This window comes from Zophobas morio, unplaced genomic scaffold (genome assembly GCF_036711695.1).
Source record: "Zophobas morio isolate AGI-343-1 ecotype UQ-CSIRO unplaced genomic scaffold, CSIRO_AGI_Zmor_V1 ptg000012l, whole genome shotgun sequence".
Lineage (NCBI taxonomy): Eukaryota > Metazoa > Arthropoda > Insecta > Coleoptera > Tenebrionidae > Zophobas > Zophobas morio.
The window spans coordinates 7,445,321-7,510,648 of record NW_026972117.1 but is presented as its reverse complement, the minus strand read 5'-3'; the positions used below and the strand labels follow the sequence as shown (position 1 = coordinate 7,510,648).

General features: G+C 33.4%; 2 protein-coding genes across 2 annotated transcripts; one reads left to right on the top strand and one right to left on the bottom strand.

Moving 5' to 3' along the window:
* Positions 1–4,778: 4,778 nt before the first annotated feature.
* On the bottom strand, positions 4,779–38,511 carry LOC135127714 (uncharacterized). The gene is made up of 4 exons (XM_064054280.1): positions 38,427–38,511; positions 5,941–6,870; positions 5,691–5,894; positions 4,779–5,642 (listed from the first exon to the last, which is right to left on the bottom strand). Exons 1-4 carry the CDS (start codon positions 38,436–38,438, stop codon positions 5,061–5,063), a joined length of 1,728 nt encoding a protein of 575 aa, XP_063910350.1. The 5' UTR covers positions 38,439–38,511; the 3' UTR covers positions 4,779–5,060.
* A 5,957-nt stretch (positions 38,512–44,468) lies between these two features.
* On the top strand, positions 44,469–45,341 carry LOC135127715 (uncharacterized). Its single transcript, XM_064054281.1, has 2 exons — positions 44,469–44,591; positions 44,650–45,341. The coding sequence occupies exons 1-2, from the start codon at positions 44,544–44,546 to the stop codon at positions 45,301–45,303; spliced, it is 702 nt and encodes a 233-aa protein (XP_063910351.1). The 5' UTR covers positions 44,469–44,543; the 3' UTR covers positions 45,304–45,341.
* Positions 45,342–65,328: the final 19,987 nt, after the last annotated feature.

Below are 65,328 nucleotides of genomic sequence, written 5' to 3'. Positions count from 1 at the left end.
TTTATGCAACCCAATAAACACCGCCGGCAGGATTTTATCTACTACTAGAACACAGAAGAACCAATTTTACGAATAAACATTGTCAATATCTACAGAGAACATAAAGAAGCGTCATAGTTTAAATTAAATGACAGTTGAGGGCTCCTCGACTTATGTTGGCAACAGTGTTTGTTTCTAACTAGGAATAAAATTAACTAGAAGAAATGTCATAATATTTTTAACGACGCGTTTTACTTTCGACAAATTGACACTAGATTTACCGGAATATTACAAGCTGATTATTGTTTCCTTCATTTTAATTCAGGTCACACGAATTACAGTTCGTCGTCTGAGAACTTGTTTGATCTACAGACCAGAGCGCACTCAGGCCAATGTCGACTCTAAGCGTTCGGAAACGATTTGATTTATAAGCCATGATCCGTAATCTGAGACACATCCTAACCGGTTTCGACTATAATTTCTGCTATTTCAACTTTCGAGATTTTATTTTCGGGACTTTTCAGTTTACTCCTATTTATTTTTTAATTTTTGGATTTTACAATTTCTCAATTTTTCAATTTCTCGGTTTTCAGTTTTTCTCTTCAATTTTAGGATTTTTAAATAGTTCGATTTTTTAATTTTTGACTTTTGTAAACTTTTTATTTGTCAATTAATTGATTTTTCACGTTTTTTTGGTTTATCAGTTTTTCTATTTTTTCAGGTTTCGGTTTTTCAAATTCACTTTTTTGATTTTTTGATTTCTCAATTTTTCAATTTTTTAATTTCTCAGTTTTTGGACATTTCAGTTTTAGGATTTTTCAGTTTACTTATTATTCGATTTTTCGATCTTACGATTTTGCAGGTTTTTGGTTTTTTCAATGTTTCGATTTTTTTAAGGTTTCGATATTTCGACTTCACTTTTTTGATTTTTCGATTACTCAATTTTTCGATTCTTTGGAATCTCAGTTTTTGAATATTTCAGTTTTTCGATTCGTCAGTTTTTCTTTCATTTTTCAGTTTTTTGACTATTGGATTTTTCGATGTGTCGACTTTTCACTTTTTCGATTTTTAAATTTTAGATTTCTCAATTTTTTGGTATTTTTATTTTTCAATATTTAAATTTTTAGATTTTTTCATTTTAGCTGTTCCATATTTCAATTTTTCAAATGTTTTGATTTCTTAATCTTTCGGTTTTTCGACTTACCGGTTTTAGATTTTCTGTTTTTCCATTGTCGTTTTTTCAATTTTTCGATTTTTAAATTTTAGATTTTTCAGTTTTGTGATATTTTTATTTTTCAATATTTAAAATTTTCGATTTTTCGATTTTTCATTTCAGTTCTTCGATATTTCAGTTTTTCAAGTTTTCGAATTTTTTAAATATTTTGAGTCCTTAATCAATCGATTTTCGACTTCCCGGTTTTAGATTTTCTGTTTTTCAATTGTCGTTTTTTCAAATTTTCGAATTTTCAATCTTTCAAATTTGACATTTATAATCTCAATTTTTCGATTTTTCAATTAATCCATGTTTTGAATTTCCCATTTCTTGACTTTCGAGGGTTTCGATATTCCTGTTCTTCAATTCTTTAATTTTTCGACTTCACATTTTGGATTTTTCTATTTCTCAATTTTTCAACTTTTCAGCTTCTCAGTTTTTGGATATTTCAGTTTTCGGGTTTTTCAGGTTTTCCATTTTTCAGTTTTTCTTTCATTTTTCAGTTTTTCGATATTTCAATTTTGGAATTTTTCAATACATATTTCGATTCTTCGAGTTTTTGATTTTTGACTCCTGGATTTTTCGATGTGTCGATTTTTTTACTTTTTCGATTTTTTAATTTTTCCAATTTTTAAATTTTAGATTTTTTAATTTTTAAAATTTTAGACTTTTCGATTTCTCGATTTGTCATTTCAGTTCTTCGATCTTTTCGGTTTTTCTAGTTTTCTAATTTTTCACATGTTTCGATTTTTCGACTTCCCGGCTTTAGATTTTCTGTTTTTCCATTGTCGTTTTTTCAAATTTTCGATTTTTTAATTTTTCAAATTTGACATTTATAGACTCAATTTTTCGATTTTTCAATTAATCGATTTTTTTAATTTCGATTTCTCGGTTGGTTAATTTTTCCATTTTTCGACTTTTCGATTTTTGAATTCTCGCATTTTCGATTTTTACATTATTTAGTTTTTTCATTCCATTCTTTAGTTTTTGGTTTTCGATCTTTTTAATTTTAGAATTTTCGAAGTTCGAATTTTCGATTTTTACTTTTCGCTTTTTGATTTCTCATATTTTTCAATTTTTCCAATATTTGATTTATCGAATTTTCAGTTTTCCGACTTCCGATTCTATTTATAAATAGAGTTTTAAGCTTTTTAATTTTGATTTCTTGATTTTCCAGTTTTTTCATCTTTCAACTTTTCGATTTTTAGATTTTCGAATTTTCCAGTTTTTCGGATTTTCAATTTTTGATTACTTGAACTTTCGAATTTTCAATTTTCCTTTTCTTCAGCTTTTATACTTTTCCTTTTTTACTTTTCTATTTTAAATTTTTTTCATTCTTCAGATTTTTTATTTTTATTTTTTTTTTTTGCTTTTCGATTTTTGATTTCTAGAATTTTCGACTTTTCAATTTTTACATGATTTAGTTTATAGATTTTTCAAATTTATACTTCTCCATTTCTCGAATTTGCCATTCCATTCTTCAGTTTCTTGATTTTTAGATTTTTTTTTATTTCTCGGTTTTTTGGTTTTTCGAGTTCTCGATTTTTCGAATTTTGGAATTTACGATTTTCCGATTTTCGAATCTTGGATTTGTTCATTTTTAGAAGTTCGAATTTTCAATTTTCTTACTTTTCGTTTTTTGGATTTCCACGTTTTTCAATTTTTCGACTTTCGATTTCATTTTTAGAGTTTTCAATTTTTTAATTTCTATTTCTCGATTTTTCAATTTTTCCATTTTTCGACTTTTCGATTTTTAGGTTTTTTAATTTACCGATCAGTCGAATTTTCGAGTTTTCAATTTATCCCTTTCTTCAGTTTTTAGACTTTTCTTTTCTTACTTTTCGATATTAAATTTTTCCATTCATCAGTTTTTCAATTTTTATTTTTTTTAATTTTCAATTTTTGATTTCTCGAATTTACGATTTTTCAATTCTCAGTTTTCGGATTTTTCAGGTTTTCCATTTTTCAGTTTTTCTTTCATTTTTCAGTTTTCCGATATTTCAGTTTTGGGATTATTCAATATTTCGATTCTTCCACTTTTCGATTTATGACTCCTGGATTTTTCGATGTGTCGATATTTTACTTTTTCCGTTTTTAAATTTTATATTTTTTAATTTCTAAAATTTTAGATTTTTCGATTTCTCAATTTTTCATTTCAGTTCTTCGATATTTCAATTTTTCAAGTTTTCCAATTTTTCAAATGTTTCGATTTCTTAATCTTTTGATTTTTCGATTTCCCGGTTTTAGATTTTCTGTTTTTCAATTGTCATTTTGTCAAATTTTCGATTTTTTAATTTTTCAAATTTGACTTCGATTTTTCAATTCATAGATGTTTTGATTTTCCCAATTCTTTAATTTTTTGATTTTTCAGGTTTTTGATTTATCAATTTTTCGATTTTTTAAGGTTTCTATTTTTCGACTTCACTTTTTTGATTTTCCGATTTTTCAGTTTTTCGATATTTCAGTTTTGGAATTTTTCAATATTTCGATTCTTCGATTTTTCGATTTTTGACTCCTGGATTTTTCGATGTAGATTTTTTTACTTTTTCGATTTTTCAATTTTTGGATTTTTAAATTTTCGATTTTTTATTATTTTGATATTTTAATTTTTATCAATATTTCTTAATCTTTCTATTTTTCAACTTCCTGGTTTTAGATGTTCGGTTTTTCAATTTTTCGCTTTGTTAATTTTTCATTCCCGATTTATCGAGATTTGATTGTTCAGGTTTACTATTTATCATTTTTTCAATTTTTTATTTTGGCCTATTTCGGTTTCTCAGTTTTTCCAGTTTTCCATTTTTTCGTTTTTTGATTTTTTCGCTTTTGCAATTTTTCAACTTTTAACTTTTTGTTTGTCGATTTCTCTATTTTTCGATTTTTCGACTTGATCACTTTTCGATTTTTCGTTCTTTGGATCTTTCAATCTCTCAATTTTTAACTTTCCGATTTTTCGATTTTGACCTATTTCAGTTTCTCAATTGTTCGAATTTTCGACTCCACGATTTCTTGATCTTTTGATTTTTCGATTTCTCAGTTTTTCGACTTTCCAGTTTTTCAATGTTTCGATTTTTCAGTTATCCGATTTTTTAAATTTGGGAGTTTCGATTTCTTGATTTTTCGTTATTCGATTTTTCGAATTTTCGGTTATTTAATTATTATTTTTAATTATAGTCTAATCCAACCAAATCGCTTCTGAACGCTTAGAGTCGACATTGGCTTGGGCGCGCTCTGGTCTATAAATCAAACAAGTTCTCAGGCGACGAGTTGTAATGAATCAACTTTTTTTATTGGCATCGACTATTTAAATTTGGCGCTTGCCTTTGGCGGTTGAGGACTCCAATGTCAATAAGGGTGGTTTTGCAAAATCAGCCTGTATGTCGCATCTATATTAATCTATGATCTAGCTTTGGGATAGGCAACTAACAGTTTCTCTGTCAGACATAAAGATTAAAATTCAGCTATATAAAAAATAGAATGTATTTTACAAATCAATCAGTATTATAATACAATATAATACAGTGGTATCGAAAAATAAATACAGATTAATACATTTCAATAAGAAATACCGAGTAGTCGAAAATGAATACAAATTCTGAAAACACTTTCAGTATTCTAATTACACACATAATTACAAAAAGAGCTGTAAAATATTTGAAGCAAAGTAGCTACTAAAATAAATAGTATCTAAAATTAGTACTCTTAAAAATATACACTACACTTATGAGTACTGCCTGTACAAACAAATAACAAAAATCATTAATCGTAAATCCTCTCCAAATTTGCATTTAAAAAGTTAAAATAGACCAAAGAATAATTTTTACAATCGAACACTCAAACGGCAGTGTGTTTTTACCATCTGCTAACTCATTTAGTACTGGTAACCTCCATTGGGTGCATACTGCTGACCCGGCGTGGAACCGCTGGGCTTGCTAGGAATGGACGGAAAACTGGGCGGCCTGGACGGTGTTGGGAACGAAGGCCCGGATGGTCTGCCACTGGGATACCCTCCTCCGCTCGGGAACGACGGAGTGCTGGGTCTGCTGGGGCCGCTAGGGAACGACGGAGTGCTGGGTCTGCTGGGTTGGCTGGGGAACGAGGGGGTGCTGGGTCTGCTAGGGAACGACGGAGTGCTGGGTCTGCTGGGTTGGCTTGGGAACGACGGAGTGCTGGGTCTGCTAGGTTGGCTGGGGAACGACGGGGTGCTGGGTCTGCTAGGGAACGAAGGGGTGCTGGGTCTGCTGGGCTGGCTGGGGAACGACGGAGTGCTGGGTCTGCTTGGTACGCTAGGGAACGATGGGGTGCTCGGTCTGCTCGGTTGGCTGGGGTAAGACGGGGTACTTGGCCTACTGGGATAAGAAGGTATCGAAGGGCCGCTAGGTCCTGGACCAGAAGGCCCACTGGGTCTCAGAGGGCGTCCTTGCTGATAACTCGGCTGGCCTTGGTAGCTTATCTAAAATCAACCCAATAACACTTGTTTACAAAACCCAGTGAAGCGTACCTGAGCATGGAATCCAGTAGCCCAATCAGCGGTATACTTGACCACTTGGGTCCTCCCATCTGGTAGTTGTACTCGGTACTCTCCTTTAGTTTGATCCCCATCGTTGACCGCATTATGGGAATAATCATTACCGTACTCAGTATCCCGAACAGCGTAGTTAAAATCGAAGGGTGTTCCTGGGACGTGAGGGTGGCGAAGATGCTCCTAAAGAAAAAGGTTAATACAGGATACACCCACAACTCAACATTACATTTTCATCGTAGGGCTTGGGCGCAGGTCCCGGTCCCGGTCCAGGCGATGGTCGGAATGGTGGCGGCGTAGGCCCCGGTCCTGGTCTAAACGGAGGCTGCGTGGGTGCTGGTCCCGGTCTAAACGGAGGCGACGTTGGTCTGTACGTTGGTTCCACGTTTGGCCTGTAGGTTGGAGACGGTCCTGGACGGAATGGAGGCTGTGTGGGTCGTGGAGGGGTTGGCGATGGTCTAAACGGAGGCGACGTAGGTCCAGGAGTCTTGGGTGGCAGATACGGTGGTCCTGTTGGTCTTTGCGGTGGCGATGTTGGTACGAACTTTGGTGGTTGGTATGGGGGAGCAGTGGGTCTCGAGGGCTGGAACGGAGGCGGGGTGGGTCTCGAGGGTTGATAAGGGGGAGAGGTTGGTCTGTAGGGGGGTTGAGTAGGCGCGGGAGGTCTGTAGGGAGGTTGAGTCGCTGGAGGCCTGTAGGGTGGTTGAGTAGGCGCTGGTGGCCTGTAGGGAGGTTGAGTGGGCGCGGGTGGCCTGTAAGGTGGTTGAGTGGGCGCGGGTGGCCTGTAGGGAGGTTGAGTTGGTGCTGGTGGCCTGTAGGGTGGTTGAGTGGGCGCTGGTGGCCTGTAGGGAGGTTGAGTTGGTGCTGGTGGCCTGTAGGGTGGTTGAGTGGGCGCTGGTGGCCTGTAGGGTGGTTGAGTGGGCGCGGGTGGTCTGTATGGTGGTTGAGTGGGAGCAGGTGGCCTATAAGGTGGTTGAGTGGGAGCAGGTGGCCTATAAGGTGGCGACGTAGGCGCTGGGGGTCTTGGAGGTAGAGGCGGCGGGAATGGCACTGATGGTTTGTCGTATCTGTACCCGTTCTTCGGAGGAAGATAAGCGTTTTGGCCTGGTGCTATCGCAGCATAAGTTACTGCTACTAAGCAGCACAATGCTGCTAAGACCTGCAAAAAAAGAGACAAGATGAGTATTTTCTGGCATACCACATAGCTAAATCGATTTTACTATCCCCCAAGGATCACACTGTGGACCTTTGTTGTTTCTATATAGTTCTATTCTAGTATGTCTTCAAAGGGATATTAAGTAGTAAAACACAAAAAGAAGAATGTTCGCCCGATCGTGCATAATTTAAGAGGTGCGGAAGTGTTAAAGTTTTGATTAGAATGCCCAAGGCAGACAACAATGTACGATTTACTCGAACAGGAGGCTCGTCGTCTGATAGATGCGTTATTTATTTGAGTTTTTTGCTATGGCCAAGGACAGCGGAATAACAGGATTCTCTTCGTGATTAAATAATATACGGAAAGAAGCTTAATTGCCAAGGGTGTGGCTGCTATTTTTGCATGCTTTAGTTACTAAACTGAAAGTATGTTACTTGACTGATTTCAACTCAAGGACGCATTGTATTTGTATTCATGCCCTCATCGGTGAAGCATGTTGTAAAGGTTACTGCTGAAAAGTTATACGCCGACAGGATGAAGGTAATAAGAATTGTCTGGATTGCAGAGATACACACTTTATTTATGACAGTTTTTATACAGTCGTTACATAACGATCCACACACAATGCACGACGTTAGTTCTCGGAATCTAACTAAATACACACTGGAAAGAACTCGGTAGCTGCCAACCTGACATTTTCCGTTGTTTCCAAATCGTCAAATTAATATCTTGTGGGTAATTAATAACTGGACAATTACGTAACCGAATCAATTTGCTAATGTTCGTCGGAAAAATCGTTTAGTCTTTAATGACCATCCTTAGCGAAGACGATTATAAATGATATTTCCTGTGTTATTCAACCGCCTAATTTGGGTCAGGTTTAGGCGAAAATCTTGAATAGGTCTCGTAATTAAATTACCATTAGATTAATTACCGCACACTTCGGTTAAAGTTGAACGGCACCTTTTGTAACCTTCTCGGATTAAAACGATGACCGCGCTATTGCATACATAATGAGCAGTTTAGGCGAAATTTATTGTTTTCATTTAAAAACGATACATAAACGTGTCATCACCGCTCAGTTATGGCCATTTACAAACCGAGGCTTCTTCTTCGTGTTTATTTACGAGCATGCATTTTTTCGCAGTCATCGTGTAATTATGGTAATGATTTAGAGCAGGTGATTTTTTGAATGAGCCTTTCTCCAATTTCGTCGCAAGATTTATGTAATATGACCACGCGATTTTGGTATTAAGAGTGAAAAGGTGGCGGAAAAAAGAGCGTTGGTATTTTCAGCAAGATCCACCCTGATTGCGTTAAGAAACCGTCACCCTTCTCTCGAGCAAAGTCATCTTATTAACCCAAATCGCCGGTGGTGATAGCAACCAAGGTGCAACTCGGTGTTGCAACGATTCACAAAGAGCATTCGTCAACACTCATCGCTCAAATTCCTTCATCCTGTTTTACAATGCGGCGCGAGCTACTGTGTTGAAGTGCCCCACGTCCGAGTTGTAATGAAGACATAAAGAAAGCCTCATCAGCTCAAACAATAAATAATTTACGATTATACTATCACATTCATCATAAATTGGCCAAGAGTGTGGGTCGACCGGCTAAATTCCACCGTCAATATTATAATCGATGTTCCTGTCTTGTCTAACCCATTATCACGACTATCAAGACCTGCACTTGCAACATCGGAATAGGAGTAACCTTAATTGCGTTGAAGTTTAACGAATTTATTAGCGAAGTGCTAATTCTTCCATAAATTAAAGCTAACAATCGTGTGGCATTTGCGGAATCCGTGATCTGTTATTAACGACAATCATTGTCTTTCGTTTGGTCAGAATTGAGTCGATAATCGTTCCTGGCTAACATTTATGACAGTTGGATATTTCCTTAGAAGGATATCAACACGACTATGCAATTGCAAGTGCACACTTCCTTACATAACCCGTCTGGAGAAAAGTCTACTTTTTGCGTTATTATGCGCAACATAATCTAAGTTTAATAGCGCCTAAACTCGCTGATATACAGGGAGAAATTAAAGGTTATGATCCTCGTACGTGAAAAATATCATTTGGAAACGGTTGCACATCTGCTACATTTTCTTGCACCAGGATCTACTTTTGAATGTTGGCTAATCTGCAGCCCGCGGTTATGGGCTACCAAAGCGTTTCACTGATATATTTTTAAAGTTCATTGCAATAACTTACAAATTTATGAACACATCCGAAATACCGACATAAATCTTTATTAGCGCTAATTGCCGGGGATTTTTTATTTCGCACGCCCACTCCGGCCATGTAAGGATCTTCAAGAACTGCTCACTGTAGGCTCGTGTGAGGAGATTTGCCGACAATGGATAACCTTTCTAATTTACACGCTACGTGTTTTTCATTTATCAAAGTGTTATAATGGACGGGCTATTTGTTGCTGTAAGTGATTAATTATTGTTTTTGATGGAGAAAAAGTCAAAAAACACGGAAGACAAACATGTAATTATGGTTGGTCGAAGAATGGTGCGGGTTTAGAGGACAGTTTGTGAATCATCGGAGCATCTTGTTTTGAAAAATGGTATTTAAGATTTTTTTGGTGCGGTGGCTGGACTTCCGCATTTTTCGGAGAGATACATACATTCAGGTGGTATGTTACACGTGTTTTGAAGTCGGAATGTTGCGAAATTGAGCACTTCGAAATATCTAAAATTCTTTTCAACAGTTTTTGTGCTGTAAACAATTGATCTAAATTCATTCACACAGTCGAAATCGGACTTTGCTTTATCAAATCAATTTTTTGATTTAGATTTTGATAAATGGAGAATCAAATTTTTTTAAATTTGAAGGAAATCTCAGTTAGTGTCTTCATTGAATTGCAAAGTTTGATTTCATAAAGCTCCAAGCGAGATTTTCTTAAAAAAATGTCAGTTTTGATACTGAGATAACAATTACAAAAATCCGTCTAAAGAGTTTATACAGTCCTTCCCTAACACTTTTGTATCCACGTTATTTTGAAAATGATATTAAAAATGCGAGTGCAGCGAGCACGTTTACGTGTTAAAAATTACTCTTCAGAGTCCCTGAGAACCTAAATTATTAATAACAGAATTTTTACTATCTAAAAAAGGTGAACCTCAAAAATTTTCATGATTATCTGTTAAAGTTGGGGAGACAATTTAAACGTGCTCGCTGAGCTCGTATTCTAAGGGTGTGTTTTTAAAGTGTATATATTTATTCTTACAACAGAACCCAATCAACTTCGTTGAGACTCTTTTCTACACACTTCTATGAGAATAAAGCTGCAAAAGAACATTAAAATGCGAGCGCAGCGAGCCCTCTCGGGTCTAATAAAATCTTTACTGGTGTTCCTGAGAAACTAAATTATTAAGAACAATTTTATTGTTTAGGAATGTGATTTTAAAAATTGACTAAACACTAGAGATGTTCAAAATTCCTGCCTTGTGCATTATAAGTAAGCTCGTAATGTTTCCAAATTTCGATAATTTTTTGTAAAAGAACCATCACTACTTGCTAAGATAAGAATGATTTTGGCAGATGACATACCTTCTAAGAAAAGAGGGGGTGGGTGGGCGGGGCTAGTACCTGCTAAGATAAGAGTAATTTTGGCAGATGAGATACTCTTTCAGAAAAGAGAGGGTGGGTGGGTGGGGCTAGTACTTGCTAAGATAAGAGTAATTTTGGCAGATGAGATACTCTTTAAAAAAAGAGAGGGTGGGTGGGTGGGGCTAGTATAATGAATCTTAAAAACAACTGTGACTTCTAAACAATAAAATGTTCCGAATAATTTAGCTTCTCAGAGACACCAAGAAATATTTTTTAATTACACCTGAACGTGCTCGCTGCGCTCGCATTCTAATAGTGTGATGGTTAAAATATAGACTTATTATAACAAGTGAACCCAAACAATTTGCTTCGCTAAAACACGTTCTTGAATACTTCTGAAACAAATCTCCAAGAAATGAACGTTTAGAATGCGAGCGCAGCGAGCACGTTCAGGTGTATTTAAAAAAATATTTCTTGGTATCCCTGAGAAGCTAAATTATTAGAAACATTTTTGTTATTTAAAAATGGAAGTTTAGAAATTGTTGATCATTAAGTCTGTGGAATTGAAAAATCCTGAACGTGCTCGCTGCGCACGCATTTTAAATGTTGATTTTTTCAGAGCAATTTACCTTGACAGGGAGATCTCGAGAATTAATATAATAAAAACTAAATCGCCTTGTTGACCGTTCATTTGTAAATATTTTTACGACACTGAATTAATTACGAAACGAACAGTATAAAAAAACCTGAACGTGCTCGCTGCGCTCGCGTTCTAATAGTTTGTTTTTTAAAAGTGATAAAGTTTAGAAATTTATTATTATAATAAAACTTAGACAGCTTGACTCTCTGGCTTGCTTTCTTTCCTAATCAGTTCTATTTGACTAAATTGCAAAAAAGGAGGCTTTGCATGCGAGCGCAGCGAGCGTGTGCAGCAAGCTGAGAAGCTAAATTAATTGATAGAAAAATGAATTTTTCCTCTACAAAAAAGTGAATCTTAAAAACAACTGTGACTTCGAAACTATAGAAAACCTGAACGTGCTCGCTGCGCTCGCATTCTCAGAGTCTGATTGTTAAAATATAGGGACTTGTTATAATAAGTGAACCCAAACTATTTGCTTCGCTAAAACACGTTCTTGAATACTTCTGAGACAAAACTTTCAAAAAAGGAACGTTTAGAATGCGAGCGCAGCGAGCACGTTCAGGTGTAATTTACAAAAATATTTATTGATTTCCCTGAGAAGCTAAATTATTAGGAACATTTTTGACTAAACACTAGAGATGTTCAAAATTCCTCCTTTGTGCATATAAGAAAGCTCGTAATGTTTCCAAATTTCGATAATTTTTTGTAAAAGATCCATCACTACTTAAGAATGATTTTGGCAGATGACATACCCTCTAAGAAAAGACAGGGTGGGTGGGCGGGGCTAGTACCTGCTAAGATAAGCGTAATTTTGGCAGATGAGATACTCTTTAAGAAAAGAGAGGGTGGGTGGGCGGGGCTAGTATAATGAATTTTAAAAACAACTGTGACTTCTGTTAAGATTTTGCATAGGACGAGTGGGCGAGTCTACATTTTGCAAATTTTTTTGTTAGTATGTGTAGACTTATTTCGACAACAAGAAACTTAAAGCATATTTAAAATGGAAAGTTTGTACAAGAAAATATCGATTTTGGGTTCCACCCCATAATTGCAAAATCCATATTTTCCTGCGAGCAGTACGGCTCAGATAGACCCTAGCGCGGCACAGCGATAATGCTCATGAAGCAACGCTGTCCGCAGTCACTTTGTGGATGGGTGGCCAAGATCGCCATACCTATCTGAGCGGCTCGGTGCGTCTCCCCCCTCGACACCGAATGGGTAAAAGGGGGTAACAGATTATATATATATATTAGGGTGATTCAAAAAAAAAAAATAATTTTTTTTTTCGTGCAAAGAGGTTCAAAAGTTTCTTTTCAACGTAAAAAAATACCAGTTAAAATTTGAGCTCTTAATATTAATATTAAGACCGTCCGCATCGGGTTTTTCTATTTCCCATAAGAATAACATGGGAAAATTTTTGTTTGCACCTTCTGATTTTTATTGCTAGCCCGTCGTGTGTCGTGAAAAAAATTCAATCACATATTTTTATAGAGAATTGAACGCTCTACAAAAAGTGTCTCCTATGATTGTGCGAGAAACCTGATAGTTGAAGAGTTATTTTAGGCTAAAGTTAAATTTATCCAAATTTTGACGTTTTTGATGCATTACAATAAATTTGATGGTCTTATTGGAATAAATCACCACAAAAATTTATACACATTTTAAATTTAGTTTTTTAAACAGTAATTGTTTATAATTTTATGCTATAATAAGGCCAGTAAAACTCTTTCCGAACATTTTCAGCATCAGTGGGTTAAAAAATCATAGTCAGGTTTCTCGCAAAATCATAGGAGACACTTTTTGTAGAGCGTTCAATTCTCTATAAAAATATGTGATTGAATTTTTTTCACGACACACGACGGGCTAGCAATAAAAATCAGAAGGTGCAAACAAAAATTTTCCCATGTTATTCTTATGGGAAATAGAAAAACGCGATGCGGACGGTCTTAATATTAATATTAAGAGCTCAACTTTTAACTGGTATTTTTTTACGTTGAAAAGAAACTTTTGAACCTCTTTGACACGAAAAAAAAAATTATTTTTTTTTTTTGAATCACCCTAATATATATATATATATATATTTTTTCCTGCAAAAGTGTACCATTTGAACCAGGTTTTAAATTTCTTGTTGTCGAAGTAAGTCTACACCTCTACACATATTTAGAAAAAAAAAGCATAAAGTTTAAAAAAACCTGAACATGCTCGCTGCGCTCGCGTTCTAATGGTTTGTTTTTTTTAAGCGATAAAATGTAGAAATTTATTATTACAACAAAACTTAGACAGTTTGCCTGTGTGAGTGTCCCTGAGAAGCTAAATTATTAGGAACATTTTTGTTGTTTAAAAATGTGAGTTTAGAAATTGTTGATTACTAAGTCTGTGGGACTGAAATATCCTTAAAGTGCTCTCTGCGCTCGCATTTTAGAGTAATTTACCTTGACAGGGAGATCTCAAGAATTATTATAATAAAAACTAACCAGGCTTGCTGACCGTACATTTGTGAATGTTTTTATGACACTAATTGATTAAGAAAAGTTCATTCAGAGTGCGAGTGCAACGAGCACATTTAGGATTTATTCAAAATTAATAGTCCCCGGGAAGCTAAATTATTGTTAATGAGAAAATCTTTTAGTGATTAAAAAGGGTGAATCTGGAAAATGTTTGAGAAACCCCAGATACCTGAACGTGCTCGCTGCGCTCGCATTCTAAATCGTTCATTTTTTTTAAGTAATAAGTCTAGAGGTTCATTATTACGGCAAAACCTAGACAGTTTTGCTGAGATTCTTTCTTGATCACTTCTGTCACGCTTAGAATGCGAGCACAGCGAGCACGTTCATGTTTTATTAAAAAAAATGGTCTAAAGTTATACAATTTTCAGATTGGCTCATTCATTAATTTTTTTAAGTCACCTTGAAGAAATAATTATAGAAAGAATAAATGCATTGATAACCACAATTACGGAGTCATAATATTTTGCTTATTTTGGATAGGATTTTTTCGGCACCATTTTTGAGATGGTTTCAGTGAGAAGAATTATTTTTTGTAACTATGCATCCCAAAGTACCGATCCACCGCAGGTACCGACCCAAAAACCCGAGAGATTGTGGTCACTGTAGGGAGTCCGTCATAAAATGCAAATCGGTAAACAACACCAGATAAGCTTATTTATTTTCAAATGAAGGGTACAGGGAAATAACCATCGAAATCCATTTCTATGTATTTTGAAAGAAATTGAGTTGAAAGTTTAAAATGCTGCGGAAAATAGATTGAGAAACCCACAAGGTTCAGTCTAACACAACTTTTTATTTTCTTTATAATGTTTTAAAAATTTATAAAATAAACTGTTTTTGTTCAAATATAACAGCAAAAAAAAATGGTGGAAAATTGTTCCGACAGAACTTCCGTCGCACCTAAAATACAGTGAAACATATCCAGCATTTTCGAGTTAAATTTTTACTTTAGGTACACAATTTTGTTATGAAATCATCAACATTTTGCAAGGACACGTAAATCAGTGTGGATTAGATTAAAAATAACAGTATTTCAAAAATTTCTGGGAAAATGGAGTGAGTCGAGACTGATTTAATCAATAGAATAAATTGACTCATTCACTAATTTTTTTGAGCCACCTAGGTATATAAGCAAATCTAAAAAATATGAATGCAATGATAAATTACAAGTAAAAACTCATCATATTTTGCACATTTTTAGTAGAATTTATTCGGCAAAATTTTGAGATGAAGTTATCAATTTTTTAGTAGCATAATCCTGAATTTGTGGTTTATAAATACATTATTGAAATTTTTCGGCTTCTTGGTTTTTCGATTTTTCAACTTTTGATGTTTCAATTTTTCAGTATTTTAATTTTTGACATTTTCAATTTTTCCATTCTTCAAATTTTCGATTTCTCTATTTTTTTTATTTTTCGATTTCTCAATTGTCCCATGTTTCAATGATACGATTTTGCAATTTTTCAACTTTTCGATATTTTAATTTTTCAATTCTTAAAATTCTAGATTTTTCGATTTCTCGAGTTTTCAGTTCTTCTATGCATATTTCAGTTTTTCAATTTTCGGAATTCATTAAATTTCTGATTTTCCATTTTTTTTTAATTTTTCGATTTTCCAGTTTTTCGATGTTTCGATTTTTCAATTATACGATTGTTAAATTTCTCGATTTCTAAATTTTAGATTTTCCAATTTTATTTTTTTTTTATTTTTTCATGTTTAGACTATTTATTATTGCTAAAAATAAAAGTAAAAAATAACTACCAAAATTGTGACTAAAAATATGTAAAAATTAATAGAAAATAGAACACATTGCTGCTAAAACATAAAAATAACTGTACTTTCCCAAAAAAATCTATTGCATGATTACTGTTCCACTAGTATTGCTAATTTAGGACGTTAGTATCAAACGCAATGAAAGTATTAATTCTTAGTAAAACAAAAAAATATTTGCGTGTCAAAATCGAGTTAAACATGTGAGACGTGTGTAAACAAAAGCATCTAAATAATAACTATTTCCCGCACAATTTCTGGAGGCTTATAGAGTCGACATTCGCATGAGCGCGCTCCGGTCTGTGGATCATACAAGTTCTCGGGCGACGATGTATCTAATGAGGCAGTTGAAATACCTGATATGTCACAGCGCAAAAAGTATTTCTCAAAAAACTTTCAAACGTTGATGTCATTTTAATCGAACAAAACACAATTGGCGAACGCAATAATCCAGAATGGTGCGCAGAAAAATCCTTTAGACTAACCGAACGATATTTTGGTAAAATTGGCAAAATGAGAGAACAAGTAACACGGCTAATCCTACTGTACTGTGAAAAACATTTTACATCCCTGCAAATCTAGTTCACCATGTACTCTCCCAAAATCATAGAAAATGAAGCAAGGGCAACTGAAGCATTTTGCAATAACACCAAACTAACAATAAGACAATGCGGTTTGTACATTTTTAGCGGCATCGCTAGACGGCTTAATAAACAAAAACGCTATCGTAGAAATATATAAAATGTCCAATTTAAATAATGCTTAATTCCACGAGATGATAAGTTTTGGGAAAATAATATGATAAGAGCCCTAGAAAAATTTTATTTATATGCCTTACTTCCGGAGAGAGTAGATTCTCGTTATTAAACAAGTCAACCCATTAGACAAATTGTAAAGAAAAAAATGTACAATTAAAATTTTTTATTTACATTCGCGTCATGTGTAGTTCATATAAATCTTTTGCCCTTCTAGTATAAACACACACAGGAATAAATAGTAATATTGGAATAGGTTTACTGGAGATATCACGTAAAAAACGTGCCTATAATACTCTACCTCATAGGTGGTGCGGAAAAGAGTATGAAAAAATTAAATTTAAATACATATGATTGTTCAGGTAAATAAGTGGTTAGTGAAGTGATGAGAATCTAAATCTTGTCAGTTTTGTGTATTGGTTAATATATAAAATGACAGATTAATAAAAAATATTTGAATAATTTTTTCAAAGAAAATATTTTAGTAGAATATATAAAATTATAAAAATTTGCATACTTTTAAATCAAATTATGTCAGCAATGAAAGAAGTCGACTTGTAAAAGAGTTTCAACAGTGTTGGTCAGCTAAGAGTATTTATGAGTTTTATGACCTAAAGTACCTGGACTGATTACCTGAAAGGGTCGGTCGGCAAGGCTCTCTGCTGTGTAAAACTCAGCCATTTATTGAAACGGAAAACTTTGTAAATAGGGTTGCCTAGTTTCACTTTATTTTCATTAGTCAGTATTTTTTTAAAAAGCAAATATTTTGATAAATATAAATTTTAAACAAAAATGACCGGGTCTTCCCCATAGAGCTCAATGTTGTCTTTGCACTGATATAAAAGTTGAAGCAAAAAATGCTCTCTCCTCCTCTAAAAATGCAATTTCCTTCGAAGAATGAACGATTAATTAAACACTAAACAATCACTTATTATAAAAAATATTGTGTCTTCCCCAGAGATTTAGACATAATCTATCAATTGAAATGTCGATCTTTTTTTCAAAGTCTATTTAGCTCATTTTTCGGTCTGCTATTGGGCACCCTTACAAAGTTTCAAGATTTCAGAGCATTCGGTTTCGTAGTTAGGAGACACTTTTGACTTTTTTTCCAAAAATCTAGATATCAGCACGAATTCATAAACTATACGTGTAGGAATATGTTACTTGAAGGAATGTTTTGCAATCTTTAAAAGAATGTAGTAGAAGAATTTAAATTTCATCGTCATCAGATGTTTGTCGGATTTCTACACGACACTTTAATGTGCAAAAACCAAAAATTACGAATAAACTATTTCGTTCTTCGTGTTAACCCACATTCGTGCATTCTTTCCAAACCGCAAATTAAACGACCATAACATCAATCCCAACGCTCCCGCAGTAGCACTTTGACACTCCATAAAACCGCAAAACCAGTAGGAAGCTCAAACAACCTAAACAGTCTAAACACACGTCAAAATTAGCAACCCAGCGGAAACCATGACCAACCCAGCCGAATCAAGACCTCGTCGCTCACCGCATGATTGATTACAACCCAAAACGTCCAAAATCAATCAAAAATCAATTATCACCCAGTTTTCGTGAGGTTTCCCAAGGCGGTCACGGCCGCTACCTCCCGCGCCCGGGGATGATATTCAGGAATGTCAACGTCTGCGACTTCGTCCCATTTTCGTCCTCCCACATATGGCATGCGTTGCAATCGCAAACAAAGTTCAATCCAGGCATTGCATGCCGCAACCGGATGCTTAGTTTGAATAGTCGTGACCGGTGTATGCATAGGTTAAGGCTGGTGAGCGCTCCAGACCACAATGGGCGGAAGGATGCGGCTCAACTGACCAGACTTTCTAGATACGCCAGGATTGGGCAAGCGATCAGCGCCCTTTGTGAATTCGGTCGGAGATATCAACGCTCCATCTGTTCGGTAAACGCGGCTATATTAATGTCACTTACCCAATTCCCATTCGAAAGTCTTCCAGCAATTAAAATCCGTATTATTTAACCGAAACAGTTTAACGTAATTCATTGTTTTGTGAGTGAGGCGCACTCCCACGGCCCAGCACAGTCAAACCCATTGCACCTCGGCCGGCAAATTATTTCTTCATGTGTTTCGCCATCGTGATATATTTGTGGGAGCACTAGAGGTTTTCCTAATTAGCGATTACACGCACAAAGGTCGTCTTTCGGTGGAATCGTGATGTTGTGTTATAGTTTTCAAAGTCGCCCATCAATCATATTCAGCCTTTCAACGACTGTCACATTGCGGTGTACGGTTGGGATTCGGTGATTAATTGTGGGTTGTTGCGTCACGAGATGATACGATCTGGGCTATTCGGAACGAGGATTTCTACACATCATCTAGTTTTATCGAATTTACATTTCTGGAAATCTCTACCACGAAAAGGAAATGAACTGAGATTTAGCGGAATTTTATTGCATATTTTAATGTTAAATGCATTTTAATGCATATTTTAAAATTTTTGCTGCATTTTTCGTGGTAATTGGTGAAATATTAATTTTAATACAATATTAATACAGTAAAAAAGTAAATAAATACCGACATTTTCTAGTAATGCGGACAGGTTTTTCCAAGACTTCATTTATGGGCACCCCCAATTAGGCGTATTACTGGAATTAACGGTCTCTAAGCCGTATGTTGTAAATATAGATATTTCTGCAAATGTATGCCTTATATTTTGCCTGTGTTCCTATATAGTTAAAATGGTACATTTTTGACAGAAAATATAGATTCTGCAATTATGGGGTGGAGTCTAATTGCAAAATCGATATTTCCTTTTACAAATTTTCTATTTTATACAGATTTTAAGTTTCATGTTGTGAAAAGAAGTCTACACATCTCAAAACGAAAAGGCAAAATGTAAGCCCGCCCACCCACCCTGTCTCAATTGTAATGATTTTTTTTATTCGCCGTGTGCGAAGAGGGGCGGAGCTTAACTGCAAAATACTTATTTCTTTACAAAAGATGAAAAACATCTTTTTCAGTATCGTGTTGTTCAAAGAATAGTATGTACAATAAGAAAAAAAAGCAAAATTTAAACCCCGCCCACCCACCACATCTCAATTGTGATGATTTTTTTTATTCTTAGAAACATAAAACACGTTTAAAATGGTAAATTTTTGCAATTAAGCTCCTCCTCTAGGTCTGCCAACGAATGAAAACTTCATTACTATTTAGATAAAGGCAGGTATGGGTGGAGCTTAATATTTGGCTTTAATTTTTTCTTAATATACATAATATTCTTTGAATAACACTATACTCAAAAACTTGTTTTTAATTTCTCGTGGAGAAATAAGGATTTTGCAGTTAATCTCGGCCCTCTTGGCTCACGACGAATAAAAAAAATCATCACAATTGAGACAGGGTGGGTGGGTGGGGCTTATATTTTGCCCTATTTTTCTTAATATCCATGGCTATTTTTTCACAACAAAAAACTTAAAACATGGTTAAAATGGTACATTTTTGCAAGGAAAAATGGATTCTGCAATTATCGGGCGGAGCCTAATTACAAAATTGATATTTCCTTATACAAATTTTCCATTTTATATAGATTTTAAGTTTCATGTTGTGAAAAGAAGTCTACACATATTAGAACGAAAAGGCAAAATGTAAGCCCGCCCACCCGCCCTGTCTCAATTGTAATGATTTTTTTTATTCGCCGTGTGCGAAGGAGGGCGGAGCTTAACTGAAAAATACTTATTTCTGTACAAGAGATGAAAAACATGTTTTTCAGTATCGTACTGTTCAAAGAATAGTTTGTACAATAAGGAAAAAAGGCAAAATATTAATCCCGCCCACCCACCCCATCTCAATTCTGATAATTTTTTTATTCTTAGAAACCTAAAACACGTTTAAAATGGTAAAATTTTGCAATTAGGCTCCTCCCCTAGGTCTGCCAACGAATGAAAACTTCATTAATATTTAGATCAAGGAAGGTATGAGTGGGGCTTAATCTTTCGTTTCAATTTTTTCTTAATATACATTGTATTCTTTGATCAACACGATACCCAAAAACAATACATGTTTTTAATTTCTCGTAGAGCAATAAGGATTTTGCAGTTAATCTCTGCCCTCTTGGCTCACGGCGAATAAAAAAATCATCACAATTGAGACAGGGTGGGTGGGCGGGGCTTATATTTTGCTCTTTTTTTCTTAATATACATAGCCATCTTTACACAACAAGAAACTTAAAACATGGTTAAAATGGTACATTTTTGCAAGGAAATATGCATTCTGCAATTATGGGGCGGAGCCTAATTGCAAAATCGATATTTCCTTATACAAATTTTCAATTTTAAACATATTTTAAGTTTAATGTTGTGAAAAAAGTCTATATATATTAAAACAAAAAGACAAAATATAAGCCCGCCCACCCGCCCTATCGCAATTGTGATGATTTTTTTATTCGCCGGGTAAACAGAGGGCGGAGCTTAACTGCAAAATACTTATTTCTTTACAAGAAATGAAAAACATGTTTTTCAGTATTGTGTCGTTCAAAGAATAGTATGTAGAATAAGAAAAAATAGCAAAATAAAAACCCCGCCCACCCACCCCATCTCAGTTGTGATGACTTTTTTATTCTTTAAATAAAACAGGAAAAATAAACATTAAACACGTTTAAAATGGTAAATTTTTGCAACTAGGCTTCTCCTCTAGGGCTGCCAACTAATGAAAACTTCATTACTCTTTAGATCAGGGCAGGTTTGGGTGGAACTTAATATTAGGCTTTAATTTTTTCTTAATATACACAGTATTCTTTGAATAACACGATACTCAAAAACTTGTTTTTAATTTCTTGTAGAGAAATAAGGATTTTGCAGTTAATCTCCGCCTTCTTGGCTCACGACGAATGAAAAAAATCATCAGAATTGAGATAGGGTGGGTGGGCGGGGCTTATATTTTGCCCTTTTTTTCTTCATATACTTAGCCATCTTCACACAAGAAGAAACTTAAAACATTGTTAAAATGGGACATTTTTGCAAGGAAATATGGATTCTGCAATTATGGGGCGCAACCTAATTGCAAAATAGATATTTCCTTATACAAATTCTCCATTTTAAACATATTTAAATTTTCATGTTGTGAAAAGAAGTCTACACATATTAAAACAAAAAGATAAAATTTAAGCCCGCCCACCCACCCCTTCTCAATTGTGATGATTTTTTTATTTGCCGTGTACGAAGGGGGTGGAGCTTAACTGCAAAATAATTATTTCTTTACAAGAGATGAAAAACATTTTTTTTCAGTATCGTGTTGTTCAAAGAATAATATGACAATAAGAAAAAAGGGCAAAACTAAACCCCGCCCACCCACCCATCCCGATCGTGATGTTTTTTTTTTATTATTAGAAATTTAAAACACGTTTAAAAATGGTAAATTTTTGTAAGGAAATATTGATTTTGCAATTAGGCTCCTCCTCTAAGTCTGCCAACGAATGAAAATTTCATTACTATTTAGATCAGGGCAGGTATGGGTGGAGCTTAATATTTGGCTTTAATTTGTTCTTAATATACACAGTATTCTTTGAACAACACGATTCTCAAAAAAATGCTTTTCAATTTTCGTAGAGAAATAAGCGTTTTGCAGTTAAAAATCATTACAATTGAAATAGGGTGGGTGGGCGGGGCTTATATTTTGCCTCTTTTTAACATATGTGGTCGTCTTTTCAGAACAAGACACTTAAAACATGTTTAAAATGGTAAATTCTGCTAGACAAATATGGATCTTGCAATTAAGCCCCGCCCCTTTGACAACAAATGAAAAATTCATCACAAGTGAGAAATGAAATCGGGGCGGGTATGAGTGTGAACTAATCTTTGGCGTTATTTTTTTCTTAATAGGTATACATAGTATTCTTTGAACAACACGGTTCTCAAAAACATGTTTTTAATTTCTTGAGGAGAAATAAGGATTTTGCAGTTACGCTCCGCCCCCTTGGTTCACGACGAATACAAAAAATCATCACAATTGAGATAGGGTGGGTGGGCGGGGCTACATTTTGCCTTTTGTTCTGGATATGTGTAGACTTATTTCGGCAACAAGAAACTTAAACCATGTCTAAAATGGTAGTAAAATTGGGGGTTTTACTAGACTAACTAGCCTGGCAAAAGTTTTAGATGTCGATGTAGAGCGTACTTTTTCAGTCTATAAATATATTTTAAGTGATCGAAGACATTCATTTAAAATGGAAAATCTAGAAAAAAATTAATGTATGAAAAAAATTTTATCAATTTTTTGCATATAATGCCACATTTCACTGCATATATATGCGCATATTTACACGTTGTTTCACCATATAATTCCGAGCTTTAGTTATAACAAGTAAACACATAAATTTAAAAAAGTGTCGACAGTTACAGCACTAGTGTGCTAATGTACTCATTACCCAACTCGATCACAAGGACGAGTAACTGATCTCGTCGTCGTTACAAAAATACTCAAATTTTCAGTGGTGCAATTTGCTTGCAATTCCATTACATCTCCGATTTTGTAACTTTGTAACCAAACGCTTTGAAAATTGTTCGAAAATCATTAATATTCACTCGAACAAATTTAGTTCACTTGATGCCAGGAGGTTCCATTCGTCAAATTACAAAACGTGAATGATATTTATTACAATATCGGAGCAGTATTACAGAACCGATTACATCGGCGCTATCAATTTTATTACGCGAAGAGTCTTAAAGTCAAAACATAAATTTGTTCACCGGACAAATAATGTCAAAATAGAGAGGTCGATAAATAATCGTGCTCCCCGAATACTACCATATTTGCTCTACCCGAAAAAGTGTACAAGTGCCACTCAAACCACAAATACAATTTTCGCGTCTTCGCCTCGTGACTCAGCGCCGCATTCCGCAAAATTGCGCAAATGCCAAAAATCCGAATTTATAAATTACGTGGGCAAAGCAACAATTAAAAAATTAGCATTGGAAAAAAGAAGGACCGGCGCCGATCCCACCTTCGATGATTTATTTATTCGGCAAGGACTGCACTATTAATCACATTAATTGGAGAATTCCCATCCTTTTCCATATTTCTTCCTGAAGGTCGGCGCGAGTAAAATTTTATATGATTTAAAACCAGAAAGCGCTTCTTTAAAAACGCATAAGTCAATAGTTGGCCTTCGATGGGACCGCTCAATGGTTTTATTCTAAGAGTCAATCAGAATTGATGGATAAGCGCTATGATGGATATGTTTGCTTAACTTGGAGTGTGAAGTGCGAAATTAATTTGTAAAATGTGGACACACGCTGTGCTGACACCTGGGGAGACACTAAAGACGTGTATTACGGGCTTGTTGAAAGATAATTACGGATAAATAGATTTTTCGGTGGGTAATTGTTGGTGACACTATAAAATCTGCATAAACATGTAATGTATCACGACGGACGTCGTAAATGTACACCGCTGCAATAAATAAGGTGCAGAGATTGTAAAGATTTCCGGGTTGGTGGACTCGCACTTTATACAATTTATTGTCAATAACTAATCTAATAGATTTAATTTTAATTTTATTTTACGACGACTTATTGGTTTTGTTTTTGTTGGGTTTTATTGAGTTCATTGTGTTTGTGCGTACTGTAGGTGGACGCCAAGGTTGTTGGACTAAGGATAAATATAGAAGGATTACAATTAATTCATTATGGGTTGTGTACTTGGACATGCGGTAATTGTCGTTTTATTCATACCCAACTGGTTTTAATTTTAAAAAACTTGAGTTTATATAATATTTTCGGAATTTTCAGAAACGGCTACAACCTTGAACAAAAATTCCAACAAATTCGACTAAAAATAGAATGCAGCAACACCTGCAACGTATGGTTTTAATTTTTTTATTGTAGTTTTTAAATTAATTTGACCAAGAAAATAAAATAACATTGTTGCAACAAGTTTTGGGCGAATTTTACTCCCGAAAATGACAATTTTTGACGTAATTTTTACAATATTTTATACTAATTTGGAAACTTTCAATTGAATAAAAATATGTAAACTTTTTTGCTGTGATGTTAATTCCGATTTACTGTATAAAGAACCGTTATCAGTTTAAAATAACTATTTTTTGTGTAGTTGTTTATATAAACCTGAAATTAATTAAAATAAATTATGCATTTCCTTGTTAATAAATTATTTTAAGTATGTTTTCGTACTTCGTAAAGTCCGGCCATAAATTAGTAAATGAAATTTGACTCCTTTTTTTTCCAAAACTACTTTTATCTGGACGACTCAAACCTAGTAGAAATAATAAGATTTTTAATGTTGGTGGTTTTCATTCAACTCAGTTTCAATTTTGAAAATTGAATTTTTCTCAAATTTGCCTTATTTTGTAACTAATATTTTTCGGCAACTAGATGATTGTTTTTCACTGTTTTTAAGTCTACTACACAAAAATTCTCTAGTAGGCCATGAACACTAAGCTATTCCTTGTTCGGTTTGACAGTTACGGTTAAATAAATGTCAAATAAACTGTCAAATAATAATTGATTGCATTGTTAACATCACTATTTTAGAAATAAATTTTATGGCCTACTAGAGGATATTTTTATCAAATCCCCATACTAAAATTACTCTATACACTTATATTTTATTTTAATATACAGGGTGAGTCACTAAGGGCATGGTTTTTGATATCTCATTAATTATTAGAGACAGAAAAATAGTTAAAGTCGAAAGAACTATACTCTAAAATTATTTTTAAATATACAGAGTGTTCTATTTTTAATAAAACGGTCTATATATTCTTATATATTCTCATTAGTTTCTTTCTAGGTTTAATATTTACAGTTTATTTTTGAAATTTCAATGCGACGTTTTCACGTTATTCCAATTTTCTTGAAATTTTGGGATGGTTCACAAAAAATTTCGACAGGGTTATTTTTAAAATCTGTGTTTCATTATTTGGAGAATGATAAAAAAGGTACACGCTTTATTGTGATATTAATTAAATCAAATTTTTATATAGAGTGTTGTGTTCTATTACTGCATTTTATTCCATTTTCTGTTCTCATTTTTCTAATACATTGAGTGTATTTCTTAAAAAAAGATATAATAAAATACCGGGTGTTTTCTTTCAAAAATCGGAAATATCGATATTTGAAAACAGTCCAAATATTTTTTTTTATAATCACTACGTATATGAAACTTTTATTTTCTTTACACCACAATAAATATTATTTATCTCTCCACCAAATATTGTAAGACAGATTTTAAAAATAACCCCCCTGATATTTTTTTGGGAACTTTCCAGTACTAAAAAATTTTAAGAAAATTGGAATAACGTGGCAACGTTACATCAGAATTTTAAAAATAAACTGTGGCTGTAAAGCTCAAGAAATAGTCAATCAAAGTACTAACAATATATTGGGCGTTTCATAAAAAAAAAATCTGTTACACCTTGAAAACAACAAAAATTAGCAAAATCAAAATTTAGGATTCATCTAAAAAATGTCAAGGCGTCATAGCATATTCGAAGTTGTAAAATAAAATGTCTTCAATTAATTTTCAGATATAGTTGAAAAATGGTCAAAAATGCCAAAATCAGTCTTATCTTATCAAAAACTAGGCCCGCCCACCCACCCTCTATGTTCTTGGAAGGTATGTCATCTGCCAAAATCAGTCTTATCTTAGCAAGTACTAGCCCCGCCCACCCGCCCCTGTTTTCTTGGAAGGTACGTGATTTGCCAAAATCAGTCCTATCTTGGCAAGTACTAGCCTCGCCCACTCCCTCTCTTCTCATTCTAACGACTAATTTTATTTCCGTTCAGTATAAGATCATGCATTTCATTCAGATCGGATAAAATCAATCACTGAAAATAAGACAGGGCGGGTGGGCGGGGCTAGTACTTGCTAAGATAAGACTGATTTTGGAAAATGACATGACGGTTAAAAACTTTAATTTTCTATAAATTTGTTGTCGAAATCTACAATAAAATGTCTTCAATTAATTTTCGGATATACTTGAAAAATTGTCGAAAATGTCAAAAATGTGAAAGTCAGTCTTATCTTATCAAATACTAGGCCCGCCCACCCACCCTCTATGTTCTTGGAAGGTATGTCATCTGCAAAAATCAGTCTTATCTTAGCAAGTACTAGCCCCGCCCACCCGCCCCTGTTTTCTTGGAAGGTACGTGATTTGCCAAAATCAGTCTTACCTTGGCAAGTACTAGCCCCGCCCACCCCCTTTCTTCTCATTCTAACGACTAGTTTTATTTCCGTTCAGTATAAGATCATTCATTTCATTAAGATCGGATAAAATAAATCACTGAAAAGAAGACAGGGTGGGTGGGCGGGGCTAGTACTTGCTAAGATAAGACTGATTTTGGCAAATGACATGTCGATCTAAAAACTTTAATTTTCTATAAATTTGTTATCGAAATCTACAATTAATTTTCGGAAATAGTTGAAAATGGTCGAAAATGTCAAAAATGCCAAAATCAATCTTATCTTATCAAATACTAGCCCGCCCACCCACCCTCTATTTTCTTGGAAGGTACGTCATTTGCCAGCATCAGTCTTATCTTGACAAGTACTAGCCCCGCCCACCTCATTCTAACGACTAATTTTATTTCCTTTCAGTATAAGATCATTTATTTCATTCATATCGGATAAAATCGATCACTGAAAAGGAGACCGGGTGGGTGGGCGGGGCAAATGATGTTCTTTTGTCGAGTGGAAGTGAAAACTGATAATAGAATCTAAGATGTATAATCGTTTTCGGGGTTGGGACCGTGTTAATTGAGTTTTTGGTCTCAACGTTTCACACACTTTCGTAAGTGGCATCTTCAGGAGCAGGGTTGAGAAATTAGGAATAAGGGCTTTGGGCTTAAATTCTCAAATTTTCAACTTTAGATCTAAAAATTTAAATTTTCTATAAATTTGTTGTCGAAATCTAGAATAAAATGTCGTCAATTAATTTTCGGATATACTTGAAAAATTGTCGAAAATGTCAAAAATGCGAAAATCAGTCTTATCTTATCAAATACTAGGCTCCTTCCCCCTTCTTCTCATTCTAACGACTAATTTTCCCTTCAGAATAAGATCATTAATTTCATTCAGATTGGATAAAATCAATCACTGAAAAGGAGACCGAGTGGGTGGGCGGGGCTAGTAATGTTCTATGGCTGTAGAGCGCAAGAAGAAGTCAATAAAGTACTAGAAATATATAGGGGGTTTCACTAAAAAAAAAACTAAGCTGTGTTACACTTTGAAAACATAACAATCTGTAGGTATATAGTTAAAAATAATTTTTAAGGTATAGTCCGCAAAAACCGTACAATTGCAGTTACTGAATCACCCTGTATATTTATATCAATCTTTCGCTTCCAAAACATTAGCAACATAAAAATTTACGATTTATCTAAGAAATGTCATGACGTCATATCATATTCGAAGTTATTCAATAAAATTTTACAGTTTGTATTAAATAAGAACTTAATACAAAATTAATTTAAGTTTCAGTTGAGAAACTTAAATTAATTTTATCTCGAGATTTTATCAAAAAAAATGACCTTACCTAAGCTGATCTGATTTTCGAAATTTTTACACAATTTTGGGCTGAATATTCAAATTTTCACATTTTGAATCTAAAAATTTTAATTTTCTATAAAATTGTTGTCGAAATCTACAATAAAATGTCTTCAATTAATTTTCAGATATACTTGAAAAATTGTCGAAAATGTCAAAAATGCGAAAATCAGTCTTATCTTATCAAATACTAGCCCCGCCCACCTGCCCCTGTTTTCTTGGAAGGTACGTGATTTGCTAAAATTAGTCTTATCTTGGCAAGTACTAGCCCCGCTCGCTCCCTTTCTTCTTATTCTAACGACTAATTTTAATTCCGTTCAGTATAAGATCGTGCATTTCATTCAGATCGGATAAAATCAATCACTGAAAATAAGACAGGGTGGGTGGGCGGGGCTAGTACTTGCTAAGATAAGACTGATTTTGGCAAATGACATGACGGTCTAAAAACTTTAATTTTCTATAAATTTGTTGTTGAAATCTATAAAAAAATGTCTTCAATTAATTTTCGGATATAGTTGATCGGATAAAATCGATCAGTGAAAAGGAGACCGGGTGGGTGGGCGGGGCAAATTAATTTCTTTTGTCTAGTGGAAGTGGAAATTAATAATAGAATCTAAGATATATGATCGGTTTCCGGGTTGGGACCGTGTTAATTGAGTTTTTGGGATCAACGTTTCACACACTTTCGTAAGTGGCATCTTCAGAAGCAGGGTTGAGAAATTAGGAATAAGGGCTTTGGGCTTAAATTCTCAAATTTTCAAACTTTAGATCTACAAATTTTAATTTTTATGCGAAAATTAGTCTTATCTTCTGAAATAGTAGGCCCGCCCACCCACCCTCTAGTTTCTTGGAAGGTATATCATTTTCCAAAATCAGATTTATCTTAGCAAGTACTAGACCCGCCCACCCGCCCTCTATTTTCTTGGAAGGTATGTCATTTGCCAAAATCAGTCTTATCTTGGCAAGTACTAGCCCCACCCATCCCCCTTCTTCTCATTCTAACGACTAATTTTATTTCCGTTCAGAATAAGATCATTAATTTCATTCAGATTGGATAAAATCAATCATTGAAAAGGAGACCGGGTGGGTGGGCGGGGCTAATAATATTCTATGGCTGTAGAGCGCAAGAAGAAGTCAATAAAGTACTAGAAATATATAGGGGGTTTCACTAAAAAAAAACTAAGCTGTGATACACTTTGAAAACATAACACTCTGTAGGTATAGTTAAAAATAATTTTTAAGGTATAGTCCTCAAAAACCGTACAATGGCAGTTACTGAATCACCCTGTATATGTATATCAATTTTTCTTGCGTCATGACGTAATTTCATATTCGAAGTTGTACAATAAAATTTTACGGTTTATAATAAACGAAATTAATTTAAGTTTCAATTGAGAAATTGTATAACCCGAGATTGTATCAAAAAAATTGACCTACCTGAATTGACCGGATTTTCGAAATTTCAAATTGTCACATTTTGGATCTAAAAACTTTCATTTTCTATGAATTTGTTGTTTTATTTCGATCTTACATGGCCTGCCTTGACTTTCGAATTTTATTTAAAATTTTGGGTTTAAAATTTTCAAAATGTCGAACTTTCGATTCTAAAATTTTATTTTTCTAAAAATTTGTTCGATCTCCACTCTCAATTTATAAACACCAAGTTCAAGTCACACCAGCGTACAACCGTTCGTAAAATATGAATGATCTAATTAAAACAAGAATTTTGAAATTTTAAATGCAATTTTTGGCTTTGAATTTTCAAATTCTGGAATCTCAGATTTACAAATTTTAATTTTGAATGAATTTGTTGAACAATTTTCATTATCAACTTACACACCAGGTTCTAATTACGGTATTTTCGAAATTTTAAAGGCAATTTTGGGCTCTGAATTTTCAAATTTTGAAATCTTAAATTAGGTAGAAATTGTAGTTAAATTCAAAAATCTTGAATCTTAATTCCTAATTTTCAAAAAATAATAATGTGCCCTAAAATTCAAGACTACGAAAATGTGTTTTTAGAAAAATTATTTGCCTGAAAACCCGAAATCTAACAATGCCGCAGATTTTAAAATTCTAAATAATTAATCTGTGGAATGTATGCTGCGTCCGTCTAAAAAACCAAACAGGCAATTTTCATGACAAGCTACAATAAAGACGCACTCATTAGTAAATCAGAGTAAACACCTCTACAAATAATTTTATTGTTGGAACGAAGTTAAAAAAAAAATTGTGCAAGTAGTCCGCACGCTAAAGCACCATTTCGCGCTAATTACATACAACTCAATATCTATTACCACCGATTTCCTTTCCTGCTTTGCAACACACTGAACCCAGAATCCACAAACCACCATAAATAATATCCACACGCCCACGATAAACAATCAGGTAGCCTCTGGCAAAACCGTTCTAAAATTATAACTTCATAATAATAAATAATTTATTTAAAGGGTTTCGGCAGACACGCGCGATTATTTACGACTTTTCATTCAAAAATGACGAAACTAAGTAGACAAATCCATTCACGCTCTCAACAAAAAAATAATTTAAACACACAAGGTTTTGTGGACCACAACAATGCAAATAAAACCATTTCGCACACTATTAGGTCATAGGAAAAGTGTGAGTGTAGATCATGTAAATGAGCGACTGTTAATATTCATGAGCTTTAAAGAAAATGTGTAAACAGAGGCAATGCATTCGAACTATTCCGACCAACCCACAAATAAAAGCGCATTATAATTTGATTTTACGCAACAGTCGAAACCAGTCGTAGAAAAATAAACGCGTGCGTTAGTGCAAAACAAGTGACATTTACCGCACTGATGCTAATCTGGCTTGTAATTGACCGCGCCGAATTCAAAATCCGGCCAATTATGATTGTTCTCACTGTTTTTAATTTTCAAACGTAATTTGCAATGTAGCCCATGGTCGCATCGAGCCATCATTGTCTTATCGCGTTTAATTGCGGTGTTTAGTTACTGCCCAATTGTTGTACAATGGACCATTCATTTCTTGGCTGACGGCTGTTTGGACTGAGGTGTGAAGCTTTTATTTGCTTTAACGCGAACATCATCTCGTTTAATTACCACTTGGAGCTACCGTTGGATGATAATGACGGTGGCTTTTTGACGCTTATTAGAATTATCGTTCGATTGGGCAAGTTTGATTGTTTGAATGGCGAGGATGATGAGTAATTTGAATAGTAGTAAGGCAAAGAAGTTCAAGGATTGTTAGATAAGTGATTGAATTAATTAAACGAGGTAAATAAATTCTTCCGATGGTTTGTTAATGCATTGTTGGAAAAAAGGCAATTAAACTTTATGCACTTGTTGAATGTGAGCGTGTGGATTTTTTCGAAACATGGAAAGTATTTTGGAAAAACAATAAAATAAAATGTCAATTGCCTGTCACATTTGTTGTTTATTTAATCAGCTAGCTGTTATCTGGTTATAAAATTTGAAAAACGTGAATGTTAACTGTTTTTGGTGAAGTATTTTATTCTTTTTTTATTTTATTTTTATGACATCACTTTTCAGTAAATTGTTCGCCTATTGTGTATGTCTGCACGTGTGCGTTCATGTTTAAAATTAAACAAATGTGTAATTCATAAGGATATTTAAACGCGCTTGGAATTGCTAATGTTATAATCAAGTAGTTTAGAAATAATAGTAAAAATAATTAACATACAACTTTGGGTCATAAAAGCGCAACGTCATTGAAAGTAATGTAGAGTGCCGCCAACGTGGTTTTAGGTCATTACTACGGAGGTTAATATTTGCCGCTTCTTAATGTCGACGTTCTTGCTATCAACTTCCAGAGTTGCGAATAATTCAATTCCAAACCAGGATTGTGCAAAATAATTTCTTTATTAAATTGGGATAATTCAAAGTTTTTTTGAATGAAGATTTATTTTTTAATGTTTTAAGGTTTCATAAAGATTGAAGTTGTTGAAAAATTGTAACAAAATTTTGAAGTAAGATTTCTCGATAAACTGAAAACTAGGCCCAATTTTGTTTGGAAATTCAAAAATCGAAAATACAGGTCAATTTTATGATTTAGCATTTTATGATTTATGTTATTTTAAAGTAGACGCAACATAACAAAGTAGTTGATCTAAAGGCCGCAGATGACATACAGACAGAAATGCGCAATCGGTATTTTTGTATTCTCTAGTCTGCAAAATGGCATACAAGTGTGAAAATAGAAATAAAAAGCTCTTAACTTCTGTTTTCAAAAACATGCATTTTTCAGTAAATGAAAAAGGAAGAAACTTTTTATTGGTAAACCACGTAAACTTATTTTGTATAAAATAAATAACAAAACCAAAATTAATTTTGGAGAATTTTTTTACAATTTTGGAGTATAAATTTTAGTAGTACTCTTTGAATAAAACGAAACTCAAAATCATGTTTTTAATTTCTTGTAAAGAAATAAGCATTTTGCAGTTAAGCTCTGCCCTCTTGATTCACGGCGAATAAAAAAAATCATCACAATTGAGATGGGGTGGGTGGGCGGGGTTTATATTTTGTCTTTGTTTCTTAATATACATAGCATTATTTGAACAATACGATACTCAAAAACATGATTTTAATTTCTTGTAAAGAAATAAGTATTTTGCAGTTAAGCTCTGCCCTCTTGATTCACGGCGAATAAAAAAAATCATCACAATTGAGATTGGGCGGGTGGGCGGGCTTATATTTTGCCTTTTTGTTTTAATATTTGTAAAGGAAATATCGATTTTGCAATTACGCTCCGTTGAACCATGTCCTAAGTTTCTTGTTGTGAAAAGATATATATGTGTATTAAGAAAAAAAAAAAGGAAACATATAAGCCCCGCCCACCCACCCTATCGTAATTCTGATGATTTTTTTTATTCGTGGTAAGCCGAGGGACGGAGCTTAATTGTGAAATCCTTATTTCTTTTTCTTATTTCCGAAGATTCTCATTGATCTTTTTTTGTATTTTTTTTAATTTGTCAATTTTGTATTTAACAGTGTTAGCATTTGATTTTTTTTTACGATTTTGGAAGTTTTTTTTAATTATTTCAAGACACTATATCAGAAAAAAATCTACTAATTTCTTTTAAAGGATTAATTTTGCCTTTAATCAATACTCTTGTGGATACAAATTTTTCTAAACATTTCTAAAAATTTCCAAATTTCATTTTCAGTACCAAACTTCTGAAATTCAGTTTTTGGATCAAGCCAGTTCAGGAACAATATTTAATTCGAATTTTCAACTTTTAAGTTATAATCATTTATTTATTTTTTCACAAGGTTCTTATTGGCCCGTTTTTTTTTAATTCTTAAATTTTCTTTTCATTTCGTATGGAAATAGCAAAACCAATATTAACATTTGCAGATGTTTTCAGAATTTTGAAAGTTTCATTTTCAATAAAGTGTCATTTATAAAATGTAGCCCCGCCCACCCACCCTATCTCAATTGTAATGATTTATTTTATTCGTCGTATGCCAAGAAGGCGGAGCTTAACTGCAAAAACCTTATTTCTCTACGACAAATTAAAAACATGCAAGTTCTTGTAAAGAACTAAGTATTTTAGCAGTTAAGCTCCACCCCCTTGCTTCACGGCGAATAAAAAAAATCATCACAAATGAGATAGGCCGGGTGGGCGGGCTTACATTTTGTCTTTTTGTTTTAATACGTGTGTAGACTTCTTTTCACGACATGAAACTTAAAACATGTTTCAAATGGAAAATTTATATAAGGAAATATCGATTATGCAATTAGGCTCCGTTTAACCATGTTCTAAATTTTTGTTGTGAAAAGATAGATATGTATATTAAGAAAAAAAGGAAAAATATAAGCCCCGCCCACCCGCCGCATCTTAATACTGATGATTTTTTTTTATTCGCCATAAGCCGAGGGACGGGGCTTAATTGTGAAATTCTTATTTCTTTTCCTTATTTCAGAAGATTTTTATTGATCGTTTTTTGTATTTTTTTTAATTTGTCAATTTTGTATTTAACAGTGTTAGCATTTGATTTTTTTTCGATTTTGGAAGTTTTTTTTTAATTATTTCAAGACACCATATCATGAAAAAAAGCCTACTTATTTGTTTTAAAGGATTTATTTTGCCTTTAATTAATACTCTTGTGGATACAAATTTTTCTAAACATTTCTAAAAATTTACAAATTTCATTTTTATTACCAAACTTTTGAAATTCAGTATTTGAATCAAGCCAGTCTAGGAGCAATATTTAATTCGAATTTTCAATTTTTAAGTTGAAATCATTTATTTATTCTTTCACAAGTTTCTTATTGACCTGTTTTTGTTTTTTTTTTAATTTTTATTTTTTTTTATTTCGTATCAAAAAAGTAAAACCAATATTAACATTTGAAGATTGTTTCACAATTTTGGAAGTTTTATTTTAGAAAATTATCCAAGAATAAATTTGTGGTCTGGTGTAGAAAGATTACTTGAAAACTGTAATTTTTCCAAAAATTGTATCTTAAGTCTAATATGATTAAACTCTAAAGTGGGATTTATAAAATGTAGCCCCGCCCACCCACCCTATCTCAATTGTCACGATTTTCTTTATTCGTCATGAGCCAAGAAGGCGGAGCTTAACTGCAAACACCTTATTTCTCTCCGACAAATTAAAAACTTGTAATTTCTTGTAAAGAACTAACTATTTTAGCAGTTAAGCTCCACCCCCTTGGTTCACGGCGAATAAAAAAAAATCATCATAATTGAGATGGGGTGGGTGAGCGGGGTTTATATTTTGTCTTTGTTTCTTAATATACATAGCATTATTTGAACAATAGGATACTCAAAAACATAGTTTTAATTTCTTGTAAAGAAATAAGTATTTTGCAGTTAAGCTCCGCCCTCTTGATTCACGGCGAATAAAAAAAATCATCACAATTGAGATGGGGCGGGTGGGCGGGCTTATATTTTGTCTTTTTGTTTTATTATGTGTGTAGACTTCTTTTCACAACATGAAACTTAGAACATGTTTCGAATGGAAAATTTGTATAAGGAAATATCGATTTTGCAATTAGGCTCCGTTTAACCATGTCCTAAATTTCTTGTTGTGAAAAGGTGGATATGTATATTAAGAAAAAAAGAAAAAATATAAGCCCCGCCCACTCACCCTATCTTAATTCTGATGATTTTTTGTTATTCGTCGTAAGCCGACGGACGGAGCTAAATTGTAAAATCCTTATTTCTTTTTCTTATTTTAGAAAATTCTTATTGATCCTTTTTGTATTTTTTTTAATTTGATGCTTTTGTATTTACCATTTACGATTTTGGAAGTTTTTTTTTAATTATTTCAAGAGACAATATCGTGAAAAAAGCTACTTATTTGTTTTAAAGGACAGATTTTGCCTTTAATCAATACTCTCGTGGATAAAAATTTTTCTGAAGATTTCAAAAAATTTCCAAATTTCATTTTCAGCGTCAAATTTCTGAAATTTAGTTTTTATGTCAGGAACAAGATTTAATTCGAACTGTGAAGTTTAAGGTTGAAATTATTTATGCATTATTTCAAAAGATTCTTATTGATAGTTTTTTTTTTAATGTTTTATTTTTAGATTTATTTTACATGAAAACAGCAAATAATATTTCAAGACTTTTTTCCAATTTTGGAAATTTAATTTCTAGCACATTAAGAATTACAATTGTGATCTGCTATATAATAATTGAAAATTGCATTTTTGCCAAATATTTTAACATGTTATAATTATGATCTAATTACTAATTTTATCATTTCAAGCAAATAAGTGGTTTCATTTTAAATTTTCTTTCAAGACATAATATAAAAAAAAGTTTTTAATTTTTTAAACAGGACTGCTTTTGCCTTTGGTCATCACTATTGTGGATACAAAATTTTAGAAAACTATCTAAGAATAAAATTTTGGTCTGCTGTAGAAGGATTACTTGAAAACTGTAATTTTTCCAAAAATTTTAACTTAAATCTAAGTAGACTTCTTTTCACAACATGAAACTTAAAACATATTTGAAATGGAAAATTTGTATAAGGAAATATCGATTTTGCAATTAGGCTCCTTTTAACCATGTCCTAAGTTTCTTGTTGTGAAAAGATGGATATGTATGTTAAGAAAAAAAAAAAAGGAAAAATATAAGCCCTGCCCACCCACCCTATCTTAATTCTGATGATTTTTATTTATTCGTCCTAAGCCGACGGACGGAGCTAAATTGTAAAATCCTTATTTCTTTTTCTTATTTCAGAACATTCTTATTGATCCTTTTTTTGTATTTTTTTAGTTTGATACTTTTGTATTTACCATTTACGATTTTGAAATTATTTATGTAAGTACTATTGAAAAAAAAATCTTATTGACAGTTCTTTCTTCTTTTTAATGTTTTATTTTTCGATTTATTTTACATGAAAATAGCAAATAATATTTCAGGACATTTTTACAATTTTGCAAATTTAATTTCTAGCACATTAAGGATTATAATTGTGATCTGCTCTAGAAAAATTAATTGAAAATTGCAGCTTTTCCAAAAATTTTAGCATGTTCTAATTGTGATCTAATTATTAAATTTTATCATTTCAAGCGAATAAGTGGTTTCATTTTAAATTTTCTTTCAAGACATCATATAAAAAAAAGTTTTTAATTTTTTAAACAGGACTGCTTTTGCCTTTTGTCGTCACTATTGTGGATAAAAATTTTTAGAAAATTATCCAAGAATAAAATTGTGGTCTGCTGTAGAAAGATTAGTTTAAAACTGTAATTTTTCCAAAAATTTTAACTTAAGCCTAATATGATTAAACTCCAAAGGGGGAATTATAAAATGTAGCCCCGCCCACCCACCCTATCTCAATTGTAATGATTTTTTTTATTCATCGTGAGCCAAGAAGGCGGAGCTTAACTGCAAAAACCTTATTTCTCTATGACAAATTAAAAACATGTAATTTCTTGTAAAGTTATAAATATTTTACAGTTAAGCTCCGCCCTCTTGATTCACGGCGAATAAAAAAAATCATCACAATTGAGATCGGGCGGGTGGGCGGGCTTATATTTTGCCTTTTTGTTTTAATATATGTGTAGACTTCTTTTCACAAGATGAAACTTAAAACATGTTTAAAATGAAAAATTTGTATAAGGATTTGCAATTTTGCAATTAGACCCCGTTTAACTAAGTTTTTCGTGTGAAAAGATGGATATGTATCTTAAGAAAAAAAGGAAAAATATAAGCCCCGCCCGCCCGATCTTAATTCTGATGATTTTTTTTATTCGTCGTAAGCCGATGGACGGAGCTTAATTGTAGAATCCTTTGAATTTTTTTTACGATTTTGGAAGTTTCTTTTAAATTATTTCAAGACACCATATCAGGAAAAAAGCTATTGATTTGTTTGAAAGGGCTGATTTTATCTTTAATCAATACTCTTGTGGATACAAATATTTCTAAACGTTTCTAAAAATTTCCAAATTTCATTTTCAGCGTCAAATTTCTGAAATTTAGTTTGTACGTTAGGCTAGATTAGGAAGAAGATTTAATTCGAACTGTGAAGTTTAAGGTTGAAATTATTTATGTATTATTTCAAAAGACTCTTATTGATAGATCTTTCTTTTTTTTGATGTTTAATTTTTTGATTTATTTTACATGTATTAATATTTCAGGATTTTTTTACAATTTTGGAAATTCAATTTTTAGCAGATTAAGGATATATAGTTAAATCTAGATTTAGATTACAAGTTGAAACAGTAAACATTTGAGTCAAAAGTCAAAAAGATATTGTGATTTGTGTAACAAACACTACTTGGAAATTAGTTTTTTCAAAAATATTGACATTCTAATATGGACTAATTGTTAAATTTTGTCATTTATTACAAAACATTGATTTAGTTTTTATTTCAAAACAACCTTCAACTAAATATTATATATTAAAAGGAAAATTTAAGAAGTTAAAATAAGTTGGGAATTGGCAATGGGAAAATAAGTTTTTAAAGTTTAAAACAAAGAACAGTTTGAAAATATTTCGTGTGAACTAATATTTTCCTCAAATCATTGCGTCTCACTGTACAATGTGGAAATTCGTACACCCAATTGCCTCATAAAAACCGTATGAATCCGCAAAACATTCCGTTCACACACTACTAGGTCACTTCGTAATCCTAACACCATAAATAAACCCAAAACATAATCCAGCGCATCTAATAAAAAGTAAAAGTGCCGTCATAATTCAGCCAGGAAGTTCAATGACAGCCGAGAAAAAAAGAACAATTAAAAAACAATAAAGGTTAAACTAATAGTCCACTTTGAAAAAATTACAAAACGCACCAATACATCATCTCCGGAGAGGGGGTGTCGTCGACCTTGCAATCAAGCGCTCATCAACTCAGAAAATAAAAAAAAAACTAGAAGCGCGTTTCGCAATTTCTTCGATTCAAAAAACGCATTCCTCGACACCCATTTTCGCAAAAAAAGCTCAATTGTGACGAGGCTGCCATTCTTTACCTATTTGTTGACATTTTGAGCGGAAATTTCGCAACAAAGCCTTTTATCGCGCAAAACTCGTGCACCGAACTGGCATTCAACACTAATTTCTTGTACTTGTCGACAAGACACAATTACTCCGATCCTCTAAATGCCAACATCAGGAATTCGAGAAAAATGGTTCTGCGGATTTAGAGTCAATGTCGAGTGTGGATGTGCATACTGAGGGACTATTACACGCAAGAATAAAGTTTATGGTGGCAATGAAAACATCTGCACGAAAAATTTTGATCAAAAAAGATATAGTTTTGGGAAAAATTTTGGCGTGGAAAATACTTAGCTCCTGGTCTTACCTTGACGATCATGTCCTATCAGCGTCACAAACCATGCAAAAACCAACAGAACACAAAAAACCCCTAATTCGGCACTGTACACAGAGTGATGGGATGCTGCTATTATAACACTGTCTTTTATACCAAACCTTCAAGTGGGAGATGGGCAAAGAGGGGGCATCTTTCTTACATTATGTGTAATAATGTAACATCACATTATAGCGGCGTTTATTTACATTTGAAACGCTCTCGAGGTCCTTTCTTCGAGTGTTTTTTCTGGCGGGGGAGAAGACGACCTCACTGATCATCAATTACTGTCACTCGGACTTTCCGTCGATTAATTCTTTTACAAGGGTTAGACCGTAGACCCATTGTGATAAAGTCCGGGACTTTGAGGCTCCGAAGGTGTGGGTGTTGGCAACAATGTAACTTTTTACTTTTACTCAATGTCGCAAACGCGGATTCCTTGTTCGATTTGCATTTTTTGCCTTCTTGCCTCATTCTTGCACCAAAATCGGGTAATCGAGGTTGGTATGTAAAGTGATAACCGAAGAATTTTGTTTCTTAAATTTTATAAATATTAATTATTATGGAGCGAGATGTCGGCCGGCCAGATTTGCAACCCATCGATTTCAGCGGGTCGGGTGTCAAGTGTGGGAAAATCGCTGAAAACCGGCGTTTCACGTTCACTTTCGGTGGAGTATCCGGAGGAAATTTAGCTACAGATGCGAGATAACGTCAAACTAAGGTCCGTGAAACCAGTCAGGGCCAGATATTGGGCAATCGGATGAGCTAATTTTAGGAAATTGTAAGACACGCGATTTTGTTAATGACAAATTAACACGTATTAGCTGATTTATATAACTGAACCATCTGTTTACTAAAGCAAAAAATCAAACTTTCGCCGTTTAACATAGAAATGCTCATTTTTTTGAGTAATACACCGCATGCACTTATTTTAAATATTTCGGCACGAGATTCCTCAAATTGCACGTTAAATGTTAATCCTGTGGAAGATTATTGATCAGCTGCATCGGATTTTGCTGCGGTATTTCTTGAATGTTAAACACTGTCGTGGCGATTTGATGCAATTTTCTTGAGGTGGGTGCTGATTAATGCAGTTTGAGATCTCCTAAATATTAACTGCCTTTGTTCGAGTTTCTATAATTTTAATATAAATTGTGGTCGTGAAAACTGAAAGATTGACTTCACCGTGGGAGGTTCTTTCTAAGAGCAGAACCCCACTGTGGCGCTGTGATTATTAGAAATTTCTGAATTAATCTGAAACAGGGATTCGTATGTACGTATAATCAGTGTATTAATTAACTAATTGTTTACATGTTTGTGATTATTTAAATTAACTTTATTTTATGCAAAATATTCCGTGGAAATGTTACCTTAAGCTTTATTGTGTACTAATTGTGTGGCTGGTTATCTGCATCACGGTAATTGATATTTTTCAACGTAAATTTTTTTAAATTACTTCATAGATTTTCTGTAGAAGAATTGCAGGAACCCTGACTGTGTTTTTTGTTTAGTTGCAAAAGAATCTCCATTTTTTTTGGAAAATTTTTCGAAATTTTGAATTCACTTTTCGTTTTTATTGGAACACATATCGTGACGGCAATTTCAGATTTGTAATTAGCGGAAGATTGTCTACACTTTGACACCAACTGTCCGTAGATCGAAACAATTTTAACCATTGTTTTGGAAAATTTTTGAAAATTTTGAACTCACTTTCCGTGTTTATTGGATAAGATATCGTAACGGCGATTTCAGAATTGTGATTACGGGATAAATATCTACAATTTGACACCAACTTTCGGTCGATCAAACCAATTTTAACCATTTTTTTGGAAAATTTTTGAAAATTTTAAACTCACTTTTTTTGTTCATTGGAACTAATGTCGTGACGGCGATTTGATATTTGTAATTGGCGGAAAATTATCTACAATTTGACACCAACTTTTGGACGATCGAACCAATTTTAACCATTTTTTTGGAAAATTTTTGAAAATTTTGAATCTACATTCCGTGTTTATTGGAACAGATATCGTAACGGCGATTTCAGATTTGTAACTGGCGGAAGATTAGTTAAAATTTGACATCAACTTTCGGTCGATCGACCCAATTTTAAACATTTTTTTGGAACTCACTTTTTGTGTCTATTGGAACACATATCGTGCTGGCAACTTCCGATTTGTAATTAGCGGAAGATTATCTAAAATTTGACCAATTTCAAACATGTTTTTGAAAATTTTAGAAAATTTTGGACTCACATTTTGTATTTATTAGAGCAAATATTGTGAAGGCGGTTTCAGATTTGTAATTAGTGGAAGGTTATCTACAATTTGATCAATTTCAAACACATTTTTGAAACATTTTTGAAAATTTTGGACTCACATTTTGTATTCATTATAGCAAATATCGTGAAGGCGATTTCAGATTTGTAATTAGTGGAAGGTTATCTACAATTTTACACACCAACTTTCGGTCGATCGAACCAATTCTAACCAATTTTTTATACAATTTTTGAAAATGTTTAACTCACCTTTAGTGTTTATTGGAACAGATATCTTTACGGCGATTTCAGATTTGTAATTAGCGGAAGGTTATCTACAATTTGAGACCAATTTTCGGTCCATTGAACTAATTTTAAAAATTTTTTGGAAAATTTTTGAAAACCTTGAACTAACTTTTTGTGTTTATTGGAACACATATCGTGCTGGCAACTTCCGATTTGTAATTAGCGGAAGATTACCTAAAATTTGACCATTTTCAAACATATTTTTGAAAAATTTTTGAAAATTTTGGATTCACATTTTGTATTTATTAGAGCAATTATCGTGAGGGCGATTTCAGATTTGTAATTAGTGGAAGGTTATCTACAATTTTACACACCAACTTTCGGTCGATCGAACCAATTCTAACCATTTTTTTTTTAAATTTTTGAAAATTTTGAACTCACCTTTAGTGTTTATTGGAACAGATATCTTTACGGCGATTTCAGATTTGTAATTAGCGGAAGGTTATCTACAATTCGACATGAATTTTCGGTCGATTGAACTAATTTTAACAATTTTTTGGAAAATTCTTGAAAATTTTGAACTCACTTTTTGTGTTTATTGCAACCGATATCGTGACAGCGATTTCCGATTTGAAATTAGCGGAAGTTTATCTAAAATTTGACACCAACTTTCGGTAGATCGAACCAATTCTAACCAATTTTTTGGAAAATTTTTGAAAATTTTGAACTCATTTTTGGTGTTTATTGAAACAGATATTCTTACGGCGATTTCAGATTTGTAATTAGCGGAAGGTTACCTACAATTTGACACAAATTTTCGGTCGATTGAACCGATTTTAACAATTTTTTTGAAAATTTTGAAAATTTTGAAATCACTTTTTGTGTTTATTGGAACCGATATCGTGACAGCGGCTTCCAATTTGAAATTAGCGGAAGTTGATCAACAATTTGACACCAACTTTCGGTGGAGCGAACCAATTGTAAACATTTTTTTGGAAATTTTTTGAAAATTTTGGATTCACTTGTTCTATTTATTAGAGCAAACATCGTGAAGGCGATTCCTGATTTGTAATTAGTGGAAGATTATCAACGATTTAACAAGAATTTTCGGGCGATTGAACCAATTTTAACAATTTTTTTGGAAATTTTTGAAAATTTTGAAATCACTTTTTGTATTTATTGAAATAGATATCGTGGTGGCTATTTCAGATTTGTAAATGACGGGAAGATTTTCTACAATAAAACCAATTTTCGTCCGATTGTACCCATTTCAACCATTTTTTTTGAAAATTTTTTGGAAATTTTGAATTCGGTTTTCAGATTTACTGGAACAGATATCGTGACGGCGATTTCAGATTTGTAATTAGCAGAAGATTATCTACAGTTTGACACCAACTTTCGGTCGATCGAACCAATTTTAACCACTTTTTTGGAAAATTTTTGAAAATTTTGAATTCAGTTTTCGTGTTTATTGGAACAGATATTATAGCGGCGATTTAAGATTTGTAACTGGGGGAAGATTAGCTAGAATTTGACACCAATTTGCGGTCGATCGAACCAATTTTAACCATTTTTTTTGGAAAATTTTTGAAACTTATGAACTCATTTTTTGTGTTTATTGGAACAGATATCGTGACGACGATTTCAGATTTGTAGTTAGTAGAAGGATATCTACAGTTTGACAGCAACTTTCGGTGGATCGAACCAATTTTAACCATTTTTTTTGAAAATTTTTGGAAATTTTGAATCCATTTTTTTTATTTATTGGAACAAATATAGTGACGGGGATTTTAGATTTGTCATTAGCGGAAGATTATCTACAATTCGACACCAACTTACGGTCGATTGAACCAATTTCAACCAATTTTTAAAAAAAATTTTAAAAATTTTGAACTCACTCTTTGTATTTATTGGAGCAGGTACCGTGACGGCGATTTCAAATTTGTAATTAGCGGAAGATTATCTATAATTTAATACCAACTGTCAGTCAATCGAACCAATTTTAAACATTTTTTTGGAAAATGTTTGAAAATTTTGAACTTACTTTCCATGCTTATTGGAGCAGGCATCGTAACGGTGATTTCAGAATTATAATTAGCGGAGGATTATCTAAAATTTCACACCAACTTTCGGTCAATCGAACCAATTTTAACAATTTTTACAAAGTTTTTGAAAATTTTTAACTCAGTTTCCGTGTTTATTGGAAGAGATATCGTAACGACGATTTGAGATTTGTAACTGGCGGAAGATTGATAAAAATTTGACATTAATTTTCGGTCGACAGAACCGATTTTAACCATTTTTTTGGAAAATTTTTGGAAATTTTTAACTCATTTTTTTTGTTATTGGAACAAATATAGTGACGGTGATTTCAGATTTGTACTTAGCAGAAGATTATCTGCAGTTTGACATCAACTTTCGGTCGATTGAACCAATTTTAACCGTTTTTTTGGAAAATTTTTGGAAATTTTGAACTCACTTTTGGAACAGATATCCTGACGGCAATTTCAGATTTGTGATTAGAGGAAGATTATCTATAATTTGACACCAACTTTCGGTTGATCGAACCAATTTTAACCATTTTTTTGGAAAATTTTTGAAAATTTTTAGCTCGAATTTTGTGTTTATTGGAATGGATATCATAACGGCGATTTTAGATTTGCGATTAGCGGAAGACTAGCTACCAGTTGACACCAACTTTCGGTCGATTCAACCAATTTTAACCATTTTTTTGAAAAATTTGTGAAAATTTTGAACCCACTTTTTGTATGTGTTAGAACAAATATCGTAAAGGCAATTTCAGATTTGTAATTAGTTGAAGATTATCTACAATTTTACACTAAATTTGGGTCGATCAAACCAATTTTAACCAATTTTTTGGAAAATGTTTGAAAATTTTGGAATTATTTTCCGTGTTTATTGGAACATATCATAACGGCGATGTCGGATTTGTAATTAGCAGAAGATTATCTACAGTTTGACACCAACTTTCGGTCGACTGAACTAATTTAAACCGCTTTTTTGGAAATTTTTTGAAAATTTTGAACTTGCTTTTTGTGTTTATTGGAACAGATATCGTGATGGCGATTTCAGATTTGTCACTGGCGGAAGATTATTTTAAATTTAACACCAATTTTCAGTCGATAGAACCAATTAAAACATTTTTTTTTGGAAAGTTTCGAAAATTTTGAACACACTTTTTGTGTTTATTGGAACTGACGTCCTGACGACGGTTTGAGATTGTATTTCTACTAAAATGACTGACAAAGAAGAAAGAAACACTGTACACAAAGAAAAACCAGGAAAGGCCAGAAATATTCATTGTAGACAGATTTGCCAATCACCCAAATCGTGTAATCAAAACACAATGCAGTCATAAAATCGTCAACTGCACTTAAAGTAGCTTATGTTATAAATAAACACAGCTCACAATTTCGGCTGAGTACACTGACCATAAAACAAATAGTTTTATTTCCCCAAACAAATTTATCAATATTGCTTTACAACCATTTATTACTTTATCAATTTATAGTCTTTCTTCAAAAATGGTGATAACCTCATTCGTCCACACTTAAATAGTGGCTACACTGAGTCCCTTCTTATCCGCCACGATGAACAAACTTTTTTCGCTTCTGTTGCTAGTCCTAGTGACTTCTCAGGTATCAAAATACCCAACTTTTCTAGTGATCAAATTTTGTAACTTTGTGAATTTAACAGTATGCCCAGACATCAGTATATGATGTCGTCGAAGACGCCAAAATCGAGCTAAGCAACCTCCGAGCCCTCGTCCTCGGCCACATCCAAGTCGCCCAAGACAACTTCGCCCACTACTACTCCGACATAGCATCATACAGCCACAACATTGTCAGCCTCGGAGAACTATCCATAGACCAAGTCTACGCAGAAGTAGCCACCGAACTCACCCAAATCAAAGATCTAGCCCTCGCCGCCGGCAAAGACATCTCTTACTGCACAGGAGGCCGCGAACAGATGATCCACAGGCTTCCAGACGAGCTAAAAGGGCGACTGGAAACGTGCGTCGCCGCCCAAACCGACGAAGCTAAAAGCGTCTTGGACAGTTCCATCTACCTAGTGGACACTGTAATGACCAGAGTGCAGAGTCTGGAATTCCAGCTGGATCGCTGCGCGAACGAGCCTTCGTGCGTTTCGGTTCTTCTAACCCAAATCGAAAAGGACACCACGGATTTGCCTCTCCAGATCCAGCTCCAGATCAACAAAGCCAAGGAAATGCTGGACGAGCTGAAGGTAATAGTGAAGGAATGCAACGACAACAACGTCGCCGATTTTACAGCTTATGTTACGGATTTGGTTGCCCAAATCGCGGACTGTGCTAACAAAATTTTGGGCTAACTGTGGTTGAGTTTGGAAAAATAAAGTCCGCAGTGAAATTTGTGCGTGTTTATTTCTCAATAGTCGTTAGTCTTGATTTAGTTAATGTGGCTATAATAAATAAGGTTTCTTAATTTTGGAATGCATATTGAAATGGATGTTCGACCGGTTATCTTAAAAACACGAATAGTAATCCCGAGATTATGTCCTGATCCATTTATTATGTCTGACGACGGTTTTAATTATTATCTTGGTAATAGAGAGTGAAAGGATCAAAAATCCTATAAAAATGTTTCAGCGAATGCCACAACGTGTGTAGAGGAAGTGATGCATTTTAATGCAAATTAGAACTTTTAGCAAAAATTTGTTGCAGAAAAATTGCTTCATTAATTTTCAAGCGACACAATTATTTATTTAAATCGTTTTAGAACGTACAATGCAATCTTTGATTCATGTAGTGTACTTAGCAATGCGACTTTTAATTAGTTCTAATTAATTTCTTAAGCTCGTTGAAGTATTTGTTGTCTTGATGTAAAGGTTAACTTGTGTAAATCATTTCGATGACTGGTATTCATATCCTAAAATAAATTCAAGATCTTTAAATTAATTCTACAATTGGATTTAGAAGAGACGACGAATTAGTCGAAATGAAGACACCATCCGTCAGCCCAGAATGCAACAAACCAACCTGATAGCACATAATGCATGACTTTTACTTTCGTTCTATTTTTAGCTCCACAACACAATACATTCCAAACTTCTTCTAACACAGTCAAAGAGAAAAAAACACCTGTATATTCCGCGTCAAACATTTTTAACACGGCTTCAGCGAAAAGCGCCCATAAATAAAACCGAGCCAATTAGCTTCCATAATGTGCAATCCACTAATAAAGGTTGACTGTCGGCACAGGTTTTTAATGAAAGAACGTCATTTGCATACACTGAGGAAAAAAATTCTGTTACGTCATACGAAACGCACCGCTGAGCTTGCATTTAAATAAATTACTAATAACTGTCCTTTGCTATTGTTGGCGAAGTAATCAGTGTTATCAGGACCACACGTTCTGCAAAAATCACTAAATGCAGTGGAGATGAAAAAGCGTGAATCAGACGCATGGAGGTGATCTTCAAAAGTGGGACGATCGGCTGGCAATTGTCGGTTGTAAATGTGAGGAAAATCGCATAAATTGTGATTTGGTGATTTTTGAAGGTGAGGCGATCAAGATAGTGGTTTGGGAGGTAGGTGGTTGTGGAAAATTTATTGGTGATGCGTGTGTTCTTGGGTTAATGTAAAACGCGTTTTGTTTAGTTTTGAAGGAGCAAAATTTTGTTGGAGCATCCAATCTTCAATAATAACTATCCGATATGTTCCATTATTTAAAATAAAACGATCTCTTAACAAAAAAACCTCTTTACTGAAGATTTTCGGAAAGATTCCAAAAAGGTGAGACGAAAGAAATAGTCAAAAAGCGACAAAGAAAGGAGGAAAACTTGATACAAAAGATGCGAAAAAAATTAGGTCAAATAAAACACACTAAAAATACGGCAAGAAAGACTACAAAAAAGGGCCAAAAAAATGGTCTGAAAAATCCGACAAAAAAGGAAGTAAATAAACGGCAAAAAAAGGTGTCAAAAAGTGCAATTAAAAAATAGACCAAAAACAAAAACAAGAAATTACAAGAAAAGAAGTTAAAACCTGCTACATAAGGGGGCTACAAAAAATGAACATTCGAAAAGCGACAAAGGATGCGAAGAAAAGGCAATTAAAAAAAGAGGCCAAAAACCTGCCTCAAAAAATCATCAAAAACCGTGACAGAAAAAATCGTCCAAGAAGCGACAAAAATGTAGTAAAAAACACTAAAAACTCGTAAAAAAGCGACAAAAATTGATAAAGAAATACCGGGAAAAATGCAATTAAAAAATCGGTCGACAAACAGTTTCCAAAATCGACAAAAATGCAGAAACAAAACGATAAATAAGTAATAAAAAATGCGATCGAAATAGTTACAAAGAATGAGACGAAAAAGCAACAAAAAAATGAAACGAAAGGCAACAAAAATGGACCAAGCAAAAAGCGACAAAAAGTCGTGAGAAAAGGGCGGCAAAAAAAAGGAAGTAAAAAAAAGGTATATTTTTTCATTTTCTAAATGCACTAAAATGTCGAGAAAACATGAAAGTAGTCATAACTTATGTTCGTGGAATAAAAAAGAAAAACACATTTAAATATCAGGAAGATAGAGGAGAAATCAAATTCCGTGGAAGTCAAATTTTAGGTTTTTCGGCTTTTCATTTTTCGATTTTTCAATTTTTGCATCTTTTAATATTCCAATTTTTCGTTATTTCGTCATTCAGGTTTTTAGTATGTTATTTTCGAATTTTTAAAATTTTAGGTTTTTCAATTTTTCAATTTTTCGTTTTTTTGAATTTTCAATTTTTTTATTTTTACGTTTTTCAATTTTTTGACTTTTAATTATCGTGATTTTTCAATTTTTATCATTTCTAATTTCGATTTTTCGATTGCTCGATTTTTTATCTTTTCGACTTTTCCAACTTCAAATTTGTTCTTTTCAATTTTTCGCTTTTTCAGTTTTTCGATGTTCTGATATTTAACAATTTTTTGCTTTTCCAATTTTTCGACATTTCAGTTTTGGGATTTTTCGATTTCTTAATTTTTCAATTTTTTGGGTCTTCAATTTTTCAATTTTTTAAATTTTACATTTTTAGATTTTCTAATTCCACTATTTCAGTTTTTCGATTTTTTGAATTTTCAATTTCTCGACTTCTCGTTTTTCGATTTTTAAAATTTCTCGAGACAATGAAGGAAACCAAATTTCATGAAAGTCGAATTTTAAGTTTTTGGTTTTTCGATTTTTCGTCATTTCAGTCTTTAAATTTTTCAGTTTTTCGATTCAGATTTTTCATGTTGTTTTTCGAATTTTCAAAATTTTAGGTTTTTCAATTTTTCTATTTGTCGTTTTTCTGATTTTTAAATTTTTTTAATTTTACATTTTTCAATTTTTAAATATTGCGATTTTTCAATTTTGACCATTTCTAAATTTTCGATTTTCTGATTGCTCGATTTTTCATCTTTTCGACTATTCGAATTTTAAATATTTTGACTTTTGGTTTTTTCAATTTTTCGACTTTTCAATTTTTCGATGTTCTGATATTTAACAATTTTTTGATTTTCCAATTGTTCAACATTTCAGTTTTGGGATTTTTCGATTTCTTAATTTTTCAATTTTTTGGGTCTTCAATTTTTAGAATTTTTTAAATTTCATGTTTCGATTGTTGAATTTCAGTGTTTCAGTTTTGCGATTTTTCGAATTTTCAATTTCTCGACTTCTCGTTTTTCGATTTTTACAATTTCACGAGACAATGAAGGAAAACCAAATTTCATGAAACTCGAATTTTAAGTTTTCGGTTTTTCGATTTTTCGTCATTTCAGTCTTCAAATTTTTCAGTTTTTGGATTCAGATTTTTGATGTTGTTTTTCGAATTTCTAAAATTTTAGGTTTTGTAATTTCTCGATTTTTTCGTTTTTTTTTAAATTTACATTTTTCAATTTATCGGTTTTTAAATATTGCGATTTTTCAATTTTTTAAATTTAACATTTTTCAATTTTTCGGTTTTTAAATATTGCGATTTTTCAATTTTTATCATTTTTACATTTTTGATTTTCCGATTGCTCGATTTTTCGCATTTTCCACTTTTCCAATTTTAAATTTTTTGATTTTTGGTCTTTTCAATTTTTCGATTTTTCGATGTTCTGATATTTATTTTAGGTTTTTCAATTATTCTATTTTTCGTTTTTTTGATTTTTCAATTTTTTTTATTTTACATTTTTCAATTTTTTGATTTTCAAATATTGCGATTTTTCAATTTTTATCATTTCTAAATTTTCGATTTTTCGATTGCTCGATTTTTCCTCTTTTCGACTTTTCCAATTTTAATTTTTTTAATTTTTGGTCTTTGCAATTTTTCGATTTTTCAGTTTTTCGATGTTCTGATATTTTATAAGTTTTTGATTTTCCAATTTTTCTACATGCCAGTTTCGGGATTTTTCGATTTCTTAATTTTTTAATTTTTTGGATCTTCAATTTTTCAATTTTTTAAATTTTACATTTTTCAATTTTAGTATTTCGGCTTTTCGATCTTTCGATTTTTCAATTTTTCTAGTTTTCATCATTTGTCTTGGAATTTTTCAGTTTTTCGATTCAGAATTTTGATGTTGTTTTCCGAATTTCTAAAATTTTAGGTTTTTCAATTTCTCGATTTTTTCGTTTTTTCAATTTCTCGATTTTTTCGTTTTTTTGATTTTTCAATTTTTTGTTCAATTTTACATTTTTCAATTTATCAGTTTTTAAATATTGTGATTTTTCAATTTTGACGGTTTCTAAATTTTCGATTTTCCGATTACTCGATTTTTCGTCGTTTCAACTTTTCGAATTTTAGATTTTTCAATTTCTCGACTTTTCGTTTTTTCGATTTTTAAAATTTTACGACTTTTCGGCTTTTCGAATTCTCGATTTCTCAAGTTTCAATTTCTCAATTTATCGATATTTCAATTTTTGGGATTTTCAGTTTTTTGATTCTTCAATTTCTTAATTTTTCTTTTTTTTGATTTTTCAATTTTGACCAATTCTAAATTTTCGATTTTCCGATTGCTCAATTTTTCGTCTTTTCGACTTTTCGTTTTTTTGATTTTCCAATTTTTCGACATTCCAATTTTGGGATTTTTCGATTTCTTAGTTTTTCAGTCTTTTGAGATTTCAATTTTTCGATTTTTCAATTTCAGTATTTCAATTTTTCGATTTTTCGAATTTTCAATTTCTCGATTGCCGTTTTTTCGATTTTTAAAATTTTACGATTTTTCGGCTTTTCGAATTCTCGATTTTTCAAGTTTCGATTTCTTAATTTATCGATATTTCAATTTTTGGGATTTTTCAATTTTTTTGATTCTTCAAGTTCTCGATTTTTCTTTTTTTTTGATTTTTCAACTTTTTTAATTTACCATTTTCAATTTATCGGTTTTTAAATACATATTACAATTTTTCAATTTTGACCATTCCTAAATTTTCGATTTTCCGATTGCTTAATTTTTCGTCTTTTCGATTTTTGATGTTTTCGAATTTTTGATTTACCAATTTTTCGACACTCAAGTTTTCGGATTTTTCGATTTCTTAATTTTTCCATTTTCTCAGTCTTCAATTTTTGGATTTTTTAAATTTAAATTTTTCGATTTTTCAATTTCAGTATTTCAATTTTTCGAATTTTCAATTTCTCGACTTCTCGTTTTTTCAATTTTTAAATTTTTCCGACTTCTGGGCTTTTTGATTTCTTGATTTTTCAAGTTTTGATTTCTCAATTTATCGATATTTCAGTTTTGAGATCTTTCAGTTTTTGATTCTTCAAATTCTCGATTTTACAAATTTTCGATTTCTCGATTTTTTATTTTTGAATTCCTCAATTTTCCGATATTTTCGATTTTTTATTTTTTAATATGTATTTCAATTTTTCGATTTGTGGAATTAACAAAAAAAAAGTGTCAAAAAAACACAACAAAAAGCGACATAAAAAGCTATAAAAAAGCAACTACAAAATAGTCTCATGTTATTATATAGAACTTCCGTCGCCCCAGAAATACAATCAAGCAAATACTGTTTCAAAAAAAAAAGATAGTTCTAGTCACAGTGTAAGAAAAAATGTTGTTAAACGATTTGATTTTTTTCCGAATATTAGCTTGCCTAAGGTAAACACTCAAAGCAGATTCATAAACCCCAAGTACAAAAATTAAAAAAGTATATAAATAATAGAACAATTCAGTTATATATGCTCATAATACATGTGTAACACATTCTACACAAATTTGATTTTTACTTGGCTAAATTTACAGATTTTTTATAAATATATTTTAAAAGTGTACAAAAGTCAAAAAGTAAGTTTGGGATTTTTTTCTTATTATCTCGTTGTTCTATATCAACAGACAAAAAATAAAACCTTATTATCAAAAAAAAAGTATGTAAGTACATAATATTTTGTTAATTTTGAAAAATAATTTTGAAAATTGTTGGAGGCTATTTGTAATGACTGACACAGACTCATAATTTCAATGACATTTTACGAATATCATTTAATGACGAAAAATGGGGTTGTTCTTGAACAAGCAAATAACCAAATAAATACGACAACATTTTTGACATGCCATATTTTGATATTTTGATGATAACTCAATCTCGAAAAAAACTGCTACGTTGTTCAGGTTCATTTACATTTTAGGGAAGTTATTAAATCGAGGACGACTAAACGCTCATTTCAAGCTTGTAATATATTAATTTTGATAAGCTAATTTAAAACGACACGAAATTAGCATTCCGAAGTCGCCAACTGCAGCAATTCTACTATTAATTTATATTTTCCCACCACACCTCGTGCATTTGTCGGCTCGCTACTACTGCAAAATTTAACATTTTATTCGTTATTTTAACCCGTCTGTTGACATTCTTGGCGACCTTTACATCAACATTAATTTTTGTTGAGTGTCAAGCCGAACAATTTTGTTATTAAGCCGTGAAGAGCATCTGCCAAGTTTGGAAATAGCGAAGTAAGAATTAGTGGTAATTATGTACATTATGTCGAAATAAAACCAGAAAACGGTAAACCGTGAGCGGTTGTCCCTCACAACTGGAATAATCATTGTCTGGATCAATGAGATCAAAAAATTATGCAAAACGTCGATTTGTATTTGGGATTATAGATGTAACTGTCTCTGTGTTAAGTCATTGTGATGACTTGCCTGATTTACATGACGTACAGTGACATTATCGAACTAGTGAGTTGTTCATCCTTTATACTTAAGTGTTTCATCGAAGATTATAAATAAGTTGATCGCTGGCATTCCAATGTCGCCGGGTTGTGTTCATGGGAGGATCTCTAATTACACCCAGACAATGTTTAGCCTACACGTTTAAAAAAAAAACGACATTTGCATACTGATTGCTTTTATCACTTAGTTTTAATATAAACGTCCCAAAATTTTACGATCTGTCAAATTAATGTAAATTGAACGATTAGTAATTGAAAAATGTTGCAAGTCCGTGAAACCTGTAGTGCATTTTGCAACCGAAATCGTGAAGTTTCAATAACTACTAAATTAATTTAGCTATTAATTAGGCTTATTAATGACTGATCGGTATTCTTCGTACTTGGATTCCCTATTGGTTCAATAAATTAAAAACGGTTTTGGATGTCGGATACATCACACACCAATTAAAATTTTTTCGCTCCGATCACGACTTACGAAATCGGGGGCGACGCACGCGTTGTCAATAATTAAAGGCGGATTTGTATGCACAAAATTTTAATGCACTGGGAAATGATGAAGTATGCAGAGAATTTCAGAATATGTATTTTTTTTTGTTTAGAATTCGTGATGTACAGCTTACCTTGAGTGGCATATTTATGTCTGAAGTCGTTCCTCAATCGAATAAAATGCTTTTTATTTATTTATTTATATATTTACAATTTAATAAGGGGGTTTAAATTTCTAAAATATTTCGTGTGTTCACCTGTAGAGCCAAAATTTATTTGCTAGAAACTTTTATTTATTGGTTGCTGTATTGTATTGTGACATATTATGTGACAAATCATTAATAAAGACCGCATTCACAAGCTTTTGCATATTTTTTTGCCGAGTCATTTTAAATATATTTTAAATTATCTTTTCAATTCATGACATTTTAAATATAATAAAGTGTTTTTTTTTTGCTTATCAATACATAGCTTATAAATAAATGCGTTTTTTCGAAATTTCTTCGATAAAGGCCCTAAAACTGAAGAACAGATGTAGCAAGAATCTGATTCGATATCCTTAACTGACAGTTTTTGTGTTTGAGTCATAGATTTTAGAGTACGAAAAAATAGTTTCTGGTTTCCGTCGGTCTGTCTGACTGACATCTGCCTCGATTTATACTAGACAGATAATCTCCGAAACTAACTGATCGATTGTTGTCAGCTTCTGTTCTATGATGTATGTAAAAAATATATAAATGCAGATGATAAAACGTAAACAAAAATTTGTCTGATCATCTCCACTTCAAAATTTTGCGTGATAAATGCTTTTTGAATTAAAAAAAGATGCTCCTGTACTTGCACTTTATGAATCCGCCTTAATTGTTTACTCCAAACTTCAAGATTTTCGTAAGAAAATCCAAATCCATTTCGAAAATCTTCACTTAAGGACAAAGAACTCTGCGAAAACTTTCAGTAAAAAGTAATAGTCATTGCAAAAATTTTAAACGTATTCGGAAAATCCGAAAATATTCAGTTAAAGGCGAAAGAGTAATTCCGAAAATATTCAACTCATTCCAAACATTTTCAGTGAAAGACAAAAAAAAATCATTGCGAAAATTTGCAGTAAAACGCGAAAGACTCTTTCCAAAATCTTTAATAAAACGAGAAAAACTCATTCCTAAAATCTCCATTTAAAGGCGAGAGCGTCATTTCCAAAAGCTGCAACTCACTTCGATAAACGTCAGTAAAAAACGAAAGACTCATTCAGAAAATCTTCAGTAAAAATCGAAAAACTCACTATGAAAATCTTCAGATAAAAGCTAAAGAGCCATTCCGAAAACCATCACTTGAAGACGAAATATTCTTTCCCAAAATCGTTAGTAAAATCGCGAAGGATTCGTTCCAAAATTCTTCAGAAAAGGCGAAAAACTCAATCTGAAAATCTTCAGTAAAAGGCGGAAGAGTTATTCCGCAAATCTTCAGTTAAAGGTAGAATACTCATTGGGAAAATTTTCGGTAAAAGGTGAAAGACTCGTTTCGACAATCCTCAGTAAAACGAGAAAAATTCATTCCGAAAATCTTCTGTTAAAAGCGAAATAGTCAATCCGAAAATCTCAGTTAAAGGCCAAATACTCATTGCGAATATTTGCAGTAAAATCCTGGAGACTCATTTCGAAAATCTCCAGTAAAAGGCGAAAAACACATATCAAAAATCTTCAGTAAAAAACGAAAGATTCGTTCTGAAAATCTTCAGTCAAAGGCGAAAGAGTCAATCGGAAAATCTCAGTTAAAGGCCAAACACTCCTTGGGAAAATTTGCAGTAAAAACTTGAAGACTCATTCCGAAAATCCCCAGTAGAAGGCAAAAAAACATTCCAAAAATCTTCAGTGAAAGACGAAAGGCTCATTCCGAAAATCTTCAGTAAAAAGCGAAAGACTCACTATGAAAATCCTCAGTTAAAAGCTAAAGAGTCATTACGAAAATCTTCAGTTGAAGACGAAATATTCTTTCCCAAAATCGTTAGTAAAATCGCGAAAGATTCGTTCCAAAAATCTTGAGAAAAGGCGAAATACTCAATATGAAAATCTTCAGTAAAAGCCGGAAGAGTTATTCCGCAAATCTTCAGTTAAAGGTGAAATACTCATTGCGAAAATTTGCAGCAAAAGGTGAAAGACTAGTTTTGGAAATCCTCAGTAAAATGAGAAAAACTCATTCAGAAAATCTGCATTTAAAAGCGAAAGAGTCAATCCGAAAATCTCAGTTAAAGGGCAAGTACTCATTGCGAAAATTTACAGTAAAAATCTGAAGACTCATTCCGAAAATCTTCAGTAAAAGGCAAAAGACACATTCCAAAAATCTTCAGTGAAAAACGAAATGCTCATTCCGAAAATCTTCAGTGAAAGACGAAAGGCTCGATTCGTAAATCTTCAGTTAAAGGCGAAGGGTCATTACGATAATTTTCAATTAAAGGCTAAAGACACATTTAGAAATTATTCAGTAAAAAGCAAAGGAGTCATTTCCAAAATTTGCAGTAGAAGGCGAAAGGCTCATTCTCAAAATCTTCAATAAAAGACCAAAGACTCGTTGTGAAAATCTTCAGTTAAAGACGAAGACACATTCAGAAAATGTTTAGTTAAAGACGAAAGAGTCATTTCCAAAATCTGAAACCCATTCCGAAGATCTTCAGCAAAAAGCGAAATAGACATTATAAAAATTTTCAACTTGTTCTGAAAATCTTCAGCTAAAGACGAAAAAATCATCTCTAAAATCTAACTCATTCCGAAAATCTTCAGTGAAAGACAAAATGTTCGATCCGAAAATCTTCAATTAAAGGCGGAGGGTCATTCCGAAAATCTTCAGTTAAACGCTAAAGAAACACTTAGAAATTGTTCAGTAAAAGACAAAGGAGTCATTTCCAAAATTTTCAGTAGAAGGCGAAAGGCTCAATTTCAAAATCTTCAGTAAAAGACCAAAGACTCATTGTGAAAATCTTCAGTTAAAGACGAAAGACATATTCAGAAAATGTTTAGTTAAAGGCGAAAGAGTCATTTCCAAAATTTGCAGTAGAAGGCGAAAGGCTCAATCTCCAAATTTTCAGTAAAACCCACAGACTCATTGTGAAAATCTTCAGTTAAAGACCAACGACACATTCAGAAAATGTTTGGTTAAAGGCAAAAGAGTCATTTCCAAAATCTGAAACCCGTTCCAAAAAAACTTCAGTAAAAAGATAAATAGCCATTATAAAAATTTTCAACTTGTTCTGAAAATCTTCACTCAAAGGAGAAAAAGCCATCTCCAAAATCTAAAACTAATTCCGACAATCTTCAGTGAAAGACGAAAAGCTCGATTCGAAAATCTTCAGTTAAAGGCGGAGGGTCATTACGAAAATCTTCAGTTAAAGGCTAAAGAAACATTTATAAATTGTTCAGTAAAAGGCGAAAGAGTCATTTCCAAAATTTGCAGTAGAAGCCGAAAGGCTCATTCTCAAATCTTCAGTAAAAGACTAAACACTCATTGTGAAAATCTTCAGTTAAAGATGAAAGACACATTCAGGAAATGTTTAGTTAAAGGCGAAAGAGTGATTTCTAAAATCTGAAACCCATTCCAAAAATCTTTAGTAAAAAGCGAAATATACATTATAAAAACTGTCAACTTGTTCTGAAAATCTTCAGTTAGAGGCCAAAAAGCCATCTCCAAAGTTTAAAACTCATTCCGAAAATCTTCAGTGAAAGCCGAAAGACTGATGCTTAAATCTTCAGTTAAAGATGGAGGGTCATCCCGAAAATCTTCAGTTAAAGGTTAAATACATATTTAGAAACTGTTCAGTAAAAGGCGAAGCAGTCATTTCCACAATTTGCAACTCATTTGAATTTGAAAATTTTGAATCTGCAAAGCCGAAAGCTTTGAAATCTTGCGCAGATGGTTTACAGTTATCTTAAGCATGATAAATTTTTAATCAAAATGTATTTACTCATCTCCTCCAAAAAATTGATGACATCAGCTCAAAACTTTGCCGAATAAATCCTATCTAAAATGTACAAAATATGATGAGTCTGTACTTGTGATTTACCATTTATATTTTTTGGATTTGCATATGCAGTAGTTGTACTTACCCTGTTTTCGGTCCTTTTCGGAAAAATATCCATTTTCTTCGGTGTTCACAGCAATAACACAACACATTTTCCCTAATATTTGTTAATAATAAATTAGAAATTGGCGAAATTGCTCTACTTTTACGCCAAACGGGCGCGACGAACTTGTCGCCATCAAAACGTGACCTTTGGACAGGTAGCTCACGTGACAGTGACGTCATCGCATGTCACGATGAGATTGCAAAAATTATTTTTCATATTTTGGCCGGGAATTAAAACATTTTCAGGATTAACTTAACAATATTTAAACAAATTGCTTTGTTTTTAATACCATCCTGTCTTTAGTAAAACGGTTTTCCGTTTGATTAACCTATATTAATTGTTACTTACCATATTTGAACATTATAAATAATATTAATTATGTCTAAATTTTATTTAATTATATCGTGAAAATGTATAGCTTTGACCGATCAACTTCAACAGTTTCGAATTTTTTTCCAAAATTTAAACATTGTCGAGTAAACGAATCACGCAACTGGATAAATTAAAACTGAAGTCGTCCTTCCCCGTTTATTTGTAGCCTAATTTCTATCAGTTCCCACTGAACAGAGAAACATACAACTAATCCCGCCCACCCACCTGCCTCCATTCGGGTGATTAATTTTATCTGCTCTGAATGAAAGGTGGATTTTATATAGAAATAAAATTAGTCGCTAGAATAAGAGGAGAGGAAGAGTGGGCGGGGTTACTACTCCTTAACACAAACTGATTTTGGCAAATAACATATGTTAAAAAATAGAGGGCGGGTGGGCGGAGCTAGTACTTGCGATGATAAAACTGAACGCTATTAGAATAGTAACTGCAATGAAGAGGGAAAGGTTGGGCGTAGCTATTGCTTGCTTATAGAAGACTGTAAGAAAAAGTTAAACTTAGCCCCATCCACCCACCCGTTCTCTCATTTTTTTTTCTTTTGAAATAAAAAAACTTGTGACAAATAATACAATAAAAAAAGTTATGATTAATGCTTTTTTTACGGCCTACTACCGCCCACCCACCCTGTTTTCTTTTCAGTGATTGATTTTATCCGATCTGAATGAAATGCATGATTTTATACTGAACGGAATTAAAATTAGTCATTAGAATGAGAAGAGAGGGAGTGGGCGGGGCTAGTACTTGCCAAGATAAGACTGATTTTGGCAAATCACGTATCTTCCAAGAAAACAGGGGCGGGTGGGCGGGGCTAGTACTTGGTAAGATAAGACTGATTTTGGCAGATGACATACCTTTCACGAACATAGACGGCGGGTGGGCGGGCCTAGTACTTGTTAAGATAAGACTGATTTTGGCAAGTGATGTACTCGCTACGAAAATAGAGGATGGGTGGGCGGGGCTAGTACCAGCCAAATCAAATCATATAACAGATCACTTGCTTATTAAATACTCCCTAGAAAAAAGTTAAACTTAGCGCTACCCACCCACCCGTTCTCTCATTTTTTTTTTCTGAAATAAAATCGTATAACAAATAGTACAACAAAAATATTACGATTGCCGCTTGTTTTGAAGCCTAATTTCTATCATTTCCCACTCAACAGAGAAATATACAACTAACCCCGCCCACCCACCCGCCTCCATTCCGGTGATCAATTTCATTTGCTCTGAATGAAAGGTGGATCTTATACAAAAATAAAATTAGTCGCTAGAATAAGAGGAGAGGAAGGGTGGGCGGGGCTAGTACTCGTTAACATAAGACTGATTTTGGCAAATGGCATACGTCTAAAAAAATCGAGGGCGGGTGGGCGGGGCTAGTACTTACTATGATAAAACTGAACAATATTAGAATAGTAACTGGAATTAAGAGGGAGAGGGTGGGCGGAGCTATTGCTTGCTCATTGAAGACTGTAAGAAAAAGTTAAACTTAGCCCCACCCACCCACCCGTTCTTTCATTTTTTTTTCTGACATAAGAAATAAATCTTGTGACAAATAATACATTAAAAAAGTTACGACTGGTGTTTTTTTTACTGCCTAATTTCTATCAGTTTCTACTCCCACTCTACAGAAAAATATATAAGTGATCCCGCCCACCTGCCCGCCTCCATTTCGGTGATTAATTTTATTTGCTGTGAATGAAACGTGAATCTTATACAGAAATAAAATTGGTCCAAAATGAGAAGTGGAAGAGTGGGCGGGGCTAGTATTTGCCAGGATAAGACTGATTTTGGCAAGTCACGTATCTTCCAAGAAAACAGGGGCGGGTGGGCGGGGCTAGTACTTGGTAAGATAAGACTGATTTTGGCAGATGACATACCTTCCAAGAACATAGAGGGCGGGTGGGCGGGCCTAGTACTTGTTAAGATAAGACTGATTTTGGCAAGTGATGTACTCGCTACGAAAATAGAGGGTGGGTGGGCGGGGCTAGTAGCAGCCAAACCAAATCATATCATAACAGATCACTTGCTTATAAAATACTCCCTAGAAAAAAGTTAAACTTAGCCCCACCCATCCACCCATTCTCTCATTGTTTTTCTGATATAAGAAATCTCATAACAAATAGTACAACAAAAATATTACGATTGGCGCTTGTTTTGAAGCCTAATTTCTATCAGTTCCCACTTCAACTCAACAGGGAAACATACAACTAACCCCGCCCACCCACCCGACTCCATTTCGGAGATTAATTTTATTTACTCAGAATAAAAAGACGATGTTATACAGAAATAAAATTACTCGCTAAAAGGAGAAGAGAGGGGGTGAGCGAGGCTACTACTTGCGATGATAAGACTGAACAATATTAAGAGTAGTAACTGGAATGAAATAGGGGAGGGTGGGCCGGGCTATTACTTACGTATAAAAGACTCTCTAAGTTAAACTTAGCCCCGCACACCCACCTCTTCACTCATTTTTTTTCTTCTGAAATAAGGAATTAATCTTATGACAAATAGTACAATAAAAAAGTTACGATTGGCGCTTTTTTTGTAGCCTAATTTATATCATTTCCCACTCAACAGAGAAACATACAACTAACCCCGCCCACCCACCCGCCTGCATTCCGGTGATCAATTTCATCTGCTCTGAATGAAAGGTGGATCTTATACAAAAATAATTTTAGTCGCTAGAATAAGAGGCGACGAAGGGTGGGCGGGGCTAGTACTCGTTAACATAAGACTGATTTTAGCAAGTGGCATACGTCTAAAAAAAATAGAGGGCGGGTGGGTGGGGCTAGTACTTGCCATGATAAAACTGAACAATATTAGAGTAGTAACTGGAATGAAGAGGGAGAGGGTGGGCGGAGCTATTGCTTGGTTATTGAAGACTCCGTAAGAAAAATTTAAACTTTGCCCCACCCACCCATTCTCTCATTTTTTTTTCTTTTGAAATAAAAAAATCTTGACAAATAATACAATAAAAAAGTTACGATTAGTGTTTTTTTTACAGCCTAATTTCAGTACCCACTCCCACTCTACAGAAGAATGTATGACTAATCCCGCCCATCCACCCGCCTCCATTTCGATGATTAGTTTTATCTGCTCTGAATGAAACGGGAATCTTATACGGAAATAAAAGTACTCTCTAAAATGGGAAGTGGGAGGGTGGGCGGGCCTAGTACTTGTTAAGATAAGACTGATTTCGGCAAGTGATGTACTCGCTACGAAAATAGAGGGTGGGTGGGCGGGACTAGTACCAACCAAACCAAATCATATCATAACAGATCGCTTGCTTATAAAATACTGTCTAGGAAAAAGTTAAACTTAGCCCCACCCACCCACCCGTTCTCTCGTTTTTTTTTTTCTGAAATAAGAAATCTTGTGACAAATAGTACAACAAAAATTACGATTGGCGCTTGTTTTACAACCTAAGTTCTATCAGTTCCCACTCCCACTCAACAGAAACATGCAACTAACCCCGCCCACCCACCCGCCTCCATTTCGGAGATTAATTTTATCTACTCTGAATGAAAAGAGGATGTTATGCAGAAATAAAATTACTCGCTAAAAGGAGAAGAGGGGGGTTGGGCGGGGCTACTACTTGCGATGATAAGACTGAACAATATTAAGAGTAGTAACTGGAATGAAATAGGGGACGGTGGGCCGGGCTATTACTTACCTATAAAACAGTCTCTAAGTTAAACTTCGCCCCGCCCACCCACCTCTTCACTCATTTTTTTCTTCTGAAATAAGAGATTAATCTTATAACAAATAGTACAACAAAAAAGTTACGATTGGCGCTTTTTTTGTAGCCTAATTTCTATCATATCCCACTCAACAGAGAAACATACAACTAACGCCGCCCACCCACCCGCCTCCATTGCGGTGATTAATTACATCTGCTCTCAATGAAAGGTGGATCTTATACAAAAATAAAATTAGTCGCTAGAATAAGAGGAGAGGAAGGGTGGGCGGGGCTAGTACTCGTTAACATAAGACTGATTTGGCAGATGTCATACGTCTAAAAAAATAGAGGGCGGGTGGGCGGGGCTAGTATTTGCTATGATAAAACTGAACAATATTAGAGTAGTAACTGGAATGAAGAGGGAGAGGGTGGGCGGAGCTATTGCTTGCTTATAAAAGACTCGGTAAGAAAAATTTAAACTTAGCTCCACCCACCCACCCGTTCTCTCTTTTTTTTTCCGAAATAAGAAAATCTTGTGACAAACAATACAATAAAAAAGTTACGATTACTGCTTTTTTTACAGCCTAATTTCAGTTCTCACTCCCACTCAACAGAGGAACATACATCTAACCCCGCCCACCCACCCGCCTCCATTCCGGTGATCAATTTCATCTGCTCTGAATGAAAGGTGGATCTTACACAAAAATAAAATTAGTCGCTAGAATAAGAGGGGAGGAAGGGTGGGCGGGGCTAGTACTCGTTAACATAAGACTGATTTTGGCAAATGGCATACGTCTAAAAAAATCGAGGGCGGGTGGGCGGGGCTAGTACTTGCTATGACAAAACTGAACAATATTAGAGTAGTAACTGGAATGAAGAGGGAGAGGGTGGGCGGAGCTATTGCTTGCTTATTGAAGACTGTAATAAAAAGTTAAACTTAACCCACCCACCCACCCGTTCTCTCATTTTTTTTTCTGAAATAAGAAATAAATCTTGTGACAAATAATACATTAAGAAAGTTACGACTGGTGTTTTTTTTACAGCCTAATTTCTATCAGTTTCCACTCCCACTCTACAGAAAAATATATAAGTAATCCTGCCCACCCACCCGCCTCCATTTCGGTGATTAATTTTATTTGCTGTGAATGAAACGTGAATCTTATACAGAAATAAAATTGGTCTAAAATGAGAAGTGGGAGGGTGGGCGGGGCTAGTACTTGTTAACATAACAGTGACTAGCAAGTGATATACTCTCTTCGAATATAGAGGGTGGGTGGGCGGGGCTAGTACTTGTGATGACTAATACAGCGTTTTAATAGGGACATCATACCTATGTTGGCTAAACTTAGGTATACCAGAACCCAACAAATGGGATACGATCGGTATGTAATTTATGACATACCAGGTTTTCAAGAGACTCAAATGCCCTATAGAAATATCCTGCCATCGCGTTTCTCCCAATTTTGACACCATAAACTTTTAGGTCTTATGGTTATGTCCTACTTATGACTTACGTTAATTTATGACTTATGTGTCATGTTTATGCCTTACTTATGTCGCATGTTTATGATTTACTTATGACGTGTTAATTTATGACTTACGTGTCATGTTTATGTTCTACTTATGTTTCATGTTTGTGGTTTATTATGATAAATGTTTGTGCCTTAATTATGTCTTGTGTTCACGCCTTTATGTCTTCTCGTAGTTCTCGTGTCCTACATTGTAAGTTTTATGTCTGTTATTTTCTGAAATATCTTTTCTAGGCAACTTTAGTAATTCGAAATGTAATAATTAGGTAATTTTAAGTGAGTAATTTCCGACAACCTTCAGTAAACGTTAAGAGTTTGTGTTAGGGATTTATTGCATATTAGTTTATTATATATGTGTATTTTTTTAAGTTATTTAATTATTGTGTGCTTATTTATTTTTCTGTGTATTATTTTATTTTATCATAAGTATAAATGTTTACCTACATTTTGTAAAACTGAAGGTTCTCGATAAATTATAATTATTATTATTATTACTCCTATTTTATTATGTATTTCATTTTTCTACCAAATGTTCCTAAAATATTGAAAATAAAATAAAAGCAAAAAACAATTTATACGAAAACAAAGCAACACAATAACCGCACGAAATACAAAAAAATGTGGTATGCGTTCAAAAAACACAAATCCGGTAAGAATTCCCAAAATTCGAATTCCGTACAAAACTTGAACCCGATTTGCTTTTATTAATTAACAAACTCAGTATGCAGATCTCTCCAATTAATTTATCGTCTCACGGGAACAAAATGCGACCATCGTTTTAATTACTTCAGCAAAATCTAAATTATGAAAAAAAAGTAATTTAGAAACAAATTGGTCATCTATCCACGTAAATAAAACTAGAACAGACAAAACCAGACTACACTATTCGATCTTTCCACCAGTGAGAAACTTGTTACAAATAACAACTTTAACATTGTTTGTATTGTTGCAACTCACGCACAGTGAAATCTTCCAGAGCCTTGAATATCTTGCAACAATTCTAATTAAATTTTGCAAAAATCGATCTTCAATTAAGCGTATATTGTTCAAGTGTCATAAAGTGCGACCACTTTCGTCTGGGAGTTAATAGGAAATTAGCATAATTTTCTTCACATTTGGCAGTAATTATCGTGGACTAAAGAATGGGCCAGTGTGATGAGGCAGCGTAAATATCAAGGGTATGGCACAAAAATATCACCCATCACGAATTTCGTTTTATTCGAATTTTATAATCACGTCATAACGAATAATAATTCAAGTTTAATTAGATTTCTTGGATGATATACGGCGACGTGATTATATCCATCTCGTCGCATTTTCGAATACAGGGTGTCTGCGAGAAAGTACTTTTCGAAAATTTATCGCGTTATTTATGTATCCTGGTAATTTGCCGGTTAAATTATTGCGAGCGTGAGCCACCGGATTATATAATTGTAACATTTAACGTATCACGAAAAATCGTTATTGTTACTTAATATAAGTATGGTTTGCCCAGATGTAGATTAACACTTAATCCGGCCGTTTCGCTGCAAACATTCGTTCTGTTTGCTTAACTTCCATTCAGTGATTCAGCACATCAAAGAAGAATAAAGAGGAAGCTATTGAACGTGAACGAGCTCAGCAAATAAGCAACAAGATCTGAAATGTTATTACAGTAAAGGTTAAGAGTCTAATTTGGAATTTGTTTAGGTCACCATTGTTAGTCGTGTCTCTCTGATTTGGTGGCTTTTTACCGAAAAATCGATTGATGGAATGCTATTAGAACGAAAGGTTTGCAATTTGGCAATATTGTAATTATTTTTAAATATAATGATGTGCAAAATACGTGTGAAATTTGCTTGTGGATTTATTGTAGCTGAAGTTGCGTCAGAGGAAATTATATGTGAGAATGCAGACATAAAAATGCGCTCGGTGGCTTCCTGGACAATTCAGACTGTCAATGCTTTTCGGAGCTCTTAATCGAAGAACGTGTTCGTGCGTTTTTCGTGCCACCTTTGACCTAAAAACGATTGCATAAAAGAGTTTTTAATTGCTACTATTTATGTTGAGCTACATTGTTTTAAATGCACGATTGAATAACTTATAATAATACTTAGCACAAACCGGAAAAAATTAAGTTTCCAAACATTAATATTTATGTCTGAGTTTGTTCTCTATTTTGGCTTCTCCTGTTTGTGCTCTATGTACTCTTGCCGTACAAAATGTATTGTTTTCTGTACTATATTTTGATTATAGTAAAAATTTGTTGTAGTAGAAATTTCAATGGATCTTATTCCTCAGCTAGCAGTTATATGCTGGGGGTTCTACTCCATTCTGATGAGAAATTAAAATGGGAAATCGTTTTGAGCAACTGACACGTTGTGAAACTTAAACCGTAAAGAAAAGTGCGAAAAAAATCAGTCAGGTTTTGAAATTTTACGACTTCCCATGTTAATTTTCCATGAGAGTGAGCTACAACCCCGATCATACAACTACTGCAGTTGCATTTGTGTTATAATGGCTCTCAACTTTCCAAAATTATAACATTCTGTTCTTTCTTTATTCTTTTCTCTACAGTTTGCTGCGTGTTTCATCCGCTTCTGGCTCTTGAATGAGATCTGTTTTTCCACTTCGTTATGACTAATTATTTTCAAAGATTTTGTCTGTTCTGTGGTCTTAACAAAGTCGTCATACAATTCTATGTCCTCCAGTTTAATCTTTGGATATTTCTGTGTTAGTATCATAATCTCTTTAGCAATATTTCTACTTCTTTTTTGTTAAATATTACACTAGTTTTCGCTTTCTCCGTATAAGTGTTTGTTTATCTCTTATTTTCACTGGAATTCTCATCTATTCGTTTTGGTTTTTCATGTTTTCTCGACGTTTCACAGCTTCTGCCATAGAATAATATGGGTCGCCCGTTTGCGTTTGTTTGTCTGTCACCTGTCGTCTGTATCGATATTTATTAAACAACTAGTCAACATAACATACTCCTATACTTGTGATTTATGAATCGGCCCAGAATTTTTATCCTAAGTCCTGAGAT

Bases quoted from the DNA above. Each gene is read 5' to 3' on its own strand.
- LOC135127714 (XM_064054280.1), bottom strand. The intron at 5,895-5,940 runs GTAATGTTGAGT...CTTTTTCTTTAG, and splicing joins CCAAGCCCTACGATGAAAAT to GAGCATCTTCGCCACCCTCA. The intron at 5,643-5,690 runs GTACGCTTCACT...GGTTGATTTTAG, and splicing joins CTACTGGATTCCATGCTCAG to ATAAGCTACCAAGGCCAGCC.
- LOC135127715 (XM_064054281.1), top strand. From the start codon at position 44,544: ATGAACAAACTTTTTTCGCTTCTGTTGCTAGTCCTAGTGACTTCTCAG. The intron at 44,592-44,649 runs GTATCAAAATAC...TGAATTTAACAG, and splicing joins TAGTCCTAGTGACTTCTCAG to TATGCCCAGACATCAGTATA.